Raw genomic sequence first — 72,089 nt, forward strand, 5'->3', positions numbered from 1 at the left:
CACCAAATTAAAATGTGAATTAAGGTGAAATTAATTCAAATGAAATTCACATTAAATTCAATGTGAATTAAGGTGAAATTAAATCAAAATAAAAATGAATTTGTTAATTGTTAAAGTTAACATTAATGCCTTGAATGAGGCAATTAACAAATGTTGTTAATTTTAATTGTAACTATAAAATACTTATTGATGGATGTAACTTGCAAGGATAATGAAAAGACAAACAAGGATAACCATTAGATGGATAGATGATGGATGATTGAAAGTTGAATTAAAGAATTGATTAATAGTTTTAGAGTTTAATTTCAACTATAAATATTCCTTCAGTTTGTATTCCTCTAAACACATCATCTTATCATTTCTCATTTTAGAATTAAAAAAAAAAATCATATTCTTTGTGATTATTCTTCGAGTTCTTGACTCGACTAGTTCTCTTGAAACTCAGTGATTGTGATTCAGATAATTTGTCTAGTTCACTATTATAGTGGTTTTTTGTGCTAAACAAATCTCAGGTTCCGTTGTACCTTGTGAAGCAAACACTAACGAAACTCTCCAGCACAAACGAAGACAGTGAAACTGTTTTTAAGGGAACTGTGATTTCACATTACTCAGAGAAAACGAGAAGACTATTCTTCATTTTATTACATAATTTATGTAATTTTTTTATATTATCATTGTCTGTATTCAATAATATTTCCATCAAAATTACTAATAAGAAAGATAGTTGTTCCCTACATGTCAGAAATATCTCTACAGCCTTCTTCTGAATCAACACTTAATTGTTAAACCAGCAATTATGATTGATTTGTTTACCATCCCCATTATTCATAGAATAATTACAATAGTGGAAATAAACTAATTAAAGTGTTAAACAATCTCACCTTCACTAAATGATTAACTAGCATGTAATATATATATTAAACTGAAAATTATAGTCCAATATAAATCTATTATCAAGATGATTATAGAACCATTAAAGGTTTTCAACAAGATTTTTTCCTTCCTTCTCAAGATATAATCAGATCACAAAATAAAATTATGACGTGAATAATCAAAGATGAAGAAGATCATAACTATCTATCTTTCTTTTTCACATTACTTCTCTAACACATGAACTTGCTTATAAATATAAGTACGAATATATGTTTTAACCACATGTAGAGAGATAAAAAGAGAGATCTATTTGGTCTAACGAGGGATGGAATGTGGGGTTTCCTGTTTCCTCGATTCCGGTTCCCTCTCATGTAGAGGAAAAAAATAATAAATTAATATTATTATATATATATTTTTAAAATGATTGTTTTACTCCAGATGAATCTTGATCCCCTTAATGGAGGGTTCTATCCCGCTATCCGGATTGAATATTAGAGTCTTCAAACAAAGGTAGTATGCAATTATATATAAATATATAAATATAATTTTTCCACTTTTTTATTTTAGAATTAAATATATACATATAATTGTTTTGGAGGGCTCCGGACATAACATGCAATTGGGTTTCAATCAATGAACGAAATTTCTTGGAAACGTTCAAAATGCCTGAATCAACCCAAGAAAAGTATAAAGCTATTAACACTAATTCCAAACCTTTATTATGGGTTGGGTTGGTAGGCTTTTCAACTCTTTCCTATGATGTTGTTCAAGATTGGCTCTTGGGTGGTGAGGGTTTGTATTGGATCACAAAATCTTGTTCTCCGTTCTTTTTACTTTAATCTAAACCATTTACAAAATTTTGATAATTTTATATAATAGAGGTATTGGGTTGAATCAAAAGATTGAATCTGGTGAAGTAGTTGATTCTATAATCCTTCTTTCATTTTCAGACGATATTTTAAATTGCATTAATACTAATTAATTTAAATGAATGATTATGTAGAAACATTCAAGAAGGTGAATTAGAGGCCAAATGTTACTATTCAACTAAGAAGATCTTGTGACAAGTTTTGGAAAATTATACTTAAGTTATTTTAATGAGTTATGTTTGGATTATAATTAAATTCATATGTATGTATTATTTGAATATTAATGGAAGATTTAAAAATATTTAATAAATTAAGTTCATCATAATTGAATGGAATAGTACCAAAAAAAGAGCTGAAATAACTGAAATCAAATTACAATTATTATAGTGGCTAATTACAAGATGGATGAAAGAGATTAATCATATTTCGATTAATGTTTTTTCTTTCATCAATAAAAAAAATGTTATTGTTGTTAAAATTTAACAATAATATTTAAAATTGGAATTAAAAAACTCACTATTAACTACGATTTATAAAAATTGTAGTTAATCTATTCAATTATACTTTGATATATAAAATTAGAATTAAAAATCTATTAATAACATTTAACCGTCAATTTTATGACGTTATATAAAACCACAATTGATGACAAAAACATTTATAAAACCATCCTTAAAAGTAAACTATTAACAACATTTTATGTAAATCAAATATAAACAATTTTTATATATAAACATTTATATATAAATATTTAAAAATTTATAATTATATATCAAATTATTATATAAATCAAATATATTGGTATAATAAATAATAAAATATAAGACTAACTATTATTGAAATATATATATATATATATATAATACTTTAAAAAGTTTTATATATATTCAATCATGATTCTCCCTTTCTTTCAAATTGATTATGGTGTTTATCCGGAAAAATCCTTTGTATATGTTCTCGTGAAAAGCTCGTGATTCGAGAAATTCAACCTCAATTTACGTGTTATAAATATTTTTTTAAAAATAAATAATTATTATTGAAAGATGTCATTAGTTCTGACCGCTTGTGAAATTATTTAATATTAGAGTTAAATTTTAAATAATCCTAGGCTTAAGGTAATCAAATAACAATTTGATTTTTTAGAAAATATTTTTTTTAAATTAATTAATCATAATTAATTTAAAAGATTATTTATTTTAAAATAAATTCATAATTAATTTTTAAAAATCAATAAAAGTTGGCATACATATACAAATGTATTAACTACAGTATTTTTTAATTTGTAGTTTGGTAATACTCGGGAAAGGCTTCGTGCTTCATCCTCCGTACCCGTTTTAAAAATGGTCTCTACTTATAAAGTTGATATTTGAAAATTGATTGTATAATGTTTGAGTTTTAACCAATTATTATTCTGGTCATAGTCATGCTTTTAGTTTTATCGTTATTTAAAATAAATATTTTTTTTGTTTTTATACTGTAGGAGAACTATCATGACACCCCACAACAATGGTCACTCGCTAAAACTCAAAACGTTTCCAGATTGAATCGAACACGTGGCATTTTGATCTCTTAATCCGATTCTTACCACTAGGCTACCTTGGAGGATTATTGTTATTAAAATATTGAAACAGTAATATTTAAATGTTGGTATCTGTTGCAGATGATAACTAGGGAGGATATATCTAAAGAATATTAGACATTTTTAAAGGCAATAGGGTTTAGAAATAAACTCAAAATAAGCCTTTGTCGAATTTATTTTATGAAAATATCCAAAAAATATTTTAGATGCATTTTCTAATTTTTCGGGATTTTTAGGAAATGATTTGGAGTCCTAAATTTATAAAAATAATTTTGTATTTTGAAAATGGAACCAAACATGCCTTAGGACTGAAGTCCTAAGCTTGGGGCTCATTTTTATTGGTCGAGGTCAACAGACCCTCGGTTAGGGTCGAGGAGCCTCTTGGTTGAGGCTCAGGATCTTTGGTCTAAGGACCGAAGTTACTTGGTTGAAATGCAAAATACTTTCGATCCTTGGATGATCTTACTAGTCTAGGTGTATAAACCCATTGACCCTAGTTTTTCCTGGGACTAAGTTTCTTGGTTGAGGTGTATAAACGTATCGGTCCTAGGCTATCTCTAAGGTAAGTCTTTCGGTCCTGGGTTTGGGAGCTCTCGGTCCTATGCATGAGATTCTCGGTCCCAATGTCGGATCTTTCGGTCCTAGGGTTTGGGATTCTTGGTCCCATACCTGGACCTCTCGGTCTTAGAATTTGGGATTCTCAGTCCCACAGTCGGACCTCTCAATCTTAGGGTTTAGGATTCTCGATCTCATGGTCGGACCTCTTTATCCTATGTGAGAATCCTTGGTCGGATCTCTCGGTCCTAGCTCAAGAACATTTGTCGGATCTCTCGGTCCTAGTTCAAGAAAATTAGTTAGACCTCTTGGTCCTAACTCAAAAACATCGATCATATGTTTCGGTCCGGATCGATGATCCCCGATCAAACCTATTGGTCTTAGGCTAACAAGCCTTTGTCCTCAATGACACAAAAATGCATGTTTTTAAATTAATTTTTAAGCTCTGATTCTTTATTCTAAGAGTTTGGGTAGCTTCACAAAGCTCCTAGAAACAAGTTGGTCATCATCTCAAGCTATTAATCGATATGGATGATGATCAATTTGGTCAAAACAGTTTGTGATCAGTAATCGGGTTTTTAATTTTAAAGTTGTTTTGAAGTATAAGAATGCTATCTAATAGCTTCCTTATAATACATATACTTGATTGATACCAAAACAAGAACACTATCAGTTTAGAACAATTCAAGAACTCAAAAATTTCAATTTATTATGAAAAATTTGATAGATCAAACATGATCCAAACAATTGCTTAACATCATTATAATCATGTTGTAAAGCTTTCTGAGCTGTGATACAACATAATTAACCCAAGAACAGCAAACCCACTTTTTTAATTTTTTTAAAATATCTAGGGATGCATTTTGAACCATAAAACATCATAAACTGTAAGCATACAAGCTTATGTAATTTGAAATATAAAAATTAAAATTCAAACTATAAATATGAATTAGATAGTGATTGAAATCTTACCAAAGATTGGAAAACAGTCCTTGATCCATAGGAAATCTTTCTAGATGTTCAGATCCAAACTTTAATGCCTCAAACAGAAAAATTAAAAAATTCGAAAACTTAAAGCTTTAATAGCAAATATTTGATTTTCTTTGATTTGGTGGTTATGAGTTTGTTCCTTGGATTCAGAATGACTCATGAGTGTATTTATATTGTCCCTGAGTCGATAGAGGCTCCAAGTGTTCTGACTCGTCAAAAATTCATTAATGACTTTTGAATGTTCTTGGCTTTAGTCGCATGAGTAGGGATGATTCATCCCTATTTTGATAGGGAGAAATGATCACCATCGTAGGGTGATCATTTCATGCTTTAAATGAGACAAAATTGTGGACTAACGATTGAGTTCTAACTTGACAAAATCAACAACGGAACTTCAAACTTATCTGCTCGGCGTCGAAATGATGAATAATACTGGAATAAAAAACAACGTCGTTTATGACACGTTTAAGTGTTCTGTTTGCATTATGTTAGCCCTGTCGTTCTGTTATCTATTCTACTACATCTCGGGAACGCGCTGCTTCCACTAAAATGGGCTACACAGAGTGCTTTGATGCGTTGGATGTGATTTCAACGTTCATCCGCAAGAGGCAGTTTTTGCTATAATCATCTCTTTTGTTTTTGCCTACACTCGATTATAGATTTAATTTTATTTTAAAACCTCAAGGGTTTGTTTGAAATTGATTTTTTTTCACCTTTTTATTTTATATTTCATCTTTTTAAATACACAAAATATTAAAATAAATATGGAAAATATTTTACCAATTTATTTTATTTTTGTATATTTTTAGGGTTAAATAAATAATTGTTTTAAATGAAATAGATAGAAAAAATCATTCTAAATTATTTATTTTTGTCCCTTAATTTTTCTAAAATTATTTTAAAATAAATTAGTACAACATTTATTTTAAACAATTTTATTTTTATTATTTTTGACTATTACCCTTAATTAATTAGGCTTTAATTATCACGATAACTATCATAATTAATTGTTTTAATTGGTTTTTGTCCATGAGGTTAATTATTTTGATTTTTTTATTTAAAATAAATAAAAATAATTATTTTAATATAATATATTGGAGTGTAAATTTTTAGTGCTAATAGAGTGTCTCTCGAATCGAATTTGAATACAACAAACTGGTTTTGAAAACATTGATTCAAGTATCACATCTAACATTAGGTTATTTAGTCCAATTTATAATGAGAATATAACATGTAGCGTGTCGAGGTATGAATGACCTGGTGCTGATGTTTATAACATTTTATCAAGGTTCTTTCAAGCATTGCTTAAGGGATCTTTATTTGGTGTTGATTCTAACAAGGATTATTCTTGAAAATCTTATTTTATAAAACTCAACAAAATACCCGTAAAATTCACGAGGTAAAGATAATCATAGGTATTAAAACATCAATTCCTGTCTAGCATGAATATCAACAGATTCTAATAATCTTTTCGAGTATTACAGGTTTATACATCAATGAGGACAAAAGTCAGGCTTTCTATAGAGGGGTTAATGAAGAAAGGAAAGAAAACATATTCAATATTATGGGAATCAGGGAAGGTGAACTATCAGTAAAATACCTTGGAGTACCCCTATCATCAAAACAACTCTGATATAATCACTTCAAACAACTAATAGAAAAGGGAGATTAATGGTTAAACTCGATATAATCATGACAAATTATATTTGGGGAATACAAGGCAGAGGAGGCAAAAAAGTCAAATGGGAGGATGTTTGCACTCCCATAGTAGAAGGCGGACTAGGAATAAAAAGTTGTGTTGAATGGAACAAAGTCCTCACCATCAGGAGCTTATTGGAGTTAGAGAAGAAAGCAGACTCTCTATGGGTGAAATGGATGCATATAAGATTTATGAAAGAAGAGCAGAGTATTTGGACACGAAGCATCAATGAAAGAATGGCATGGACATTAATGAAGATCCTAAAAATAAGAAAAGATTCCTTTTAAATGGTGAAAACCACAATTGGAAATGGAAGAGGGGTACTATTTTTGCATGATCCTTGGCTTGATAATATTCCCATTATATTTAAAGAAAAAATGCAAGGAAGAAGAGTTAGAAGAGAATACATCAAGTACACATTTAGAGACGTCTATGAAGGTAAATGTGATTCACTTCTGAGGAATAATCCAGAAGGTGATAGAATCCTAAACCTAATGAGGCAGAAGTAACTCAATGAAATAAATGATGAAATATGCTGGAAAACAAAAAGCAACGAGAAGTTCATTACAAGAAAGATTGGGAAATAGTTAGAACAAGAGGACAAGAGGTGGATTGGAATAATGAGGTATGGTCTCCAAAGATTATTCCTCGTCACCAATTTATTCTCTGGCTGGTATACAGGAAAAGGTTGACAACAAAAGATAAAATTCGAAAATACATAAACATTCCTAATATCAACTATGTCCTATGTTCGAGAGTTGAGGAAAGCATAAACCATTTATTTGGGGAATGCTCTTTTGTAATAAAAATATGGAGAAGCTATGTTGCAAACATGAACATCATCAACTTTCCAGGAACATGGGAAGAAATCCAAGAATGGATGAAGAATAAAGCAAAAGGAAAATCCTTCTATTTAAGTATGTTAAAATGCTACTTTGGAGCAGTAATCTATAATATCTGGAAAGAAAGAAAATCAATAACTCATAGTGGAAGAAGTAGAATTGTTAAAGATATTTAGGGAGATATAAATTCAAATGGAAATGCACTCATTCAATCCTGGAGAGAAATCAAAAAGAATGAAGAGAATAAAAAGCTATACTAGATATGGGATATTTCATTTGAGAAAGTCACAAGTAAAATCAAAGTAAAAATACTATAGACGTTAATTGATTGTTGTTGTTGTTTATAATTCAATTATTGTTTCATTGTCAAATCTAGAAATTGTGTAGATCTGATCTTAAACTTTTATATTTTTTTTCCCACTTTTGGATTTTTTTAATGAAATGGCACTTAGTTGTTTTCTTAAAAAAAAGAATATCAACCGATTATTCATGTTTTAGTCATCTATAAATGGCTAAGGGTTATTGTTAAGAGATATGTAGATTATGAAATCTTATTGTTTTAGTCATATGATCATGAGACTTATCAATAGACAAGTCTTAGTGAGAAAGTCAATAGACTTTTCTTTACGTCTTACTATCGCGTGATCATGTATATATGATCATGGTATCGTCAATGTTTATCGTGGAAGTTAACAAACTTTCCATGAAGGGTACTTGCAGGTGAGGTTAATGATTCTCACAAATAAGGTTTTGGGATACCTAATAACAATTAAGGTTTAAACGGGATCGTGTACGAATGACCTCACATACCTATCAACAAATAGGGTTTTGATACCTAACTACAATTAGGGTTTAGAACGAGAATGTGTACGAACGATCTCACATACCTATCAACATATAGGATTTTGGATACCTAACTACAAATAGGGTTTATAACGATATCTTGTTCAAACGATCTCATGTACCTATTAACATATAGGGTTTTGGATACCTAACTACAATTAAGGTTTAGAATGAGACCGTATATAAACGATGTCACATATGTATCAACAAATAGGGTTTTATACCTAACTTTAATTATGGTTTAGAAAGGGATCGTGTACGAACAATCTCACGTACCTATCAACATATAAGGTTTTGGATACCTAAATACAATTAGAGTTTAGAACGGTATCATGTACGAACGATCTCACATACATATCAACAAATAGGGTTTTGGATACTTAACTACAATTAGGGTTTAGAACGGGATCGTGTACGAACGATCTCACTTACCTATCAACATATAGGATTTTGGATACCTAACTACAATTAGGGTTTAGAACGGGATCGTGTACGTATTATCTCATGTACATATATAACCAGATCTTGTGTACAAATAATTATCCATGATCATAATCTTCGAGGAAGGAAACAACACCTTGAACTTTTGATAAAATAATGCAATTTATTTTTGGTTGCTCGACCCTAAACCACATTTCTTGAAAGTTCGACTCATCGCAAAATATTTGGGAGAGGATTTTCACTTTTTTCTTTGTTTTTTTATATGTAATTTTTATTTTGTTAGCTTGCGGGTATGTCTGGTAGAATCAGTACATCATTACATTTTCCATATGCAATCAAGATTCAGATATTAGGTAGACAGGGGATGGCGATTTCAATACCTCAATCACTTGAGCCGTTTTCCTTTTTTGTTTTCAGAGTTTATCTCGTAAAATCAGTACATTAAGCTCTTACCGTATCAATCAAGACTAGAGTCTAAGCGCGCATGAATGGTAATTTCAATACCTCAACTAACACAGGTACATTTTTAATTTTTTTGGAGTTTATTCTTATTCTCTTTTTGGCAATTATAATTTTTTGTTTATTTTATTTCTTAAGCATGAGTTTTAAACCTTTCATTCTTTAACAAACGCAACGTTGATGTGTCCTTTCTTAATTGGGGAATATATGCCTCGCTTTTATGAGATTTATTTAGGTTCTTTTTTCTAAAAAAGCTTTCGATGGAGGGTTGCTCTTGTTAGATAAATATTATTATAATTATTTATAAATAATTATTTTAATTTAATCATTCCTTAAATTATGGAATTAATTTACAACGTTCAAATTAAAGATTTACGTATGACTAATTACCCTTTAAATTACATTACTAATTTATAAGTAACAGACTAAATCAAATCTTCAATTACCGTTATTAATCTATTAATTTGTGGAATTGATTTGCATTAATTGTGATCAATTAAGATCTTTAATTACTGTAACTAATCTCTTAATTTGTGTGATTGATTTTCATTAATTGTGATCAATTAAGAAAATGATTTGTTAGTATATTTTTCTATATATATACTAGAGGTAGAAAATATTACAGATATACTTTTTCAAAAGAACATTTCATATTCTCGAGAGCATCCTAAACTATTATCCTCTGAGCCTTGTTAAGTAGATTGTAGCATTAACAAGAAGAGTTGTTGAATCCTAAGAGGGAGCGTCACTAACATCCTACTGCAATGAGTAACCTACTCGAGGAGGAGAAATCTCTCTAAGGACAGTGCCCAACACGCCTCAACTTAAATCTCGATAAGTTTTTTATATATGTTTATTTAGTTACAATTATTTGTGAAACTTTCATTTATGTTTAAAATTAATAATTAAAAATGGATACGACTTTCCTCTCTACTACTAAATGCTTTCTTGATATCACTCGTATTGAACATTTTAATTGTCAAAATTTTTAAAGGTGGAAAAAGAAAATATTGCTTGTTCTTGATATTGTCAATGTTGAATTTGTTTTAACTACTCTACTTGTTCTTGATATTGACAATGTCGTTCTTCATATTCGCATTGAGTAGAAAAATAAACATCAAGATAAAGCGGAGAAAGCAAAGGAACTAACAACAAAATCCAACCTAGTGCAAGATCAATGTGGTAACATCAACTCTCGTTCATTCCATCGTAACAGTCTCCATCGTTGGACGAATAGAAAATAACAAACTGGATCAAACAAGAAACATTATGAAAGGGTATTGCGACCTCATCATCATATAGAGAAAAAGGAAGGTAACTATTTTGTTTGTGGAAATTTTGGTCACCATGCAGTTAGTTGGAGGAACAAGAAGAGAGACAGCAGACTTGCTCCTAGAGAAAACCTAGTTAAAACAAATGATGTGATAATTGCGGTTGTATCTAAAATAAATCTTGTGGAAGAAGAAAATTCATGGGCGGTAGACTCTAGTTCTACCAGGCATATCTGTGCTAACAAAAATGTATTTTCCTCCTACACTAAGGTAGGGGAAGGAGATAAACAAGTCTTTATTGCAGACTTAAGAAAAAATAATATTTGAAGAAAAGGAAATGTGAATCTAAAACTCACTTCCTGTAAAAAAAACCTTTCATTGACTAATGTTCTTCATGTGCCCGAGATTCACTCAAATCTTGTGTTAGTTTCTGTCTTGAGGAAGACTAGAGTGAAGAGCACATTTCATTCTGACATACCAACACTTACGAAAAATAATATATTCTTAGTCAAAGGTTATTTTTCTAATGGTCTATTTTTTATTAAATATTCTTGAAGTTATTAATAATAATACATATTTTTGTGCTTATCTGATTGACTCATTTAATTTATGCATGTTAGTTTAGGACATTTGAATTATAGTTATATTCAGAAATGAAAAATGAAAGAGTTGAATATTTTACATGATGTGTCAACTAATAAAAATGAAAAATGTCATGTGTGCGTAGAAGCTACGAGTACAAAGAAACCATGTAAAATAATTTGATAGGATCGGTGTAATCAATAAAGAGGGGGTCTAACTATTGATAATTACTTTCAACAAACGGAATGATAGAAATCCTATTAGGGATTATTATCTCTTTCTATTCTTCGTAAACCTTCACAAACACTTGAAATGATTCAAATGCGGAATTTTTTGTTTGGGTTTGAAGCCTTGAACCAATAAATAATGAAAAATAGAAGGAAAGAACACAACAATATATTTATGGATGTTCAGAGCTAACTCTCCTACGTCACTCTTCTTCCAACAACCGGAAGGATTTCAATAAACTTCTTGAATCAAATACAGTTCACTAAATAGCTAGCACTTTGTTGAAAAGAAAAAACTCTATTCAACTTACAATATGATTAAGAATATCTCTCAGCTAAATCAATGTTTTTGATTCTCTCTCTTGAACTTGAGTATGATGTACAATTAGTAAGTGTAAGAGTGATTCGGTAATTCGTGAGTAATGTGAGCATAGTAACTTGTAATTCTTCTGTCTGATTTGTCCATTGTCCTTGAGCAACTAAATATAGTGGAAGGACACCAAGGTTCAAATCTTCTATATGGACACGTGGCACGCGCCCATAGGATGGCCGCCTAAAGGAACTACTATAATAGACTCTATGCTTCTGGAAGGTGGCCCGTACTAAACGGTAGTGTGCGGGATATTCTTCTATAACTGTCCTATACTGAACAAGTAGTGGGAGGAATATTTGCGTACGTGGAGTTCATTCATTTAAAGCAAGTAGATGGTGTATTGAACTGTAAGAGAAAGTAGAGCAAGAGTAGCGTACAACTAGTTGATCGTGGGTAAATGTATGTTAACTTCAGACGGCTGCTGAAGCGAGGCATTAAACGAGATCCGTTAGACCACCAAGTCTAATAGATTTAGATGCCAACGTCTATCAGAGAGATTTATTAGACTGCATGACTAATGGAGTTAGACTACAACGTCTAACTACTCATCCCATTAGACTACCACGTCTAATGGAGTTAATCTAGAACGTCTAACCTTACATCACTTCAGACTAATCTGAAGGAGTTAGACTAACACGTCTAACTACGTATTTGTTAGACTAGCACGTCTAACTACGTATATATTGGACTGGCACATCTAACTACGTATCTGTTAGAATGGAACGTCTAACTACGTATCTGTTAGACTGGCACGTCTAACTACGTATTTGTTAGACTGTCACGTCTAACTACGTATTTGTTAGACTTACACGTCTAACTACGTATTTGGTAGACTAGCACGTCTAACTACGTATCTGTTAGACTAGCATGTCTAACTACGTATCTTTTAGACTAACACGTCTAACTACGTATCTGTTAGACTTATCAATAATCTTTGCTGATTCATTTTCTTCCACCAAATGCTCTTTTTCAACATTAACAGTAGGATCCACTACAGGTGTCTCCTTCGGTTGAGAATCAGATAAACGAGCTTGAACAACAGCCTCTTCTTCTACCACTTATTCAGCTTGACCCAAAGCACGTGTCTGGTCAGCAGTTTGTAGGGAAGATAGACGTGTCTCTTCAAAAAAAATATTTGCCAATTCAACTAGATGGGAAACAGCCTGCTCATCTTCTTCTATTTCGGACTGATTAACATAAAAAATCTCCATAGGCTCGTCTTCATCGAAAGAATCATGAAATAGAGTTAGCCTAGACGATTCTGTGCCGTGAGCCTTTTGGAGAACAGTTGAGCAATAAGTATGCATAATGAGATCTAGTCTCTTCAAAGAATTCTGCTCCGTATGAGAATCTCTGTCCATAGGGTTGAAGTTGGCTTTTCTCTTTTCTAATGTGAGAAGAAGGGTATGTCCCATAATGTTTACAACCACCAGTTCCCTTTGATGAAGGGCTTCAGAAACAGCGTTTGTCATAGTCCATCTTAAGATTCTTTTATTGTGCTTTATTACGTTTTTCCATTCATTAATGATCTCCTTTTCTAAGAACATCTCATCGAATTGAGTTTCCATTCTGTAATTTACCCAAGTGTCAAAGATGTTGATTTTCTCAAGAGCCATCTGTTCAACTTGCTCCATCACAAGGTTGACAATGCCTCCAGATATAGATACCTTCTCAGGAGATTCAACGGCAGTCTCCTTTTCTTTTTCTTTAGGATCCTTACCAGGTTTAGGTTAAGGAAAGTACATAGGTTTGTGAATAATGATGCCAAAGGCTCCTCTTGTTGATCTCATAATCTCAAAAGGGGTCTTAGGCTTTGTAAACACCTCTTCTAGAAGAACGAACATAACACCCTTCCCCGTAAATGCAGATTGTATTTCAGTAATCTTGGCCGCGAAAGGTTATACAACTGGTAGATTAGGACTCTACTTAGATAATATCGTAGTAGCAGCCGCCATTGGAACAACGACCTACTCTGTTTCAGATGGAATAATGGTAGCAGTCTCAACAACTGCTGGCATTTCAGTAACGCTAGCAGCGACAACAGTCGCTGGTATTTCGGGACAGACAGGCGACGAGACCTTGTCAACATTTTCAATAGATGGACCAACTAGCTCAAAAGTCGGCCCGACAGCTTCTTCCATCACAGGAACATCATAAATAGGCATAAAGGCCAAAGAAGAGCAGGAGATTACCTTTTTGGACTTCTTAGACGCCTTAGACGCGCTAGATGCTTTAGACGCCTTAGACGCATTCTTTTAATCTTCAGCATGACCAGATGACTTAGCCTATTTCTTCAACGAGCTGGGGGATGGAGAGAGTGAAGAAATAGAAACGACGATGATAGGAGGGAGATTCCGTCTTTCCCTAGAGACAACTACTCCAGAATCTTTCTTTAAGGAGCTCTTCTAGCTGTTCGTACTCGTCGCGGACTCCATAACCGATTTGGTTCGCTTTGCCCCGTAGACAACACGGAATTAGTCTGTCTCTTCAAACGAGTGACCGACTGGCCACATGTCTATTGGCTAGAAGAGTCAGAACCCATCTCCTTTGAGAGCTTCATTCTCGCTAGAACACTCTTCACAGAGAAGTCTGTATATATGTGGCTAGGGTTAATAGCCTCACCCTCACCCATAGGAACACCCAAATGCTTTAGAAAATGGCTGAGTTGGGCCGCGAAGCATACACTCTCCTTATTCTTGGAATAAATCGACTCACAGAGATTAGAGATTAAAGTCGAAGCCCAGTTTACTTGAACACCTTTTGAAATGGAAGGCATATAATCGAAGCGATCCTGACTATATGAATCAAAAGATCATGCCCTTCCTTGGAGCGTTTTTGTTACAATGTCGTTTAATAGGATGAAATGCAACTTTAGAGCCTTCTTCTTCCCGTTTATCCTTATCTCAGAACCGTCATTGGAAAAGGCCGTCTTCATCTCCGTAATAGTTTCCGCTGGTAAAGCCAGATTAAAAGTGACTCTCCGATGGAAGTTCAAAGAACTCCGCATAGGCCGCTTCATTGAAAGAAATAAGCGATTCGTTCGCAATTGTCGTGATAGATTCTCAGACCAAGATCGTCGTCTTGAAAAACTCGCGAACTTCCTACTCGTAAAATCTAAATGGGCCGCCTAGATATTTTCCGAGACCGGAATACTCTAATGATCAGAACATATCGACCACATCATGTTGATCGAAGGAATAAACCGAGGGAAAATCCACATGTAGAGTGCAGTGACTGAGAGTAATCTTTTTGTTAGCCATTTGTGAGAAAATGAAGAAGATGAAAAGATTTCTTAGAGATAAGTTAGAGCAAACTAGGGTTCTTAAGAAAATATTGATCGAAAAGGTTTTAGAAGCATGCACCACGACGTCCTTATATAGAATTCTAATAGTCACATGTCCTAACCGCCATTTTTTATATAAGACGGGCCCACTAATTAATGTAAGACAACTTTTCCCACAAGTTGTCATCATTAATTTAAGGGTTATGTCAATCATTTTCATTAACCGTGAGATACACGCGTCTTCAAGTTTCTAAGAATGACTGTTCAATATTTTGAGCGGGAAAATTAGATGACAGCACATAAAGGACAGTTGTCCTTAATCAATTTGAAGATGAAGCGTCTGATAGAACACATACTTACACGTTTCATTTACTTCTACAATCTGTGTGAGCAAAGCATCTATTAGACGCATGAGTCTATTAGACGTAAGCGTCTAATCACGTGTCTTATAGATGTCAATCCGTCTATTAGACATAGATGTCTAATTACGCATGAACAACACGTATTAGACATGTGTTTGGTTAGACATGAGCATCTAACTTCTCTTGTCTTGTAAATGTCTGAACGTCTATTAAACTTCGACGTCGAACCGCGTAGGTTTTTCACAAAGACATTTCACATTAGATTGTATAAGTATGTGTACGTCTAAGTACTTGCTTTTCTTTTAGACGACCTCGTCTAATAGACTACTTAAAGCTTTCGTATGCTTGCATCTTTATTTACACAATAAATTTCCCCCTTAATTTATGCATGTACAAAAGGAATAAACAAATGTTTTTGAAGTCCTCAAGACCAAAAATATTTTTAAGGAAGAAAACACTTAGTCCTTGGAAGTGGCATGTGCCACTATTGATCTTCTAGAAAAATTCTTCAGAAGATTATCCTTCAATCTTCATTCCTGCAGCTTTTCTGTATCACCTACACAAGGAAATATTTACAAACTTTGGTACCCACATTCAATAGGGTCCTCGATCAATCAGTCCCTTAGGAATCCATATTTGAATTATTTTGATGGATTTCCCATTTTTTGTTGTAATAAGTGCGTATGATTTTGACTTAGCAGACGCTTTCCTTCTTGATGGTTTTCTTTTAAAACTCCTTGTCTTCTTGTCAGGTTTTGGTTTGCTAGACTTGCTAGCTGCTTCTAACTTAAGTTTCAACAAGCTAACTTTTGGTGGAACATATGTTATCTCATCCATTAAAGTTAAATTCTCACAATTTGCATCAGTTCCATTGTCAGTTAAACTCCCTTTGACAAAGCTTATTGGCTTAAGTTTGTCGGGTTGCTAAGTTTAACTTCTTATAGGATTTGTCTGAGTCATTACCATCAAATCCTGTAGCAGATTTGCATCTAGCAGGCTTCAACAGACTTATCTGATATTTGATAGTTTCTCCAGACTTTCTCCATGAGCTTACAATATAAGTTAAGAGTTTGTTTTCAGAAGAAAGGGGTTGAATCTTTTCTTTGAGCATTTCATTCTTAGATGAAATCTCATCCATGTTTTCAAAAACCTTTGGCTTGGAGGTTTGAAAAAAAGTTGGTTCATCATTTTCAGATTCTGAGCTTGTTTTGTTTTAAGATTCTAACATTTTTTTATACTCCGAGACCATATCATTTAGTGCAGCCACTAGTTCATCTCGTGAAAATTCTTCTGGAGAGAAATCCAATACCTCGGATTCTTCAGAATCTTCCTCTTCTTTTTCCATAAAGCAAGAAACCTCTTCATCATCAATATCGCTGGATAATTAATAGTCTGAGTTGCTTTGAATCCACTTGGCCTTGTTGTTTGATGCCAAGAGGGCCTTCATCTCACCTTCATTGTCAATCTTCTTATCATCACGTTTCGGCTTTCTGCACTCCGACTTGTAATGACCTAAAATACCAAAGTTAAAACATCAAATATTAGATTTTAATTTAGATTTATCATCATTAGTATTATTTGAAGATCTTGAGTTATGAATTCTCTTCATCATGTATTTCCCGAATTTCTTCACAAGAAGAGCCATTGCGTCGTTGCTAAGCTGCTGGGTGGACGACTTTTCTTCATTGAAAATTTGTGACTCCTCAGAAGACACTAGAGCCTTGGTAATGATGACGGATGTGGGGTGCTACTCTTCATTCCTTGAGTTCAACTCAAACTCATAGGCTTCAGATCGGCAAGCAAGTCAAAGAGCTCCATCTTACTAAGGTCATTGGACTCCTTCATCGCCATAGTCTTGAAGTCCCACTCCCTAGGTAAAGCTCGCATGACCTTTATAGAAATCTCTTTGTTATTGTAGGTCTTGCCTAGAATGGATAGGGTGGTGACAATCTGAATGAATCTTGCATCGAACTCAGTCATCGTCTCTCCTGGACGCATTTTGAAATTTTCAAACTGCTGAGTGGCAACTGTAATCTTGTTCTCTTTGGTTTGCGCATTGCCTTCACAGAGTTGAGTGAGTCTGTTCCAAATTTCTTTGGCAGAATCGCAAGATATGATGTAGTTGAACATGTTATCATCAAGGGATATGTACCAGACATCCATGGCCAGGTTGTTGAGGTTGTTCTTCCTTTTATCATCATTTGTCCAATCAAATTTTTCTTTGTCGGTCTTGATAGGTCCTTTAGTGACAACACTCAACATGTCATTGTGCAAGGAAGCAAGATGGGCACGAACTCTCTTCTTCCACACCATGTAGTTTTGTTTCGAAAACATAGGAATCTTGGAGGAGTTAGCATCATTCGACATGATTCAGGTTCTTGTTGCTTGAGAATAGAAAACATAGCTCTGATACAAATAGATAGGATCAGTGTAATCAATAGAGATAGGGGTTTGACTATTGATAACAACTTCAGACGAACGGATTGATAGAAATACTGTTAGGAATTAATATATGTTTTTATTCTTCGCAAACTTTCACAAACACTTGAAACGATTCAAGTGCGGAATTGTTTGTTTGGGTTTGAAGCCTTGAACCAATGAATAATGAAAGACAGAAGGAAATAACACATCAATATTCTTATGAATATCCGGAGCTAACTCTCCTACGTCACCCCTTCTTCCAACAACCGGAAGGATTTTACTAAACTTCTTGAATCAAATACAGTTCACTGAGTAGCTAGCACTCTGTTGAAAAGAACAGACTCTGTTCAACATACAATATAATTAAGAATATCTATCAACTAAAACAATATTTTTGATTCTCTCTCTTGAACTTGAGTATGATGTACAATCAGTAATTGCAAGAGTGATTCGGTAATTCGTGAGTAATGTGAGTAGAGTAACTTGTAATTCTTCTGACCGATTTGTTTGTTGTCCTTGAGCAGCTAAATATAGTGGAAGGACACCAATAGTCAAATATTCTGTATAGACACGTGGCACGCGCCAACAGAATGGCCGCATAAAGGACAGAGTACAGCATGCTCTTTACTTTTAGAACGTGGCCATACTGAACGGTAGTGCGCGGGATATTCTTCTGCAACTGTCCTGTACTGAACAAGTAGTGGGAGTAAAATTTGCGTACGTGGCGTTCATTTATTTGATGCAAGTAGCTGGCGTACTAAACTGTAAAATAAAGTGGAGCAGTAGTAGCGTACAACTAGTTGATCATGGGTAAACGTATGCTAACTTCAGACGACTATTGAAGTGATGCATTAGACGAGCTCCATTTGACCACCAAGTCTAATAGAGTTAGACGCAAACGTATATTAGAGAGATCCATTAGAACACCACATCTAATGGAGTAAGACTACAATGTCTAACCTTACATCACTTCAGACTACAACGTCTAACCCTGCAAAGTGAAGAAGTTAGACTAACATGTCTAACTATATATCTGTTAGACTGACACGTCTAACTACGTATCTATTAGACTGACACGTCTAACTACGTATATATTAGACTGGCACGTTTAACTACGTATCTGTTAGACTGTCACGTCTAACTACGTATATGTTAGATTGACACGTCTAACTACGTATCTATTAGACTGTCACGTCTAACAACGTATCTGTTAGACTGTCACGTCTAACTACGTATCTGTTAGACTGGCACGTCTAACTACGTATCTGTTAGACTGCCACGTCTAACTACGTATTTGTTAGATTGACACGTCTAACTAGGGGTGTTCATTGGTTTGGTTTTCGGGTTATTTGAGTTCCTCGATTCAGTTTATTCGAATTATTATTTTTTTTAGCCAATTTGAAAACTGAACCGAATTAGATATTCGGTTCGAATTTCGAATTCAAACTAAATTCATTTTATTTTTATTTTTTAAAACTAGCATAACTTAAAATAAATTGCACCCGCTGGGAATAGAACCCGGGTCTGTATTGTGGCAGGGTTCTATTCTACCACTAGACTAGTGGTGCTTTTGTTACCTTTTTTTATTGTTAAATGTTGAGTTCAAAATATTCTAATTTGATTATCTTGAACTTTTTTCTTAAAGCTAAATTTGGAAAAAATAAATAATAAAAAAATGAATTTGGTTTTCGAGTTGAAACTCAAACTCGAAACCAATTCGAAAACCGTATTGGAATTTTAATTGGTTTGAAATTCGATTCGAAAACCGAAAATGAAATTCGACTTTTGTTTATTCAAATTCGGTGAATTCGAATTCGGTCGGATATTCGGTTCAGACCAAATATTGAACATCGCTACGTCTAACTACATATCTGTTAGACTGGCACGTCTAACTACGTATCTGTTAGACTGACATGTCTAGCTACATATCTGTTAGACTGGCACGTCTAACTACGTATCTATTAGACTAGCACGTCTAACTACGTATTTGATAGAATGGCACGTCTAACTACGTATTTGTTAGACTGGGACATCTAACTACGTAAAACGTCTAATTAACCTTCTTAGACCGTGTCTAACTTAGCTAAATCTGATGCACATGCATTGAAACAATTTAGACGGCTTAGCTTCAGTCATGTCTAAATATCATCAAACCTTAATTGATTATTATTTCGCATTTTTCTGTTAATTAACTCTTAATTTTTTTCCCACATAATTAATAATAGAGAAAGTGAACTATTATGTATAGATATACATACCTATATCTTTTAAGAAATAAAGATGAGACTGAAGGAAAATTTATAAAATATAAAGTTGAAGTAGAGAATAAATTAAATATAACTATAAAAAGACTAAGATCTGATAGAGGTGGATTATATGACTCTAAATCCTTTTGTGAATTTTGTGAACAACATGGCATAATACACAAGGTAAATCCACCATATTCACCAGAATCTAATGGATAGCTGAAAAAAAAAATAGAACATTAAAGAAAATGATCAATGCTATGTTTATAAGTTCGGGTGCTCCTTCAAATTTGTGGGGGTGAAACTATTTTGTTAGCATGTTTTATACAAAATAGAGTTATATTTAAAAAAAATAAGAAAAAATCCATTTGAAATTTGGGAGGATAAATTACCTAATTTAAAATATTTAAGAGTGAGGGATGCTTAGCTAAAGTTCTCTTACCTGATATTAAAAAGAGAAAAATAGGATCTAAGACATGTGATAGTATGTATAACTGTTATGCTGAAAATAGTGCAGCATATAGATTTTTAGCGTTAAAAAGTGATCTCTTAAATACAAATACAATAATTGAATATAAAAATGCTGAATTTTTTTGATGATGTATTTCTTTTGAAATTATCGATTAGTAAATCACCACCTTCAATTAATAATGAAAATAATAATGAGAATGAAGTTGATACTTTAGAAAATATTGATGCAATTGAATTGAGGAGGAGTAAGATAATAAGAAAGAAAAACAAACTAGGAGATGATTATTATATATTTCTAGTTGACGGAGAGCCATTAACTTATAATGAATCCACTTCTTCGTTTGATGGTGCACTATGAAAATAAGCCATAAATAATTAAATTAATTCAATAATAATGAATCCTACTTGGGAAATAGTAGACTTACCTAGTGGAACTAAACCAATACGTTGTAAATGATTATTTAAAAAGAAATTAAAATTAGATGGATCAATTGAGAAATACAAAGCTAGACTGGTAGCTAAAGTTAAGTCATAGCCCATTCAAATGGAACTGGTCCCGGGTCTCCATTCAACGGCTAAGGCAGTCAATTTAGCATAACAACTCAAAGAACTAGATATTGGATTGAATGTTTGACTCTCAAACATTCTCCTAACAAAAATTATATGGAATCATCTTAGCTAAAAAATTATAGAAATGTCCCACATGAAAACTATCAATCTTTTGTCAACGCATAACGTCTTATTTAGATGGGGACACTTGTTTTGCGTTTTATCAAAAATAAAACTTTATTATGGGACAAACTCTCCCTAATATTTAATCTCCTTTTATATCTAATTTGACAAGAGAAACTACTAGATCGAGGATCAAATATTTCCTTAACTGTGGTATTTTCTACATATATAAATATAAGCAAACTTAAGATACGTCGTAACTAGATTTTTGACACTACACCAAATGTTGTCCCCAAAACTGATCGAAAAACCATCTCCACAATTAATCTAGACTTCCCACGAAATTTTTTCCACATATAATAAATTCTTCTACAAATACTATACCCCCACTGAATAATTAGAAATTTTGGTGAACCAATCAGACCAATCTTAATCATAGTTACATCTGATCGTCACTACAACAAAAAAGACTTTCGGCGACGCTTAAAAAGTCTTCTGCCAATCTTTAAAAGCGTCGCCAAAAATATTACCGACACTTATTCTTGCGTCGCCAGAAGCAGGGTGGGCGCAAGTTTTTATCACGCTTATTTAAACGTCGGTACAAGCGTTGCCGAAAGACAAAAGTTTTAACAACGCTTATTTAAGCGTTGGCAACATTAAACAAACGTCGCCAAAAGTCTATTTTATTTTTAAACTATTTTTTTAAAAAATTTGTTTTATTTTATTTCTACTTTCATTTTAGACGTTATTTTTTTTATAAATTAAATAAAAACACCACAATTTCAAATATAATAAATAAAACTTAAATAATTAAATAAAAAGAACATTAATTAGTTAACTATTTATTTCAAGTAATTAACTCCCATAATATAGAAGTCTTTTATAACTTTACTAATTTTTACCTACATGATCATTTGACAATTTGAATAAGCTCTAACATATCTTGGTCAATCTTTACACTTGAGCACACACTTGACATCTCTACTACAATAATATCATACACATAATCTTCTTGGAGTTTGATTTACCAATTTTTCCAGAAACTTCACAAGCGCTTGTTCAACTTTAAATTTCTTCTTTTTCCGGAGTATGCAACATAATTTAACATCAATCGTCAAAAGCATCAATACTACTGACTTCAATACCAGGAATACCACAATTTCCTGCTCATTTCCTACATTTTTTAACATCATACAAATATAGTTTTTGGAAATAATCTATTTTTTTAATAAAGATGGACAAGTCTAGGAATTACCTGTGTAGATGTCATCATGTTTGGATTCTCCCTTGAAATCTAACTTCACATTTTGGTAACATGTCAGTCTCTCCCTTGAAATTAATAACTATAATGCATATACTAGGAAAGGTAAGAAAGTACACTCAAGATGCAGGAAGAAGGAAAAAATTATCATAGGACGATATGTTTTTATCAAATTGCAAATAGTTGCAGCCACATTTACCCTACAGGAAAAAAGAGTTATCATCTAACAAAATACCATACCCTTAAAAATTAGACACATAAATTGCATAGATGTGTAAACAATAATTGGTTTAAGTTTACCATAAGTTAGTTTCTATGTGCTCATCCAAGCCAGGATTTTTAACATGCAATGAGCCACAAGTGCCCATCAAACTACTAGCTTGCAGCAAAAAAAACGAGATTCAGATGTAAACAGAAGAGAAAAGAAACTAAGATGAAAGCTTTTCATACTAAGTCAAGAAACATAAACATACTCAGTAACTAATAAAACCACAGGTCATTACCATGTTAAATGATACCATTCAACTAAGTCAATAATGACAAGGTCCTCTCTACAGCTATCAAGATACAAACCCTGAGCCAAGCGCCAGATCAACAATACCATCCCTTATTACACATACTATAGAAAATGAAGGTGTGGTCTTGAGCAAAGCATACCTAGGAAACATTCAGGATATATGAGAACTAATAATGAGAGCAGAGTAAAAAGTATTTGCCAAGAAATTCACATCAAAACCATTTAGTATCTCACTTTCAAGAATTTCAAGAAAATAATTGAAGTATAGCATATCATTGAAGATCATACCATCAGTATACTATTTTTCTCTTTTCTGGAAGAGATAACATGCGACAAAGGAACCATAACCATAAAAGAAACCATGCAGAAAATGCAAGAACATAATAAACAGTCCTAATCACCTAAAAGGCTTTTTATCATGAATCATTTGGAGGAGGCTTTCATTAATGATCCAGAGTTTTCATTAAGATTAGTAGAAGTTGCAGTTTGAGATACTATCAACTAAATATGACTCCTTGTATAAAGGTTCAACTAGGTGAATATAGTCCCAAAAAATATCAAGGATCAAACTTTCGAAATAAAGCTAGACATTACAAGAACAATTACTTCATAAAGTTCACATAACTGTTTCCATTGCTTGCCATTACAAACACTATAGGACTCATAATATAAGAGGAAAATAATATCAAGGATCAAACTTTCGAAATTAAGGTCTTTGGAGATCCCTTCATCTCTCGCTATTTTATTACCTGATACCTAATTGAAGATTCAGCATCAATTCATAGAATAATATAAAGGATCAATACATGTTTCTGCTGCCACTCTGCCTCACATTTAATATTGTTGGCGCATCAGAAACTATAGAATCGTCTATAAATCAAAGGAAACGAGTTAATAAGAGTTTATGAATACAAGAACTAATGCATTAAGATTTTGCAAAGTTCTTCATTCATATAAGAACTTTTGCATTTTGATTAAAGATGATAATAATCACATAGCCATTTAGCCATAAACAGAGAGATTCGTGGAGATGTGAAAGATGATGCATCAAAATGATCAACACATGATCAATCAAGTGGAGTCTCATATTTGACCAAGACTAGATAAGTTAAAGACTAGATCTCGGTATGAAAATTTGAAGCGGCTGCATCAGAAGATGTACAAAATAGTGCAATATAGTGATGAAGGTTTAGATATAGGATACAGAAAAAGGCAAGTGGGTCGGTAGCTGAGCTTGATAAGTAGTAATGATATAAATGTCGTACACTATACACGCATATAAGAGAATATGCATAGCCGATAACAACACAACCAACGAGTTTTCTGTAAGGAAAGTATGTATCGATTTTCAAGCTACAATAGCAGCAACACAACAACAATCAACAAAGAGTGAGACAAAATTGATAAACTCAGGAACGTACTGTGAGAAAGGCTTTTAACCCAAGAGTGTCATGAGCATATGTCTACGGCAGAGCCATTTTCTAATAACAAATTGAAATTGACCTAAAATGATCTGAATTAGCTTATGCCTTCATTTACTCCAATAGTCTTTATTGTAAACCATTAACAAATTAATACAACCTCAATGTATTCACCATTTCCCCTTGCACAAAACAGAGATGTGTTCATCACATAAAGTCATTTCAGCATTGTTATGTTGTTGTACATAGTAATTTCAGTAATATAATCAGCATGATATACACAATTAAGGAAGATTTATCTCAAACTACTAGAGATATACAAGGTAACATGTTAATTCCTATGTTAGGCACCTTAAAGTCAGATAAGCATGGATCTATGCGGGAAAATAAAATGAATCACCTTGGCAGTGTCCATGTCGTTTCTCTTGGAGGCATCTTTGATTGCTTTTTGCACGCTTTTCTCTTCAAGCTGTATATCTATAAGATAATAAAAGAATGTGATTAAACAACTGATCGGAACAAACAATGATAAATTTTCCTTTTACCTCGGATTTGACATTCGATGTTGCGGCATTCCTGACGAAGACGTTGTTGTCAGTCTCTCAATTACTGTATGAATAAGAGTGGCTCCCTTACATGGCGCACAAACATGTTTAGTCCAAATCAGCCTCTCTTAGCCGCAACTTTATACTTTGGATGGGATTCCTTGGGAAGCTTTGGACAAAAGATGTCATGAAGAAATTTAAAGAAATTGAATATGAAACTTGCCCCTTTGTGGAAAGGATAAGGAAACTCTTGATCATTTAAACTATATTTGTCCATTTTCTAACATAAACTTGAATAATATTTTGCTAGAATGATGATCTCAATTCTCAGGAATGGTGTCAAAAGAATGGAAGAAAGACAATCTAGAGCTCGTGTTTTCATGTATGCCTTTTTTAGTAATTTTCTATGGAATTTGGAAAGAAAGAACCCAAAGATCATTTGGGGATTGACAAGAAGTTAGTAATTAGAAGGTAAGAGGCCTTGAAGGAAATCAACAAATAGATCAAATAAATTTTAAACATGTATTTCAGTGAAGAAATAAATGTGAGAAAATGTACCTGGATATGATAAAAACTATGGCTCAAAAGTGAATAATCAATTGATCAAAGAAATGTTAAAGAACTTCAAAGATGAAAAATCCCAGAGCAATTAAGTGGATGGGAATGATCAATATTCATTGTTTAATAAATAAACAATTGAACAAAAATACATAAACAGAACTTGAACTTTATTAAGATTTCCACCAATTATTGTGTTCCAAGGCTAGACAAAGAAAAAAAAGTGATAAAATAACATATGGCAGGAACGAAACGCAAGAGTTTATGGCAGAACCCGCAAGAGCGTTAAAGAGCTATGGAAAGAAATCGTCTCGAATTGTGGCGCCCTCACGGGAACATGGAGGAAAATTTCAAGCATGGAACAGAACTGGAACATATGCAGAAATTGGAATCTACATTTTACAGAAATCACTAGAATTGAATGCATTGTAATGAGATAATACGTTTACATTTTTAGCTTTTTTGAGTTTATTCAGAAATTTTTACGAACTCAAAATCGTTCTAGGCCTGTCAAAATGATCCCATAAAATTCGTGATTTTTTTTTCCTTTCTGAAAATTTTTAATTAAATGACTGCTAATTCGTTTTTCCAAAAAAATAAATAAATTGATAAATAACTTTTGAGATTGTGATTATTATTCAATGAAGTCCAAAGCCAAATCACGCATATCTTATCTCCTTTTCTTTATTACAGTTCTGTTCCAGACTTATTTCTGCTCATAAATCTGACATATGCCGACACATAAATACCGGCTCTTAGCTTGCGTTGGAAAGAGACAAATAAAATAAAAAACTGGAGATCAGGTTAGTCACACAATTCTTAACTATGTCAATCCATGGATCTAGAAAAATATGTATTTACAAAATAAAACATATTTAATTATTTATTTATTATTGGAGTTGATTATTTATTCTCATATTTTGTAATCTCATTTATTTTCAATGCATGCAGTAACAATTCTATTTCCAGACTCGCACCTACCAGTATTAATTAGAGAGATAATTTCTTTTCTATATTCTTTGCATTGTTTTTAAGAAAGAAGAACACACACAGAGAGCTAGTAAGAGAACAAGACATACAAATGGCAGGAGAGGTTGGTTTAAGTGTACAAGGAAAGATGGGGGAGTTGCTGATTGAGCCAATTCAACGAGAACTTGGCTATTTCTCCTGTTTTAACAATAACTTTCAAGAGCTCCAAACTCAACTAGAAAAACTAAAAGCAACAAGAGAGGATGTACAACAAGCAAGGGAAGATGCAGAAATCGTCAAGTTGTGGATTGACAATGCAGACGGAATAATTGTAGAAGCAAAGAGCCTTCTCAATGAGAAGGCCGAGGTTTAGAAAGGATGTTTCTCTATAAAATGGTGTCCTAATATAAGCTTGCGCTTTTCTTTGGGCAGGAAGGAGAAGAAGTTATCTGTCGTTATCATTGAGCTTGTTCAATCTGGTGCTCAGTTGCCACATACGGGTCGCTCCTTACCCGTGTCACCCATAAATATAGGCGATTACATTGGAGATGCTCGTGATTTCAACAGACGAAGTCAGATTGTGGAAGACATCATTGAGAAGTTAAGGGATGAAAAGACAATGTTAATTGGGATATGCGGGATGGGAGGCATTGGAAAGACTACATTGTCCAAGCAAGTCCTCCAAACGGTACAAGACTTCCCTAAGCCTTTATTTGACGTTCAAGTTATTTCGACTGTCTCCAATAGTCCCAATTTTAATACTATCCAACAAGAAGTCGCGGAGATGTTAGGGTCTTCACTTAAAAAAATAGAGAATGAAATTTTAAGAGCAGAACAATTACGAAAAGCTTTTAGTATCAAAAAGGTTGTTGTCTTGTTGGATGATGTTTGGAAAGAGTTTGATTTAAATGCTTTTGGTTTTCCATTAACAAAATAAAATGTTGATGGGAGTTGCTGTAAAATAATTTACACATCTAGAAATGAAAATTCATTATGGTCAGGTGAACGAAACATCACCAAACAAGAATTCTATCTTGACATTTGTCAAATGAAGAAGCCTCGACTTTGTTTAAAAGAAAAGTCAATCTGTCTAATGATGAAATTGAAAAGAATGAAATAGCAAGACAAATTGTGAAAGAATGTGCAGGACTGCTCCTCGCGCTTGAGGTTGTAGAAGGCGCTCTCGTTAATAAGAGAACATCCGCGTGGAACGATATGCTTTTCAGGTTGCAGAGTCAACAACTTCACCATGACAAGAAAGACAAGGTTGTGCAGACGAGTTATGACTTCTTAGAAGATCACGAAGCTCAATGCTTGTTCTTGCTCTGCTGCTTATTCCAAGAGGACAAATATATTTCTATCCAAACGTTGTATCGTTATGCAGTGGGTTTGCAACTCTTCAAAGGTATGGACCTACACCGTATAAGTGATCGTGTCGACACCTTATTAGAGGACCTAACAAAGAGAAATTTGCTAATAAATGTTAAAGAATATGCAGTGAAGATGCATGATGTGGTGAGAGATGTGGGAATTTCAATTGCAAAACAAGAAAATAACGGTATTAATTATCTTGAGTGTGATGGTATGGACGAACTAGAGAATATAGATACTCCACACACTAAGATGATTTCAATATTGTTTAGGAAGAATAGTTTAGAAGTCTTTAATACCATGAAATTTCGAGGCTCAAAATTGGAACTATTATGATTGGATAGTTCAAATCTTTACCAACCAAATATTAAAATGTCATGGAATTTACTTAAAGTGGCGGATAATCTCAAAGTTCTAAATATAGTTCTCCATCTAGGGAAGATTTGTGAGTTTCCATCCAAGTTGAAGATGTTATCCCTAGAGGGATTGAGTTTGGATATGAATGTATCTTCTATTGGACATATTAAGTATTTGTAGATCCTTAGTCTTCGAGGTTCAACCATGAAAGATTTCCCAAACGAAATAAGTGAGTTAACAAATTTAAGATTGTTGGATTTTACTGGGTGTAAATGTTTTATAATCAAGGGTGTTCTTTCAAAGCTTACTAATCTACATGAATTGTACATATGGAAGAGCTTTCAAGATTGGAGACTAGAAAAACAAGATGTTAATGTTGGAGACAATGATACAGTAGGTCTCGATGAGTTAAATTACTTGCATAAATTGTGGAAATTTCAACTGGAGATACCCAACATTGAACAAGTGTCGAGAGGTGTTAGGCTATTTTCTTCTTCAACATTGTTAGAACAATTCAAGTTAAGAATAGGAGGAGAATATAAGAGAAATACTCAATTTAAAAGTGGGAAAAGACAACTTTGGTTGGAGAATCATAGAAACAATACCACCAGTTTCTTATACGAACTTGGGGTCTTAGTAGAAAAGGGCATTACCAATTTATTTATAAGCAATGATCTTGGCATGTGGGAAAAAATGCATTTAAACAGTTTTCTATCATTGAGATAAGTTGTTCTTGAAAATTGTGGATCAATTATTACTCTTTTCCAACTGTTACAATCGCAGATTTCTAAAATAGAAGAGAACAATGGACTTGGGCGCTATTTGCAACGTATCAAAATATATGATAGCAATCAAATGAGGAGGCACTTATGTTCTACGTTGAGGCATCTGAAAAATCTTCAAATTCTTGTTCTTCAAAATTGTAAACTTACGGAAGAGATGGTTAATATTTGCAACGAGGATGAACAACTCAATAAAATTGAGTTCAATGCTTTGGAAACTCTTAAGTTTAGTTACTTGTCTAGGCTGGAATGTTTTTGCAAGGGAATAAATGAGATTTATTTTCATAAGCTAAAAACATTAAAGCTAGAAGAAATGGAGAATTTTATCTTTCCAACAAAGGTACGCACACCTATAAATTTCATTATTACAATGTACAACTTTTAGTTATAAAAGAAAATGATCAAATAATTAATTCAAGAAGAAAACAATTACATATTTTTATCAGTGTGAGTAATTTTAATTATATTTATTATTTTGTAGGTAGAAATACCTTGTTTGGAGGTTCTGAATATCATATCTATTCCAAATATTGAAACTTTGTCCATCGTGGCTCCATCCCTAAACAGGTTGTACATTTTTAGTTGTAACAGCTTAAGATATGTCTTCTCGGAGAGCTTCTTGATGAGTATTTCTTATCTTGAAAATTTATCCATTAAACATTGCAAAATGTTGAAGGGACTAATAGGAGTGTCGAAGTGTGTAGAAGAGGAGTCAAAAAAATCAATTGAATTCTCTAATTTGAAGAGATTGGATCTCGTATCCTTAGACAAATTAACGAGTTTTGTCATGGAGATTAACAATTTGGACGATGAAGAAGAAAAGTCGCAGAAAAGAACACTATTTGATCATGATGAGGTAATAGTAAATGGATATTTGTTCATAGTTAATTTTAGGGTAGTTTAATTAAATTTTTCTTAGTATAATTCTTAGTTATTTTGTATGCAGGTCTCGTTTCCTTGCTTAGATGTGTTGTATATATGTGAATTGCCAAAGATAAATTATATAGTAGGATGGAAAGAGGGAGGGAGACAGGGAAAAGAACATCATAATAAGATATTTCATGTATTAAGTAAATTGGAGTTGTATTATCTAAGCAATTTAATACATGTGTATGAAATCAACCAGCCAGGACTAGGAGTGCTTTTATTTCAAAACTTGAGAAACTTGAGAATTGAAGAATGTGGGAAATTGAGATATTTGTTTTCGGAGAATATAGGTAGAGTCGCTGTCAAGCACCTTAGGTGGCTATGTATTTGTAAATGTCCAATGATGGAAGTGGTGATGAAGAATATTGAGGAGGAATTAATAGTAGAGGATCATGATGATGATGATAAAACTGGAGTAGGAGGAGGAAGTAATAGTCATTTCTTTCCAGTCCTTGAGAGATTGATACTTTTGAATCTATCAGGTTTGGGGAGCTTTTGTGATGTTGCTGATACTTGGGAGTTGCCATCACTACAGAATCTTACTGTATCATACTGTCCCAAGCTAGAGGCACTCTCTCCCGGCTCTTTGGATTCTCCAATGCTTGACAGACTCCAATATAATAATAATTATATCAACACTGTAAATGTAAAGGATACTTGGAAAGGTGACATTAACGCTTTATTGCGTCATATCAAGGTGCTCTCTCCCTCTCTATTTCTATTTTATTTTGTGTTGGTTTCTTCCTTATAAATTAAGCTTTTTAAGTTAAGTTTACTGCATTATTATTAATTTGTACACACAGAAAGAAACACAAGAAAAGAGACCTAGAAAACATGAATGAAGAAGATGAAGAATCAGAAGATTGAGGAATATTAATGGTGACGTGACAAAACAAGTATTAATAATATGGTGGGCCTTCTTATATTGTGGTTTTTAACAATATATGGGCTTCAACTAGGGTTAGGTCCCTAAGACAAGTATTATTTAAGAAATAGGAGAGGGAGATTCAAAGAAGAACTTTCACGCCTTCTCTCTCAACTCTCCTCCGTTTTCTTGTCATTTGATTTCCCCCGTCAATATCAGAGGAGAACGGATAATACTTAGTCTTGGAAGACCTAGTTGTTTCTTTCAAAAACAGATCAATCCGAATCTACAATGGAATCATCTTCAGGTACGCTTCCGCTGCGTTATAATTATAGTCTATATTCATGATTAGGATAATGATAAACTTTCTATCATATTAATGAGAAGTATGATTTGTTCTGTTATGATTACTAATGTTAAAAGTATATATGGTTGACTGCTCATCTTAGTGTGTTCCTCCTTTTCAGGAATGCTTAATCTGCAACATATTATTATTGTTTTCGTGCAAGATACCATCAAATAATTAAGTTGAAACTTCGATCGTGTCTATTAAATAATACTAATGTCTTTACATGCTTACAACTAATAGCTAGAGACATAATCATCATAATTAGTAATGCTCTCTGCTACAAGGACTTATCAATATATGTATAAATCCTTTAATTATGTTTGTTCTTTTGTGAGCATTTTTTTTGGTTTATGTTTCACTGCTGCTGTTCTCTAAATGTTTATTTTTATTATGTTTGGTGATACTTTTGATACTCTGTTTTTGTAATAATCTTGTCGTTATGTTTATTTGATAAAATCCGGAGAACGATACTTTTGAATCTTGTCGTTTTGTAATACTTTTGATACTTTTGAATTATTTCTCTCAGAAATAGTTCTTTCTCTCAGTAAATTTTCACTTGACCTTTGTTGATGTCTAAACTATGGTTTTTAGCTCGAAATGAAAAGGAATTGTTTGGTTTTTGAGTCTTGCAAAACAAAGCCTACTGTTTTGTTCGTTTTCAATGTGATTACAATACATTCATCCAAGGATGAAAAAAACGGGATTAATCCGCGATTAATCGGAAATCGGAAAAAAAACGTTTCGTTTTTTCTAGAAATCGGTCAACGGTCTGGTCAACGGTCAACCCGATTAAATTGGGTTTGACCCGATAGTTTAAGGGCTTATTTCAAAATAATCCCTTACTTGAAGGGCTTATTTCAAATCATCAATCTCTTGAAAACCCACTCTTTAGGTTACTCTACCATTTCACCGCAGCGTCTGCGACTCGCCGACTGAGAGGAATCCACTAACCGTCACCTTCATTCTCTCGGCTTAGCCATTTCTCCGCCTCGCCGCCACCATCTTATCCGGCTGATCTAATCGGACAGATTCATCTCCGCCGCATCAATTTCCACTTGCAACCGAGATCAATCACAGGTGAGGGATCTGCTTCAAAGGCATCAACTGGTAAACCTGAATCAACTAGGTTCTGCTTCAAAGGCATCAACTGACAACCGAGATCAATCGCAGGTGAGTTTTGTTTTCCGAGGGAGTCGAGCAGATTTAGATAATGGGTTACCTGAATATTTTCCTCAAAGGCATTAACTGGTAAACGGTAAACCTATAGTAGAATTCTACTCTAGCAACTTAGCCTCTTCCATTTTCATGGTTGAATTTTGCTTTGTTGCATCTGAAAGTTCCTGAAACAGTTTTGCTTTCTTATACTAGCGTGTGCATTCAGCTCGACCGCCAAAAACTAATATGCTTTCTTTCATAGTCACAGGTGCCCCATTTTTCATCTTGACATTTGTGATTTGAATAGCCAAAATATGTAAGAAAACAAATGCTATTTTATTATATGTGAGACTGTGATGCACTTGATTAACTTACATGGAGTGATCTTTTGAATGGGTGGAATATACCAATTTGTTCATTCTTCCTTATTTTGATGTGTCTGTGATTTACATTTAAGAAATGAGTGGAATATACCATATACGTCTGTCGGGTTGTGAGCGAAATTGGAGCTCATTCGCTATGGTATGATGGTATATTAGTATCTCACTTTGTCACTAACTAGTTAGTAGTTACGTATTAATATATGAAATTCGTTTGAACTTGCTTGCTTTTAGGTCCACACAAAGAATCGAAATCGACTTACGACCGAAAAGATGAATGATTTGGTTTATGTCAAATTTAACTCAAAGTTATTTTATAAGAAGAAAAGGAATGACATCCTAGAAGCTAGTGATTACAACAAAGCTCAACATATGATGGTTGATGGAGTACAAGACGTTGAGTCGGATGTTGATGAGGAGATTGATCCCATTACCGGAGCGACACATATGGAGGTTGGTGACGTTGTCCAATTGAGAGAACCTTGCGAAGAAGAAGAATTTGTATCGGAACCAGAAGACATTGATGAAAATAATGATGCTGAGTGTAGATGAGATGAAGATTGATGTGTTTGTGGATGTGTTTTAGACTTTTTAGAATTTAGTTTATAACTTTATATGCTTTTGGACGATAATTTTAGTATGCAACGTGACTCTGTATGAATTTGGTTGTGTTTTTATGAATGAAATTTACTAATTTAGTATTATTCTTAAAAAATAATGAGTTTAGGCTAAAACCGATTAATTCGATTAATCCCGATTAATCCAATTAATCATTAATCTGTGTGTTGATTAATGTCCGATTACCGATTACTGCAACCTTGCATTCATCATTCGAAAACAGACTCATCAATTCAGTTTATCATAAAATAATTGCCTACCATCAAGTTCAACACAAATGTCAAACTTTTAATCAAAACATTAAGTCATTTGGTTTTTATATATATTTTTATTGTTATTTTTCAAGTTTATATATGATTGAATTTCAAAACACACATTACCTTGTCATAATCCCAATTTAACAAATGGATATATTTTTGTATGAGAATCAAATCATAAAGATAACATAAATATGATGTTTTTATTATGGAAAATGATAGTCAAATGGAGTACACACAATATATAAATCCATATTTTCATCATGCCAAATTAAAGAGAAATATCAAGTCAAATAATTACACATTAACTATTATGGATTTGTACTTGAGGCTTTCAATCTTTATCTCTTCACTAACATTGCAATGATTTAGGATGAGTGAGTCCGTCTTTGAAGGTCAGAAGGATCCGCCATGGAAGAGGTCGGTATCCTCTGTTTTTTGTTTCTTCCAAGTTCACAAAAGCTTAACAATTTAATGGTTAATTTTCTTAGACGAATCTTGTTAGAGTAAATCATCAAAAGATGCAGAAATGGAACCTGCCAATGACAAACAACCACGCATTATATATTATATGATGAAAGGACAAAGACTATTGTAAAAATGAAATGAATTGGATTGAACCATTGAATTATTCTTGGTTTCTTTTCCTTTTCAACTGAATTTGGGGATTCAATTTCTTAAAAGAGGAAAATTTTATATAGTTTATTTTGTGTTAAATTTGAAAATTATATACATGATCCTTCATATTAGGTTGACCTTGTGCAAGCATATTTTTCGTTTTATTGTTAGGTAAGTGGAGATGAAACATTCAAATGGGACGTTGAAAAAGAAAGTAACCTCGTATACTCCTTAATTAGATTTGGGATGTGGAATTTGTTATGCATATGTTTATTTAAAGAAGATGTATTTGTGAGAAATTATCAAAATAATTCAATTTCATTTAATTAGATTATGAGTTTTTTTTAATTGTTTTCATCTTTGGAAATAGACAAAATGTTGTTTTCTTGATTTGCCTAAACCAATTGAAAAGTAAAAAAACAAATTATGCTAAAAGAAGCTTTAAAAAATCTCTGAAAACAAATCTTGGATTTGTTTAAAAATAATTCTAAAATAAAATAATTTGGCGACATATAATTTAATTTTACCTGCGCATAAATAAGCGTCGATAAAAGTTACGCCGACTAATTTTTGGGCGACGTAAGATTTTGCGTCGGAAACCAATATGCGACAGTCTTAGAGCACGGTTAAATGTTTTCTTTTGTTAGTAATATTCTGCTTGCTAATTGTTTTTAAAATTTTTGCAAATGCTAACTATTGGGCTGCCTTAAGTATATTAATTTTTTTTATTTAATTTAACAAATATCCTATAAATTATTTTAGCTTAGAATATTGATGCTGGAATTGGGAAGCCTCAAGAAGTCAAAAAGATAAGATCAAATTAATGAAGTGTGATGGAATTCAAATAGTCACTTTTGGAGATCGACCGTCTTAATATTTAATTATCTAGTAGTAAAGTTTATTTACTTTTTTTGGATAGTTGTTCCAACTTCTTAGTTTTGCCTATTTGTAGGCCTTTTTATAATCGTGAAAGACAACTCACTTTTGATATAATAATTACTTTGAGCTTTAAGCTTGTTTAGAAGTTTATCTTCTATTTATCTTGCTCTAAACTCTTTTGGTGGATTCCTAGAGTGAAGAGTGTCGATTGATTTCTTGTGTTACTTCATATCTCTCTAATTTCTCGTGTCAAAGTGGTATCAGAGCTTTGGTTTACAATGGTTGGTCGGAGAAGAAGAGGACCAAACGATGATGAACCTAAACCTCGTCAAAGAGACCTTCGTGATATTGAGTTAGAAGATTTAAGGAGACAAGTGCAGCAACTCGAACAACGCCTTGCGCGTGGCGAATATCGTGAACATGATGTTGATGGTCATGATTCAGATGATGATTCAAGAATTAATGATGAGGATTTCAATCCATTTCATGATGATAATGACGCAAGTGACCGTGCATCTCGTGGTCAACGGTTCCAAAGAAACAATGTCCGCCACAGGTTTTTGGATTTTAAAGTTGATATTCTAGATTTTGAAGGAAGAAATAATCCTGATGAATTCATTGACTGGCTCAATACCGTTGAGAGAATTTTTGAGCTCAAAGATGTTCAAGAAGATAACGAGGTGAAGTTAGTGGTTATCAAATTAAAAAAATATGCGTCCATTTGGTGGGAACACCTTAAGAAGCAACGTGTGCGTGATGGCAAGAAAAAGATCAAAACATGGGACAAAATGAAGGAGTTAAGGAGGAAATTTTTGCCGAATAATTATCGCCAAGATGCTTTTCTCAAATATCACAATTTCAGGCAGAAGGATCTATCTGTGGAAGACTACGTGGCTGAATTTGAAAATCTTATGATGCGATGCGATGTTTTGGAGCCGGAAGAACAAACTATTGCTCGTTTTCTTGGAGGGCTACGATATGAAATTGGAAATGTGGTCCAATTGCAGCAATATTTGACATATAATGATGTATGTCAGTTGGCTCTCAAAGTTGAAAAACAACAAAAAAATCGAGTCATTTTGGGGGACGTTTATCATCGGCTGGTGGTGCCTATAACCGAGGAAGTGCTTCTACTTCCAAGAACAGTCCAGCTGTAAAAGACGTAAAACATAAATCTTTTACAAGTAAGGATGGTGGTTCTAGTTTTGAAAAATCAAGGGTGGTGCCTATAACCGAGGAAGTGCTTCTACTTCCAAGAACAGTCCAGCTGTAAAAGACGTAAAACATAAATCTTTTACAAGTAAGGATGGTGGTGCTAGTTTTGAAAAATCAAGTGGTCCAACTAATCAAAAAACTTGTTTCAAGTGCAAAGGGTTCGGACATTTTGCCGCTGATTGTCCAAATCGAAGAATCATTACTCTCGTTGAGGAAGAGTATGAAGAAGAGAATGAAGAGACAACACCAATTTACGATGAATGTAACGAGGAGGGAGATATCACTTATGAAGATTATGGGGAAGCTTTAGTAATACGGCGTATCCTCAACACCACTTATGTTCCAGATGATTCATGGCTTCGTAATAATATTTTTCACACTAGATGCACGTCAAATGGCAAGGTGTGTGACATCATTGTCGATGGAGGAAGCTGCGAAAATGTTGTGGCTACAGCTATGGTGGAGAAGCTGCAATTAAAAACCGAAAATCATCCTCGACCTTACAAATTATCATGGCTTCGGAAAGGTAATGAAGTAAAGGTAAATAATCGATGTCTCGTTCAATTTTCTATTGGAGAAAAGTACAAAGATGAAGTTTGGTGTGATGTTATCCCTATGGATGTTTGTCACTTGCTTCTTGGAAGACCTTGGCAATTTGATTGGAAAACGCAACATGATGGATTCAAAAATACATATACTTTTGTAAAAGATGGCGAGAAAATAATTTTGGGACCTTCAAGAATGAAGGACATTGTTAAACCATCAAAGGAAGAAGGAAATAATTTGCTCTCCAAATCAAAATTTGAGGATGTAATGAATGAATCATTAAGGGCGTTTGCATTGGTGGTTTTGGAAGAAAACAAGGAAGATAATATTATTCCTCTACAAGTGCGACCTCTTTTACAAGAATTTGTTGATGTCGTACCTGAAGAGATTCCTACGGGTCTTCCTCCCATGCGAAATATTCAACATTGTGTTGATCTAATCCCTGGTGCGTCAATCCCAAATAAAGCTGCTTATAGAATGAATCCTAAGGAATATGAAGAGTTGCAGTGACAAGTTGAAGACTTGCTGGCAAGAGGTCTTATACAAGAAAGTAAGAGTCCTTGTGCTGTGCCAGCACTTCTTGTGCCAAAAAAAGATGGTTCGTGGCGTATGTGTGTTGATAGTAGGGCGGTGAATAAAATCACAATCAAATACTGTTTTCCTATTCCTCGTCTCGATGATCTCTTTGATCAACTTCACGGCTTCAAAATAGGTTCTAAGATTGATTTACGGAGTGGCTATCATCAAATTCGAATGCGGCCTGGAGATGAGTGGAAAATCGCTTTCAAGACCAGAGATGGTCTTTACGAGTGGCTGGTTATGCCATTTGGACTTTCTAATGCACCCTCTACATTTATGCGACTTATGAATCACATGTTTAAACCATTTATTGGGAAATTTGTTGTTGTCTATTTTGACGATATTCTTGTGTACAGCTCTAGTCCAGAAGAGCATTTAAATTATCTTCGACAAGTTTTTAGGGTGCTAAGAGAACAGAAGTTATATGCCAATTTGAAGAAATGTCACTTCTTCACTAACAGCCTCGTCTTTTTGGGCTACAATATTTCTTCCGACGGTATCAAGATGGATCGAGACAAGATTGAAGCTATCTTAAGTTGGCCAATTCCTAAGACTATTCATGATATTCGGAGTTTTCATGGCTTGGCTTCATTTTACCGCAGGTTTATCAAAAATTTTAGCAGTATCATTGCTCCTATAACTGAATGTTTGAAAGGTGGTAGTTTCAAGTGGACGGAGGAAGCATTAAAAAGCTTTGAACTTCTCAAGAAAAAAATCACGGAAGCTCCAATTTTGCAACTTCCAGATTTCGGAAGGGTATTTGAAGTAGATTGTGATGCTTCTAACGTGGGGATCGGAGAAGTTCTTAGCCAAGAAGGCAGACCCATTGCTTTCTTTAGTGAGATGATGAATAACTCCCGACGCAATTATTCAACATACGACAAGGAGTTCTTTGCCCTTGTTCGTACCTTGGATCATTGGCAACAATATCTACTACACAAGGAGTTTGTTCTCTTCTCAAATCATGAAGCATTGAAGTACTTGAACTCACAACAAAAGTTGAACTCGCGACATGGAAAATGGGTCGAGCTTCTGCAAGCATTCAATTTTGTGATCAAGCACAAGTCTGGCATGCTAAATCGAGTGGCGGATGCTCTTAGTCGAAGACATTCTTTGTTGTCTACGTTGCAGTTACAAGTGCTTGGATTTGAGGTGATAAAAGATCTCTAAAAAGATGATTTGTACTTCGGCAGAATTTGGGAGGAATCTTCAAAAGCTCCATTCAAGTTTTTCTTGATTTATGATGATTATCTCTTTAAAGGTACATTATTATGTATTCTGATTGTTCATTAAGGCTAACAGTTATCGATGAGGCACACAACGGAGGTCTTGCGGGACACTTTGGAAGAGAAAAGACTCCTACACTCGTACAAGAAAATTTTTATTGGCCACGTATGGATCGAGATGTCAAGAAGTACATAAAGAGGTGTAGAGTGTGTCATATTGCTAAAAGTCATGGGCAAAATATGGGTTTGTACACACCTTTACCGGTACCATTATGTCCATGGGAAGATGTGAGTATTGACTTTGTTGTTGGGCTGCCACGCACTCAAAGGAACAAAGATTCGATTATGGTAGTCGTTGATCGAAAAATCCCTCCTTTCCCCTGCAAAAAAAAACGGAATGATGGGTGCGCTTCGCAGGGTGAAGGTTTTCAAAAATGGCGCACTTTATTCCTTGCATCAAAACAATGGATGCCACTCACGTAGCTATTCTTTATTTTAAAGAGATTGTGAGGCTTCATGGCATTCCAAAGACAATAACCTCTGATCGGGATTCGAAATTTATGAGTCATTTCTGGCGAACGCTTTGGAAGAAACTTGGAACTAAACTTCAATTTAGTTCTTCTCACCATCCACAAACTGATGGACAGACAGAGGTTGTAAATCGGAGCTTGGGAAACCTTTTGAGATGTTTGATTGGAAAGAATCCTCGCCAATGGGATGAGGTTTTGGCTCAAGTAGAGTTTGCTTACAATCAATCATCGAGTCAAACTACCGGGTCGAGTCCGTTCGAGGTTGTTTATGGTTAGAATCCCATCACTCCCATAGATCTAGCTCCAATACCTATTACTCATCATATAAGCAAGGATGGAGAAGATCGTGCTAAGGATATTAAGCAATTGCATGAGAAAGTTCATCAAGAAATTATCAAGCACACAATGAGAAATATCAAAGGGTGGCAAACAAGCATAGAAAGCGTTATGTTTTCAATGAAGGAGACTTGGTCTGGATTCACTTAAGAAAGGAGCGTTTTCCTCGAGGTCGACATGGAAAATTACAGCCTAGAGCTGATGGTCCTTTTAGAATTTTGAAGAAGATTGGTGATAATGCTTACAAGGTGGAGTTACCAGGAAACTATGATGTCTCAACCACGTTCAATGTTTCTGACCTTTCACCATACATTGATGACGAACAAGTTCTAAATTCGATGTCGAATCTTCTCCAACCGGGGGAGAATGATGCTGGAATTGGGAAGCCTCAAGAAGTCAAAAAGATAAGATCAAATTAATGAAGTGTGGTGGAATTCAAATAGTCACTTTTGGAGATCGACCGTCTTAATATTTAATTATCTAGTAGTAAAGTTTATTTACTTTTTTTGGATAGTTGTTCCAACTTCTTAGTTTTGCCTATTTGTAAGCCTTTTTATAATCGTGAAAGACAACTCACTTTTGATATAATAATTACTTTGAGCATTAAGCTTGTTTAGAAATTTATCTTCTATTTATCTTGCTCTAAACTCTTTTGGTGGATTCCTAGAGTGAAGAGTGTCGATTGATTTCTTGTGTTACTTCATATCTCTCTAATTTCTCGGTGTCAAATATATTACTTTCTTTATTGGCAACTTTTTTTTGTTTGAAAGATTTAATTTTCATTAGAATATAATACTTTTTTTTGTCTTTTTATTGTCATGTTTTATGATTTTTTTATTTTATTGTTTCGTGTCATTATTTGTTATCTTGCTTAAACGATTTTAATCCTTTTTGATATAGGTAGACCATTTTTTTTTTATTTAAATCCAAATGAACCCATATAAAACATGCTCCAGTAAATAAGAATTTAAAGGGGAAAATTAGTCATAACTAGTAGTGGCAACTTTTATCTTTATTTGAAGCCAATGATAGAAAAACATGGCATCAATATGAAATATTTGGTATCCAAATATTAATTAAATATATATATATATATAAAAAAAATATGATGCTTAATTTTTAAAGTGTCCAGATTGTCGGGTCGAGAGCGATGGTTAATTTGGATATATATGTGAGAGTAAATGAATATTTGGATCGGATTGTAGGTGGACTCACCCATAAACTAAAAACGGTTAAAAATAAAATTAAAAATGCTATATGTATGTGTCGAACTTGCAACCTAACAGAACAAGTACAATCCTTTAACAAACTAGATTAATAACACTTTATATTTTAAATTATATAAATATATATATATATATATATTTATATAATGATGCTAAATTTTTAAAGTGTCCAGATTGTCGGGTCGAGAGCGGTGGTTAATTTGGTTATGCATGTGAGAGTAAATGAATATTTAGATCGGATTGTGGGTTGACCCGCCCATAAACTAAAAACGGTTAAAAATAAAATTAAAAATGCTATATGTATGTGTCGAACTTGCAACCTAACAAAACAAGTATAATCCTTTAACCAATTAGATTAATAACACTTTATATTTTAAATTCTATATATTTATTTAATGATGCTCAATTTTGAAAGTATCTGAATTGTCGGGTCAAGAGTTGTGGTTAATTTGGATATATATGTGAGAGTAAATGAATAATTGGGTCGGATTGTGGGTTGACCCGCCCATAAACGGTTAAAAATAAAATTAAATATGATATAGGTATGTTTCGAACTTGCAACCTAACAAAACAAGTACAACCCTATAACCAACTAGGCTAATAACACTTTATATTTTAAATTGAACACTAAATTTGATGAACGCATGACATTTTAACAATATAAGTTCAATTTTTTAACTAACTAATATATATATATATATATATAATTATGTTTAATTTTTAAAGTGTCCGGATTGCCGGGTCGAGAGAGATTGATGGTTGATTTGTCGAGGGATAAGAGACCGGTAATAATGGATTGGTACTTGTTGAGATAGTTGGGGTACAAAAATGAGGTTACTAAATTAGTAATATGAGATGCCTAGTATGTAAAAAATGATAGGGGTGCAAAAATGAGGTTAAGAGATTAGTCATATGTGATGTCTATTATGTAAGAAATGATAATTTTGGTTGAACGAGAAATGAGAATAAAATCAGTGAACTAATGAGAAAAAATTTAAATGAATGTATGCTTATCAAATTTGTTATTTTGTGTCATATTTCTTAATAATTATATAAAAAAATATTGAATTAAATTATAAAGTCACATTTGTAAGATAATTTTTTTTATAATTACTCGTGCAAATATACGGGTTAGAGTTAAATGCTAGTTGTATTAATAACAACTTAACAGCACTACAACTTGATCTAATAATGGCATTCTATATCTAAAGCAGATTTATAATAATTTATATATATATATATATATATATATATATATATATATATATATATATATATATATATATATATTAGCATTAAAAATGCAGAAGAATAATTCTGTATGCAGAAAAATTAGTCATCAATAGTGGTTACAACTTTTATCTTTATTTGAAGCCAATGATAGAAAAACATGGCATCAATAAAGTAGATGAAATATTCGGTACTCTTTATTCCCCTCCAATAATTAATTAAAAATTGTATTAATAACAATCAATAGTACTAAAGCTTGATCTAATAATGACATTCTATATCTAAAGCAGATTTATTATAATTTATATTTATATTATATCATTAAAAATGTAGAAGAATAATTTTGTATAGATAGTGGCAACAAGAAGATTGGAAAAAGTCTTAAATAAATAAAATGGCGTGAATCATTAATTAGTTATAATGACAAGCACACATTCATATAGAATCAAAAGAAAAAATCACTCATAATATAATATTTCACCACACATAATATAATAATTTGTTTGTAGACTTGACCAAAGACTTTTCATGTATTCCCAAATTAAACTGAAATGTCCAAATATTAATCACAAATACATTGTAATGAAAAAAAAAACATTTTGTTATTATTTTATTTGTTCCCAACTGAGTAATCTTGTTATGTTTCGAGTGGGCTGGTGATAATTTAAATACTCGTATTTTTGTAATATTTTTTTGTCATTGTGTTTAAATGACTCTCATTATATCGCATTGTATGAATATTTTTCTAAAAATATAAAAAAAAAACTATTTTGATGCTAATTAGTTATATTGTAATTTTTCATACTAATATAATTCGATAAAAAAAAAAGATTATCACAAGCTAGTGGTGATGGGCATGTTACAATTGGAATCAAATTGCTTAGAATTTGAGGTTTGATAAAGATTGAATGATGATGAGAGGATTTTACATGCATAATAACATTCTAATAATTTATGTGCTAAAAAGAAAAGAAAACTAAGGATGATTTAGGATACAATAAAAAATATATATTTTAATAAATAAAATATGTTAAAACTATATAAAAAAATCTTCTCAAAATGTATTAAATAAATCACTTTCATTCATAGTTTTAAGTGACTAAAACATCATTCTCTCATGTCCACCTGACCTATGATTCAATATGCTGATAAAATTTGACAACGGGACTTGTTATTGAAGAAAAATAGTCATGTAATATGCATACAATGTTTTCTTCACCTTCCTCATTTTCGTTGTCAATAGTGCATCATAAAATTGTTATTTCATCGATTCTCTATTGATTGTTGTCAATAGAGAATATCCAACAAATAATTAAAAATTCAAAAAAGATTTGATATGAAGTTCTTAAATATTAAACAACACAAATTTTATTTATAAAATACTTATCGGTATATTATATTTTTTATTGTTATATAATGTAATTAGTTGTTCTCTTTCTAACATATATATATATATATATATATATATATATATATATATATATATATAAAACACTTTTGAAATTAATCAAAAATTATTTAAATATTTATTATTTAACATAAACATCAACGTATAAAAAAGTACATAAACATGAATATATTAAATTGAACACTTTTAAGGGGTTTGGATTTTTTTTATCTTGTATGTATCTCACCATCAATTAATCTTATGTTTGTTGATCTATAAGATAAATCTCCAAAGGCATTTTTTTCAATTTTAATAAAATATAATTGTATATTAGTGATCTTACATTCAACTTTTACTCTTTGTAATTTCGGAGGTTTACAACAATTAAGGATATAAACACAATATTATTTTTAAAAAAATATTTTATATAGAATTATGTTACGACTTGTTTCGTAAGGTGTGTTTTGGGTTCAAGAATCACGTTCTTTATCTATAAGACCGGTGAAATTCTACAATCAAAGGGCAGCGGAAGGTTTTCGATAGAGAATTTGGGGGGAAGGGATAGAAGAATCAAGGGTGCGAAGAGAATTACTGTTGGTCTATACCAAACAGTCCATAATAATAATAATAGACGAATAGGGGCGAAGTCATATCTTCATCATTCTATTCATGGGTCCTTGGGGAAGAAAGATCAGCCTTATATAGGTGATGTCTTGCCCCATAATATTCGGTTACAACAACTTTAAAAGAATAACAGAATTCGGTTTGTAAAGTAGAAAAGGAAAACAAAACAAATAATAATACAACAAAATAGAAAACTGGCCCATGTGCACCATAGGACCGAGACCGGGTGCCGAGAAAGGTTACTGGAATTTATTCTAGGACCGAGGGCTTGATTTTAGACCCTAACATTATCTCCCCCTTCGAAATTCGTCGCCCTCGACGAAAAAAAAACCGTGGTCTGACGAGTTTACCGAGCCTCTAATGCGCATGCTCAATATTTCAAAAAATTCGGTCGGACTTCAGCAAATCCAGCTAGTGTCGGAGTCTTAGGACCGCATTTCTTAGAAGCCTTCGGCCTTCCTGCTCCACGACCAGTCCTTCCTTCGGCCCAGCACGCCAAGTGCAGCAAAAGGGTCATCTTTCTTCTGGGCATATTCTAGAATGTCTTCAAATAACCAAGCCCAGTCCTTTATCCAGACCAGCAACACATGCGCAACAACATAGCCATGTCTTCCGACTACCTTCCTGGCTGGTGTTCGGTTGTTGGGTTGCTGGGTTAGCCCTTTGATTATTTTTTGGAAATTTTCAGCAACATCTTCCAAAACAAGTGAAACAGTTTGGCATTCGTTTTTGCTCTTTATTTGTACCGTGGCAGCAAAATTATGATTTTCCAAGGCCTTTTCTAGCTGGCTGCCTTGTATTATGTCGACCCGCGACCGAGGGGCACATTGCTGGACCGAGAAAGTGTGCAAGATAATGACACGTTCGTCCCTTGTCAAAAGCAACAAAGGTGGATCACAAAAATCTGATTCTTGGACAGGTTCTTGAACGCTTTCTTGGACTTCTTGATGATTAAACGGGGCCATGAACAATCTGGATTTGCACCTATGATTGAGCTCCCATTTTGTGCTCGGCCAGACCGTGTTATCAATGCATGGTTTAGGCAGCAGTGGCGGTTTGACATTGTGCAAGGTCCTGCGACCGAATCGCAGCAAAAGATCTTTCTTGAATTTATGCCACGTTAATGCTTCCATATGGTTGCGATTCCGCAAATATGATTCATGCCACGTTCTTGCATCTTTTGAGAAGTGAGTGCGGACAATGTCCAGCTTTGTGGCATCATTCGTTTTGCTTTCCCTAAAGATTTGCTCGGCAAATAAGAGCCAGCCCTCCAAATCAGTCCCATCAAATTCAAGAATATCAATATTTGTGAGCCGGATTGGAGAAAGGTAGCAAGAAGCAATATTATAGGGTCGGGTGCCGGGATCTTGGCCATTATTAAATGCACCTTTTTCAATGGCTGTCAAGTTTTTTCCAGCAGCATACCTTCTGTTCATATTTGGCTGAAAAATATTGTGCAAGGCAGCCTGTTCGGTCATATGTTGTTGTAGGGCAGCATTCATGGAGGCATATTGTTGGGTCAGCCCTTCGAGTAGGGTCTTAAGATCATCCATCTTTGCTGCTATCTGGTTTCTTTCATTTGAGAATCGTCTTGCTCTGATACCAAGAATGTTACGACTTGTTTCGTAAGGTGTGTTTTGGGTTCAAGAATCACGTTCTTGATCTATAAGACCGGTGAAATTCTACAATCAAAGGACAGCGGAAGGTTTTCGATAGAGAATTTGGGGGGAAGGGATAGAAGAATCAAGGGTGCGAAGAGAATTACTGTTGGTCTATACCAAACAGTCCATAATAATAATAATAGACGAATAGGGGCGAAGTCATATCTTCATCATTCTATTCATGGGTCCTTGGGGAAGAAAGATCAGCCTTATATAGGTGATGTCTTGCCCCATAATATTCGGTTACAACAACTTTAAAAGAATAACAGAATTCGGTTTGTAAAGTAGAAAAGGAAAACAAAACAAATAATAATACAACAAAACAGAAAACTGGCCCATGTGCACCATAGGACCGAGACCGGGTGCCGAGAAAAGTTGCTGGAATTTATTCTAGGACCGAGGGCTTGATTTTAGACCCTAACAAATTACTATTATTCAAATTCAATTAATTTTGAATAAATTTTAATTGGTACAAATTTAGATAATCCAAATTAAATATTAATCTATATTTTTAAATACATAAGTATCTAAAGTTAAGTATATTTTTATCTTTTATTGGATCTTTAATTTGATTTGAATAATGAAAATAGTTCTATATTTCGTTGAAAATTTAAATTATTCAACTTCTTGTAAAAATACACAATTAAACATTTAATCACTCATAATCTACAAACAAACAAAAGAAACTTTTAAGACATTAATAAGACTATCATTGAGTTTAAAAAAAAACGAATTTGATAAGATAGTTATAAGAAAAATATATCATAAACTTGATAAACTATAACCTTACTTGCTATCTCACCATTATAATAGAATAATAACTAACATAAAATATATAAAGTTTGGACAGTATTCACAATTATTTAAAAAAATTAAAACAATTTAGTGTCATTTCATTAAAAAAAATGGAAGGATAGTTCGAGAGTTAAGATCAAACATAAAAAACTCTAACTTTGACAAGTTATCTCTCTCTTTTTCATCATTATCATTTCTTTGATTTCATTCCATATTCTTGGGAAGTTAGAGATGTTTATATTCCTTGCAAAATTAGACTAAAGTAGAGATACAAATGAGCATTTCCCAAATAAATGGATTATACTTTCCTCGTTCCCTTCACAAACTAGACAATTAATATTAGATATATTCATGTATTTTTGAATTCTATCTCGCGTTGTCATTATATTCCTTAAATCAGCCAAAAGATGAATTGGTGTCGAGGGATTATCTTTGTAGACCAGACCATTTATGTCATTCGACCACCTATTCTTTTGTTCTAATATTTTCCCATGCCAAACCAGCAACAAACTTTCCATTTTCCAGGATAGATTGTCACTTCTTTCATTGACTTGCAAATTACTAATCAAATTCAGAATTCTATCTCCTTCTGAAATTTGCCTCAGAATTGATTAACATTTCCTTCATAAGCTTCTCTAACCGAGAATCTTAGGCAACTTCTTCTGATTCTTCATCCTTGAAATTCATCTTTGAATATTATGGAATTACTTTCTAGCCAAGTATCATGACAGAATAGTAATCCCCTTTTATTTCCTATGGTCTACTACATCATTTTGTGAGCATCATTCCTTGACATTATGATTTTATTCAGTGACCATGCCATTTGTTCCTTGATTGCACATGTCCAGATGCTTGATTCTCCTTTCATAAATCGCGTGACACATTTTACCTATAAATAATCATCTTTATGCTCATGTGCCCATAAATGATGTATAGTGAGTTCTATGTTTCATTCAATACAATTCTTTATTCCCAGACCTCCGTCTTCTTTAGGAGTAAAAATATTCTCCTATTTGACTTTTCCCCCCTCTACCTTGTGTACCTCATATATAGTCTCTCATGATTCTATCTATTTTAGCCATAACCTTTTTTGGGATGACTATTTGTTGCGCCCAGTAATCAATTATTCTCATTATAACTCTTTTCATGAGTTCTAATCTTCCTACATAAGATAGTTTCTTAGTTGCTCATTCCAAGACAGAGTTTTTAACATTTTCAATCAGTTTCTGTTTTCCAAGAATGCATATTTCACATAGGGGTGGGTAAAAATACCGATATTAAAGGTATATCGAAAATATCGTACCGCAATATATCGAAAATATTGATTTTTAAGGTATACCGAAAAAAAGGTAAGATATGATAATATTATTGATACGGTAAAGGTATGAGATTTTTAAAATTTTGGTATATCGAGATATACCGAAATATTAAAATAGTATTTATAAGGTAAAATATATATATATAATACTTAAAAGGAAATAATTAAATAAATTTGATATTAATTTAATTATAGAAATAAAATTTATGAATAATATAAAAATATAATTATACTGAATATTATTCATTATATGCAATTTTTACCTTACCGATGAGATTTCTTTATTTACGTTAATATGTTTTTTAGGTATCAAAGGTATAATACCGATACCGTATCGAAATTAATTAAGGTATGCCGAAATCAAGGTAAGGTAAAGGTATGGATTTTTTGTATACCGAAATTAAGATATATCAAAATCAAGGTATTCCAAAATCAAGGTAAGGTAAGGGTATGTATCGGATTGCAGCGCTCTCGCGGGAACGTGGACAAGAATTCCAAGCACGGAGTAGAACTGGAATATCTGTAGGAACTGAAATTTACCGTTTTTTAAACTCACTAGAATTGAAAGCATTGTAATCAGATAATTCATTTACGTTTTTAGTTTTTAGCTTTTACCTAGAATGTTATGACTTCAAAATCATTCTAGGCCTGTCTAGAATGATCTCTTAAACTCGTGTTTTTTTTCCCATTTTTGGGAATTTTTAATGAAATGACGCTAAGTCGTCCCCCCCCCCCAAAAAAAAAAAGTTATGCATTTTTTTGCATACCGAAGTTTTAGGTAAGTTATAAGGTATGGAAAAAAATTAAGGTATACCGTACCGACCCACCCCTAATTTCACATAACTGATGTTCAACAGACTTCAGTTCTGGAATCTGTCCATTCTTTAAAAGAATTTCCATCCTTTTTTCGCTCTTATGGCCCAACTTACAATGCCACAACTCACCGTTCTTCGAGTAATCAACTACAGTAGCAACGGTTTCTCTACAAGTTGAAGTCGTGTATAACGTTCTAGTTTTGTGACTCCGAGCAACAACTATTGCTTCTTTAGTCACCTTCCACACACTATTTCCACAACTGAAATTGTGACCTTCTTCATCAAGTTGTGTAACAGAAATTAGATTGTGCATTAAACCTAGAATGTGTCTCACCTTATTAATCTTTCAAACATAATCATTTTCCATCTTCAATTTGATGTCTCCCATGTCAACAATATCCAATGGCATGAATCTATGGTGGTGTGGAAAGACGCTCCCGAGTCCAAAACCCATGAATCTATCGGGCTATCAATAGATAGAAGTAACACATCAGTGACAGTTTCTGCATCAGTTTTATCATCACTATTTCTCTTCAGTGCTTTGTAGTTCCTCTTCAAATGACTATGTTATCACAATTCCAACACTCAAATGTCCGTCCAGACTTAGACTGACTCCTCCTACTCCTCGACATAGATTTGCTCTTACCTCGGTTGAAATTTATATCATTACATCTGCTCTTGTTTTTCACATTTAGAGCAGAATTTTTGAATGTTTTATCAGAATCAATTTTATGAATCTTTTCAGCAAAAATACGATCTTTAACTTCAACAAATTTCAGTTTAGCATTTTCAATTAAATTACTAATTACTTCCCTCATAGGTTCCCAACTATTTGGTAGAGATGCTAACAAAATCAGGGCACTAAATTCGTCCCCCTAGAAAAACTAATAGCAATGAAAAACGATGTACAAGCAAGGGAAGATGCAGAAATGAGGAAGCGGAACACCCTGGGTGAATCCGTCAAGTTGTGGATTGTGAATGCAGACGGAATAGTGCTAGAAGTAGAGAGCCTTCTCAATGAGAAGGCCGAGGTTCAGAAAGGGTGTTTCTCCATCAAATGGTGTCCTAATATAAGCTTGCGCTTTTCTTTGGGCAGGAAGGGGAAGAAGTTATATGTCGTTATCATTGAGCTTATTCAATCTGGTGCTCAGTTGCCACAGATGGGTCACAACTTACCCGTGCCACCCATAAATATAGGCGATTACATTGGAGATGCTCGTGATTTCAACTGCCGAAGTCAGATTGTGGAAGACATCATCGAGAATTAAGGGATGAAAAGACAATGTTAATTGGGATATGCGGGATGGGAGGCATTGGAAAGACCACATTGGCCAAACAAGTTCTCCAAAAGGTACAAGACTTCCATAAGCCTTTATTTGACGTTCAAGTTATTTCGACTGTCTCAAATAGTCCCAATTTCAATACTATCCAACAAGAAGTCGCGGAGATATTAGGGTCTTCGCTTAAAGAAATAGGGAATGGGATTTTAAGAGCAGAACAATTACGAAAAGCTTTTAGTAACAAAAAGGTTGTTGTCTTGTTGGATGATGTTTGGAAAGAGTTTGATTTAAATGCTTTTGGTTTTCCATTAACAAAATCAAATGTTGATGGGTGTTTCTGTAAAATAATTTACACATCTAGAAACAAAGATTCATTATGGTCAGGTGAACGGAACATCACCAAACAAGAATTTTCTCTTGACATTTTGTCAGATGAAGAATCCTCGACTTTGTTTAAAAGAAAAGTCAATCTGCCTAATGATGATACTGAAAAAATGAAATAGCAAGACAAATTGTGAAAGAATGTGCAGGACTACCCCTAGTGCTTGAGTTTGTAGGAGGCGCTCTCGTAAATAAGAGAACATCCGTGTGGAACGATATGCTTTATAGGGTGCAGAGTCAACAACTACACCATGACAAGATAGACAAGGTCGTGCAGACGAGTTATGACTTCTTAGAAGATCCCAATGCCCGAAGCTTGTTCTTGTTTTGCTGCTTATTCCAAGAAGACGAAGATATTCCCATCGAGACGTTGTATCGTTATGTAGTGGGTTTGCAACTCTTCAAAGGTATGAATCTACACCGTATAAGTGATCGTGTAGAGACCTTATTAAACGACCTAACAAAGAGAAATTTGCTAATAAATGTTAAAGAATATGTAGTGAAGATGCATGATGTGGTGAGAAATGTGGGAATTTCAATTGCAAAACAAGAATATAACGGGATTAATTATCTTGAGTGTGATGGTATGGACGAACGAGAAAATATAGATACTCCACATACTAAGATGATTTCAATATTGTTCAGGAAGAATAATTTAGATGTCCCTAATACTCTGGAATTTCGAGGCTCAAAATTGGAACTACTACGTTTGGATAGTTCGAATCATTACCTACCAAATATTAAAATATCATGGAATTTACTTAAAGTGACGGATAATCTCAAAGTTATAAATATAGTTTTCCATCTAGGCAAGATTAGTGAGTTTACATCGAAGTTGAAGATGTTATCCCTAGAGAGATTGAGTTTGGATATGAGTGTATCTTCTATTGGACATATTAAGTGTTTGGAGATCCTTAGCCTTCGAGATTCAACCATTAAAGATTTGTCAAACGAAATAAGTGAGTTAACAAACTAAAGATTGTTGAATTTGACTAGGTGCAAATGTTTTATATTCAATGGTGTTCGTTCGAAGCTTACTAATCTAGAAGAATTGTACATGTGGGGGAGTTTTCAAGATTGGAGGCTACAAAAAAAAAAGACGTTAATGGCGGAGACAATCATGCAGCAGGTATCGATGAGTTAAATTACTTGCATAAATTGTGGAAATTGGAACTGGAGGTACCCAACATTGAACAAGTGCCGAGAGGTGTTATGATATTTTCTTCTTCAACGTCGTTAGAATAATTCAAGATAAGAATAGGAGGAATATGCGAGAGAACTAAATTCAAGATAAGAATAGGAGGAGGATACGAGAGAACTAAATTTGAAAGTGGGAAAAGACAACTTTGGTTGGAGAATGATAGAAACAATACCACCAGTTTCCTACATGAACTTGGGGTCTTAATAGAAAAGGGCATTACAAATTTGTTTATAAGCAATGATCTTTGCAAAGGATTAAACGAGAATCATTTTTATAAACTAAAATGATTTGAGCTAAAAGGATTGAAGCAATTTATCTTTCCAACCACCAAGGTACTAGCATATATAAATTTCATAATTACAATAACATGTCCTATCATTATGAATAATTTTTATTTATATTTATTATTTCGTTGTTGGAAATGCCTTTTTTGGAGGAGGTGAAGATTTTATCTATTCCAAATTCCAAATATTGAAAGTCTGTACAACTTTGTGGCTCCATCCCTAAAAAGTTTGTCCATTGATAGTTGTGACAGCTTGAGATATGTGTTATCGGAGATCTTCTTGATGAGTGTTTCTCATTTTACAAAATTATTCATTGCAAATTGCAAAATGTTGAAGGGAATAATAGGAGTATCTACGGGGTAGAAGAGCAGTGGGAAAAATCAATTGAATTCCTTAATTTGAAGGAATTGGATCTCGAATACTTAGACAAATTAACGAGTATTGTCGTGAACATCAACAATTTGGACGATGAAGAGGAAAAGGCGCAGCAAAGAACACTATTTGGTGATGATGAGGTAATAGTAAATGGAAATTGTTATTAGTTAATTTTAGGGTAGTATAATTAAATAGGGAATAACTTTATTAATAAAAAGTAGTGGATGAATAACTAGCTAATAATATAATTTATAGGAATATATATGTGTAGTATACAAAGAGAGGATCTGATCTGATTGATACATGAGAAAAACAAGTAGAGTGTGTAATTAGATAAGATATTTCCTGTATTAAGAAAATTGTCTAATTATATCTTAAATTAATTGGATGTGTTTGATTTTGATTTTGTATGCATGCAGGTCTCGTTTCCTCGCTTAGATGAGTTGATAATAGAGAAATTGACAAAGAAAATTATATAGTTGGATGGAAAGAGGGAGGGAGACAGGGAAAAGGACATCATAATAAGATATTTCCTGTATTAAGTAAATTGATGTTGTATGAATTAAGAAATTTAATACATGTGTATGAAATCAACCAGCCAGGACTAGGAGTGCTTTTATTTCAAAACTTGACAGACCTGAGAGTTGAAGGATGTGGGAAATTGAGATATTTGTTTTCGGAGAATATAGGAAGAGTCGTTGGCAAGCACCTTCGGTGGCTATTTATCTATAAGTGTGGAATGATGGAAGTGGTGATGAAGAATATTGAGGAGGAGGAATTAATAATAGATGATGATGATGATGATAAAGCTGGAGTAGGAGGAGGAAGTAATAATCATTTCTTTCCACTCCTCAGGAAATTGGCACTTTTGGGTCTATCAGGTTTGAGGAGCTTTTGTGATGTTGCTTATACTTGGGAGTTGTCATCACTAAATAATCTGTTGGTGTCAAGATGTCCCAAGCTAGAGGCACTCTCTCCAGGCTGTTTGGATTCTCCAATGCTGGGCACTCTCTTTTTATGGAATTGATACTGTAAATGTAAAGGATACTTGGAAAGGTGACATTAACGCTGCATTGAGGAAGTATGATTTGTTCTGTTAAGATGTTGGATGATTTCTCATCTTACTGTGTAAGTGTTCCTCCTTTTCAGGGCTGCTTAATCTGCAACACATTATTGTTTTCATGCAAGATACCATCAAATAAGTTGCAGCTTCGATCGTGTCTATTAAATAATACTAATGTCTTTACATCCTTACAACTAATAGCTAGAGACATAATCATCATAATTAGTAATATTGCTCTCTGCTACAAGAACTTATATCAATATATACATAAATCCTTTAATTATGTTTGTTCCTTTTTAAGCATTTTTTTGTTTATGTTTCAGCACTGCTTCTGTTCTCTTAATGTCTAATTTTGTTATGTCTGGTGATACTTTTGATACTCTGTTTTTGAAATAATCTTGTCGTTATGTTTATTTGATGAAATCCGGAGGACGAGGAATAATTATTTCTCTCGGCAATAGTAATTTCTTTCCACTCCTTAGTAATTTTTCACTCGACCTATGTTGATGTCAAAACTATGGTTTTTAGCTCGAAATGAAATTTAGAATTGTTTGGTTTTTGAGTCTTGCAAAACAGAGCCTACCCAGAAACAGAAAATGAACTGCAGCCTGTTTTGTTCGTTTTCAGTGTGATTACAATACATTCATCATTCGAAAACAGACTCATCAATTCAGTTTATCATCAAATAATTGCCTACCATCAAGTTTAACATAAATGTCAAAATTTTAATCAAAGCATTAAGCCATTTGGTTTTTTATATATATATGTATTGTTATTTTTCAAGTTTTAGATATGATTGAATTTCAAAACACACATTACCTTGTCATAATCCCAAATTAATAAATAGATATATTTTTTTGTAAGAGAATCAAATCATAAAGACTTAAATATGATGTTTTTATTATGGAGAATGATAGTCAAATGGAGTACATAATATATCAATCCATATTTTCATCATGCCAAATTTAAGAGACCAAATCATGAATATCAAGTCAAATAATTCCATATTAACTATTATGGATTCGTACTTGAGGCTTTCAATCTTCGCCTCTTCACTAACAGTGCAATGAATTAGGCCCATCATGTTGTGTTTCAGATGATACAATCCCCTCAAAAGTTGATGGTCTTCTAGGATGAGTGAGTTCATCTTTTTCCCATTTAGGTATTAAAAAGGTCCGCCATGGAAGAGGTCGGTATTCTCTGTATTTTTGTTTCTTCCAAAGTTCACAAAAGCTTAACAATTTAATGGTTAATTTTCCTAAATGAAGCTTGTTAGAGTAAAATGATAGGAATTGATTGGAAAAGAGTTACATAAGCTGAGGCTAAATCATCAAAAGATGCAGAAATGGAACCTGCCAATTGATAAAATAAAGAGAGTAAGGCTAGCAAACTTAAATAAACTAAATGTAATGAAAGAGTTTATATAGTTAATGATTACAATAGACTGAAATACCCTTATGTTCTAATAGACTAAAATACTCTTGAATGCCAATAAAGATAATAAAATAATATATCTAACATCCCCTCTCAAACTCATTATGCAACAACAATAAGCATTGAGAGTTTGTCAGTTAGAAAACGAAAGTGCGAAGCCGAGTGTGCTTTTATAAATATATCAGCAATCTGCAAAGAGGAAAGAACAAATGGCAAAGTGATGGTGTGAGTCTGTAGATGATAACGAGTGACATAACAATCAATCTCGATGTGTTTGGTTCGCTCATGAAAGACGGAATTTCGTGCAATCTGAATAGCACTCTAGTTATCGCAATGTAGCGGAGTAGGGTGAGAAAGTGAAATACACATATCAACAAGTAATCGACGTAACCAAACAATTTCACAAGTAGTCGAGGTCATGGCACGATACTTAGCTTCTGTAGAAGACCAAGAGATGGCATCTTGTTTCTTGCTCTTCCACAAAATAAGCGAATCACCGAGAAAAATACAATATTCAGTGGTCGACTTGCGGTCCGTAAGATCACCAGCCCAATTCGCATCAGAGTAGGCGCGCAACTCTAATGAAGACGTGGAAGGAAACACGAGACTGTGAAATTGAGTGCCCCGAAGATACCTGCGAATATGAAGAACATTATACCAATGAACTATAGTAGGGGCAATGACAAACCGACTAACCATATGAACTGCATGTGCAATGTTTGGGCGAGTTATAGTAAGATATACCAAGCTGCAAAGAATGGTACGATAAAGACCAGAATCCTCCAAAGGAGTGCCATCAGACGGAGAATATCTAGCATTGGTCTCAAGGGGTGTATCAACAGTTCAATTGTCGGTTAGTCGAGTGCGCTCAAACAAATCAGCAATATACTTTGATTGAGATAAGAGATAACCTTTAGGAGAATAGACTACCTCAATTCCCAAAAAATAACATAACATGCCGAAATCTTTCATAGAAAATGAATGTGCCAACTCAGACTTCAATGTTTCAATACCATCATGATCATCACCTGTAATAATCATATCATCAACATATAGGGATAAAAGAATACGTCATGCTGTTGTACGCTTGACAAATAAAGCTGAATCATGGTGACTAGGAACAAAGTCAAGCGAAGTGATCAAAATAGAGAACTTTTCAAACCAGGCACGTGGTGCTTGTTTGACACCATAAAGAGCTTTGCGAAACTTACAAACTTCACCAAGCAGATGAGGAACACCTAGGGGAGGCATCATATAAACCTCTTCATGAAGGTCACCATTCAAGAAATCATTCTTCACATCCATTTGAGATATTTTCCATTGGCAAACTGAAGCAACAACAATCAAAGTGCGAACAGTCGTCATTTTCGCAACAGGAGCAAATGTTTCTTCATAATCCATGCCATATTTTTGAGAATAGCCTTTAGAAATAAGTCGAGCCTTGTATCGCTCAATGAAACCATCTGATTTTGTTTTAATCTCTTAGACCCAACGAGAGCCAATGACATGTTTTCTAGACGGTAGTGAAACCAAATCTCATGTATGAGTCTAATGTAAAGTATTAACTTCCTCAGCCATAGCAGTCTGCCAAAGGGGATCGCAAACTGCTTCCTTATAGGATGAAGGCCCAGAAAAATGATGAATAGAAGTGACAAAGGAAGCAAATGAAGTAGAATAAGAGGAGTACTTAAAATCGGGAAGTTTAGTAGACTTACGAATGCGAGTGAAGTGACGGGGAGAGGATCCGCAATCTCATCCAGAATTTGGGTGGTCGTAGGAGCAGGGACATGGGAAGTGGATGTATCATAAACCAAAGTATCAGATAAACTAGGAAGAGAATCCGCAATCTCATCCGGAATTTGGGTGGTCGTAGGAGTAGGGGCATGGGAGGTGGATGTATCGTGAACTAAAGTATTAGATGTATATTCATCAAGCTCAGTGTCAAAGGTATCAATAAGAACTAGATCTCCTTAGGTTATATGATTTGAACTAACAGGAACAAAAAAGAATGAAATGTGCTCTAAAAACACAACATGACGCGAAACATACAATTTTTGACTAACTGGATCAAAACAACGATACCCCTTTTGACCAACACCATAACCCATAAAGACACATAAGGGAGACCGGAGAGACAACTTATTACGTTCAACATGTGGTCGAAGGACAAAACAAATACAGCCGAAAACACACAACGAGGAATAATTAGGTGAATGACCATATAATTTTTCAAAAGGGGACAAACTTGAATTATGAGATATTGAGATTTTATTGATTATATGAGTAGCGGTAAGAACTGCTTCCCCCTAAAACACACTAGGAACCTCGGTTGATAGCATAAAAGAACAAGCTGTTTCAAAAAGATGACGATATTTTCTTTCAGCCACACCATTTTGTTGAGAAGTGTTAGTACATGAGGTTTGGTGAATTGTACCATCAGAGGCAAGTAACTGAGAGAAATTATTAAAAGTGTATTCACCTCCCAAATCACACCTAAAACATTTAATGATTGAAGAATGTTGGGTTCTCACAAGAGCTTGAAAATTGGTGACTATAGTAAGAAATTCAGACATGTGTTTCATTAGATAAACCCAAGTATAATGAGTGAAGTGATCAAAAAACAAAACATAATATCGAGAACTTCCTTTACAAGGAACATGAGAAGGTCCCCACACATCAGAATGCACGAGATCAAATGGAGCAATGGAAAAAAAACACTTTTATGAAAAGGCAATGCTGAAAATTTAGTCAATTTGCAACCACTACAATCAGAAATGTCATGGCTTTCTAAACTACCCAAAGCTCCAGTAGATACTAAAAACTTTAAACCAGATCTAGAAACATGACCCAAACGAGAATGCCAAAGATAAAATTCTAAAGATGAAAAATTCAAACGAAATGATGACAAGTCAATGCTGGAGGTAGTAACATCTGATACTTTGAGTTCATCTAAAACATAAAGTCCACCTTTCTTATGGCCTGTCCCAATCACCTTTTCTGACTGTGGGTCCTTAACACAACAATGGGAAGAAGTAAACAAGATTGTGAGACCAGAATCACACAATTGACTAACAGATACAAAGTTTACAAAAGACAAGGAATATGGTAGACAGTTGGGAGAGAATAACAAGATGTATGTATATAACCAATTCCTTCCAATGGAATTGGAGTACCATCGATAGTCATGACGGAAGATGGTGGAACAGAATTGACTGACATAAATGAGTTAATATTATGAGACATATGATTAGATGCGCCTGAATCTAATATCCATAAGGGAGGCGATTTACCTGAATTATCAGACGATGAAAAACCTTTATGAAAGGAGGAGGACATGGAAATTGGCTGTGAGGTGTGAGGCGAGGAACTGCTTAAACTACTCAAACTTCTCAAACATATATGGATCCATGGTTGAAGCAGTAATTGTAACCAATATCAGACGAGTACAAATCTCCAAAGGCAACCCAAATACAATAGCACAAATATTGACAAAACTATGTAAGGACTTGGTTTGACCAACCTAAAATCAGCAACAACAAATATTGCACGACACAACACAATGCAGCACGAATACAAATCTCCAACAACAACTCAAATACAGAAGCACAAATATGGCACGAAATGACACGATGCGACACGATGCTGAACGACGCAAAACGAATACAAATACCAAAATGACAATACAAATACAATAACACGAATATGGCATGACGCGACACGTTGCGGCACGACACGGCACGACGTGGCACAAATACAAATTTCCAAACAAAATCAGCTAGAGCAAAAGGAAGCGAAAACGAAAAAATATCATTGACGATTGCAGACTCAAACACCAAATTCAAATCAAAAGATGCAGATTGAATGATTTAGGTTGAACAAAGAAAATCCATAAATGGAGGCTCTGATACCATGATAAAATAAAGAGAGTAAGACTAAGGTTTCTTATTAGGAAACTTAAATAAACTAAATGTAATGAAATAGTTTATATAGTTAATGATTACAATAGACTGAGATACCCTTAAGTGTTAATAGACTAAAATACCCTTGAATGTTAATAAAGATAATAAAATAATATATTTAACACCAATGACAAACAACCACAAGTTATATGATGATAGAGGTGGAGAATTTTCTTTTGATGCCTTTAACCATTTCTGTGAAGAAAATGACATTAGGCGTTTCTTCACAACTCCAAGATCCCCACAGCAAAATGGAGTGGCTGAAAAGAAGAACCGGTTTATCCTCACATGGCTCAGAGCATTATGAAATGTAAGAAGATGCCAAAAGAATTTTGGGCGGAAGCAGTGGCATGTGCATTGTATCTCCTTAATCGTTGTCCGACCAAAAGCGTGAAAGATCTAACACCAATTGAAGCTTGGAGCGGAAAGAAGCCAAATGTATCTCACCTAAGGATTTTTGGGAGTATTTCCTACAAGCATGTGTTTGAGCAAGAGAGAACCAAACTTGATGATAGAAGCGAGAAGTTTGTGTTCATCGGCTATGACAGAAAATCTAAGGGGTACAAGCTCTACAATACTATCAACGAAAAGATGATTGTGAGTCGTGATGTGAAGTTCGATGAAGATACTTCTTGGAATTGGGAAGTTAATGAAGATTCCGTCAATAAACAATCATGGAGAAGAAACATGGCAGCCCGTAGTTCCTACGATGACACCGTACACATCTTTTAGTGCATTTTCATCAAGTGGAAGCCCTAATGAAATATCACTAAGGATGAGAACTATCCAAGAACTATACAAGAATACACAAGTAATTAATGATGTCTCTATGTTCTGTCTTTTAGCCGAAACAACGCCTTTGAGTTTTGAAGAGGCTAGTAAAGAGAAGAAATGGAGACAAGTCATGGAAGAAGATATTCGAGCCATTGAATGAAACAATACATGGGATATTACTTCTCTTCCAGCAGGTCAGAAGTCCATTGGTGGCAAGTGTATATTCAAAGAGAAAAAGAATGCAAAAGGTGTTGTCGGAAAATATAAAGCGAAATTAGTCATCTTATCCACAACGACATGGAGTGGACTATGATGAAGTATTTTCTCTAGTTGCTCGTCTAGAAACAATCATATTTTTTGTTTCACTGGCGGCACAAAGAAATTGGAAAATATTCCAATTGGACGTGAAGTCAGCATTTCTTAATGGTTTCCTTGAGGAGGATGTTTTTGTGGAGCAACTAGAAGGCTATGTGACAAAAGGACAAGAAGGAAATATATTAAAGTTGAAGAGGGATTTGTACGGTCTCAAACAAGTGCCTCGAGCATGGTATAGTCGGATTGATGCTTATTTTCGTGAGAAAGGATTTGAAAGATGTCCACACGAGTATGAACTTCATGTGAAAATGGATAAAATGGAGATTGTTTATTCGTTTGCCTCTAAGTGGATGATCTTATATAGATGATCGGAAGAGCACAACTGGATCTTTCTTTTTTATGGGGTCTAATGCAATCTCATGGAGTTCGAAAAAACAAGCGATTGTCTTGCTATCATCTTGTGAAATTGAATATGTCGTGATGACAACATGCGTTTGTCACGCAATCTGGTTAAGAAGAATGTTGAAGGAGATAGGTTTGTCAGAGAATGAAGCGACCATATTTTTTGTCGACAACAACTCTACTCAAGCTCTAGCAAGGAATCCTGTGTTTTCATGATCAAAGTAAACACATCTATACACGATATCACTTCATCCAAGAAGTATTACGAAAAAAGATATCAGACTTGAATATGTGAAATATGTTGATCAAATTGCAGATATTTTTATGAAGCCTCTTGGAGTGGAAGTGTTTCAACTGAATGAAGAGTATTCTTGGAATCACGAAGAAAAAACAATTTTACAGTGGAGTGTTGAAAATAAAAGTAATTAATTGAAAATTAGAAGTTATTATATTTTGTTTAATAGATGTCTTAATAAGAATTAAATGTCTAATTAATATTATACGTTATTATCTTTTGATTAATAGGGGTCTTAATTATTATTAATTCTGATCGTTTAAGAGTTTTTTCTAATCCTAGTATAAATAGAGTAGTTATCTTTATAGAAACAAGATGAACTGAAATAAAAATATTTTCCCTTTTTTAATCTTATCTTGAGTTTGTGAGTGAATAAGTCAATTGTCCACCAACGTTCCCAACAGAATAAGCCTCCAAGCTTGTTTAAGCGCTTGCTTTTTAAATTCAAAATCTTTGAAACCTAAGCCACCTAATTTCTTATTTGATGTCACCTTTTCCCAAATCAACTAGTAAAATTATTTTTTAGGGTGATAAAAAATTAAAGTTTTATAAAACTGAGGGTTTTTAGACTAACTCTATAAATTATCATCTCGTCGAATCTTGGAGATATTGTGATATTTAATGAAAATTATGTCATAAGTTTTCTTTAGATTTATTTGAATTTTAACCAACCTCACTACTAGAGAGTCACCACCTAATTTTAAAAAATTAGGAAATTAATAGAAGTGAGTTCGACATTTGGTTACGTGTGAGAAAGAGTATTTTTTTAGACAGAATGCTTCATAACTCCCCGAAAGTCTCTACTAATTAATTTTTGTCATTTTTCAAAATTCTTACACTTTTAAAATTTTACATTTTAACATTTTAAGGATTAAATGAGATAAAAGGCAAGGAAAAACAAAGACAAATCTTATAATCCACAAACAAGAATTTCCTTAAGGATCAAGACTAGGCATGTTACTGATCAACATTTTAGTTAGCTCAAGTCTAATTTTATTTTTAAGAATCTTTTTAAAGTGAACAATAAACATTGTGGAGGCTCGATTCATATTTTTTTGATTTTGAGGTTTTTAAAAAAAAATTGAATTCGTGAGAACTCATAAAAAATCCTAAGTCTAAGTTAACGCTATGTTCAATTTTTAGATAAGTGTTTGATTTTATAATATATTCTAATATAGGATAAACATTCCACAAACCTATCTATGAAATATAAAAAATGTCTACAAAATAAACTTAAATCTAAGAAGAATAAAAAATAAAGTAAATAATGTACAAAAGGACGTGGTTAAGAATCCATGGTCGAAAACCATGTCATCGGTCGGATGGCATGTTGGTGTTGTTGTTGAGTTATGGAGCCTACACTTATAATAAACTCTACAATTGTTAATTAGAGTTTATTGGGTTTGTATTTTGTTTTGGGTTTGGGCTTGACCAAGAGTTATTTAGGTTTTATTACCGGAATCTTACCCTATAAATATGTGATTATTAAGGGTTTACATTGATTAGACAAATTTCTAGAGAGATAAAATGTGAGGCAAAAAACTTTGTATTTCTTCTTCTTCTTCATAGTGAAATCTGGTGGTGGCTGAAGTGGACGTAGCTCAATTTGAGTGAACCACTATAAATCTGTGTCTTCTTCTATTCTTCTTTCTTGCATTTTTATAGACTGTTTCAAACAGATCGGATTTGGGAGATACAAATCCTAACAACTGGTATCAAAACATCTAGGCTAGATCTGAGCATTGGAAATGATGGCAAGGGAGAACAGTATAGGACATGGGATTGGATGATTTGATGGAACAGATTATGCCTTCTAGAGAATGCAGATTGAAGATTATATCTATGGAAAGAAGCTTCATGATCCTTTAAGTGAGAAACTAGAGAAGATGGATGAAGCTGAATGGAAACACCTTGATAGACATATTTTAGGAGTTTTCCGATTGACGCTAACCAAGCTGGTTGCTCACAATGTAGCAAAGGAGAAGACTACCATGGGTCTGATGAAAGCTCTTTCTAATATATATGAGAATCCATCTGCTAACTATTGAGTTATGGAGCCTACACTTATAATAAACTTTACATTGTTAATTAGAGTTTATTGGGTTTGTATTTGGTTTTGGGCTTGGGCCTGACCAAGAATTATTTAGGTTTATTACCTGAATATTTTCCCTATAAATATGTGTTTATTAAGGATTTACAAAGATCAGATAGAATTCTATAGAGATAAAGTGGGAGGCAAAAACTCTGTATTTCTTCTTCTTCTACGTAGTAAATCTGATGGCGACTGAAGTGGACGTAGCTCAATTTGAGTGAACCACTATAAATCTGTGTCTTCTTGTGTTTTTCTTTCGTGCATTTCTATAGATTGTTTCAAGCTGGTCGTATTAGGGAGATACAAATCCTAACAACTAGTATAAGAGCAGTTAGACTAAATCTGAGCATTGGAAACGATGACAAGTGAGAACAATATAGGACATGGGATTGAAAGATTCGATGGGACAAATTATGCCTTCTGGAGAATATAGATTGAAGATTATCTTTATGGAAAGAAGCTTCATTTTCCTTTTAGTGAGAAACCAGAGAAGATGAATGAAGCTGAATGGAAACTCCTTGATAGACAAGTTTTGGGAGTTGTCCGATTCACGCTAGCCAAGACGGTTTCTCACAATGTAGAAAAGAAGAAGACCACCATGGGTTTGATGAAAGCTTTTTCTGATATGTATGAGAAACCATCTGCTAACAACAAGGTACATCTAATAATAAGACTCTTTTACTTAAAAATGGTTGATGGTACTTCTGTCACTACTCATTTGAACGAATTTATTACAATTGTGAATCAACTACTATCTGTTGAGATTGATTTTATAGATGAAGTTAGTGCCCTGATTTTGTTAACATCTCTACCAAATAGCTGGGAACCTATGAGGGCAGCAATTAGTAATTCAGTAAGAAATGCGAAACTGAAATTTGTTGAAGTTAAAGATCGTATTCTTTCTGAAGAGGTTCGTAAAATTGATTTTGGTGAAACGTTTAAAGGTTTTGCTCTAAATGTGGAAAACAGTAATAGAGGTAATGATAGAAATTTCAACCGAGGTAAGAGCAGATCTATGTCAAGGAGTAGGAGGAGTCAGTCAAAGTCTGGATGGACATTTGAGTGCTGGAATTATGGTAAACAGGGTCATTTGAAGAGGAACTGTAAAGCACCGAAGAGAAACGGTAATGATAAAAATGAGGCAGCCAACATTGTTAAAAAAACTGTCAATGATGAATTACTTCTGTCTGTTGATAACCCGATAGATTCATGGGTTTTGGACTCGGGAGCGTCTTTCCACACCACTGCCCACAAAAAATTAATAGAGAATTATGTGGCTGGAAACTGTGGAAAAATTTATCTTGCAGATGGTGAGCCACTAGATATTGTTAGCATGGGGATATCAAATTGAAGATGGCAAATGGTTCTATTTGGAAGATTAATAAGGTGAGACACATTCCAAGTTTAATGCGCAATCTGATTTCTGTTACACAACTTGATGAAGAAATTCACAATTTCAGTTGTGGAAATGGTGCCTGGAAGGTGACTAAAGGAGCAATAGATGTTGCTCGAGGTCACAAAACTGGAACGTTATACACGACTTCAACTTGTAGAGAAACAGTTACTGCTATAGTTGATGACTCGAAGAATAGTGAGTTGTGGCATTACAGGTTGGGCCATATGAGCGAAAAGGGATGAAAATACTTTTGAAGAATGGACAGATTCTAGAACTGAAGTATGTTGAACATCAGTTTTGTGAAAACTGCATTCTTAGAAAACAGAAACGGATGAGTTTCTTAAGGATTGGGAAGGAGCTCAAGAAATAAAGGCTAGAGTTGGTACACACTGATGTGTGTGCAACTGCACCTATTTTTCTATTGGCGGATCACAATACTACGTGACGTTTATAGATGATTTGACGAGAAAGGTATGGATATATTTTATGAAGCACAAGTCTGAAGTATTTGTTATTTTCAAGAAATGGAAGGCTTTGGTTGAAAATGAAACAAATCATAAAGTTATGTGCTTGAGATCCGATAACAGAGGTGAATATATCAATTCAGATTTCAAAGAGTATTGCAATGTGAATGGGATTAGTATGGTGAAGATTGTTCCTCGAATGCCTCAAGAGAATGGAGTAGCTGAACGAATGAATCAAACATTGAACGAGCGTGCTAGAAGCATGACATTGCATGCAGGGCTGCGTAAAACCTTATGGGCAGAAGCTATCAATATTGTTGCCTATTTGATAAATAGGGGACCCTCTGTTCCTCTTGAATTCAAAATTCTTGAAGAAGCCTAAAGCAATAAAAATGTAAACCTTTATTATTTGAAAGTGTTTGGTTGTTTATAATATGTTCATATTAATGAATGTGATAGGAGCAAGCTTGATCCAAAATTTAATAAATGTTTTTTCATTGGTTATAGTGATATCGAGTTTGGTTATCGTTTCTGGGATAATAAAAATTGGAAGATCATTCGTAGCAGAAATATTATCTTTAATGAACAGGTTCTCTACAAAGATTGTGTTGAGAAGACATCAGATGATGATTCCAAGTTGGAAGAGACTAGTACAGTCGATTTGAGAGAATTTTCAACTAAATATATACCGACTGTCGAAGAAGACCAGTGTGTTGTTGAAGATGAAATCGTTGAGAACGAGGCCCTGGAAGTAAATCAGCAAACACCAGTTATACAGTTGAGAAGATTGTCAGGGAATCAAAAACCAGTTGAGAGCTGGTCTCCATCTCTGAACTATATCTTTTTGACAGATAGAGGTGAACCTAAATGCTATGAGAAAGCAATACAATCTGATGAATCGGTTAAGTGGGAGTCTGCGATGAAAGATGAGATGGACTTTTTGATGTTGAATCCGACTTGGTAGCTCATTGAGCTGCCAAAGGGAAAGAAAACACTTCACAACAAATGGATCTTCAGGATTAAAGAAGAACATGATAAAACCATGAGGTATAAGGCAAGGTTGGTTGTGAAAGGATTTCAATAGACATACGTATTAACAATAATGAGATCTTCTCTCCAGTAGTTAAATTGACGACAATTAGAACTATTATGAGTTTGGTTGTGAAAGAAGACCTTCATCTTCAATAAATGGATGTCAAAACATCTTTTCTTCATGGTGATTTAGATGAAGAGATTAACATGCGACAACCATAAGGATTTGAAATCAAAGGAAAAGATGAGCTTGTGTGTAAGCTTTAGAAAAGTCTGTATGGTTTAAAACAGGCTCCAAGGCAATGGTATAAGAAGTTTGATAACTTCATGAAAAGTAACAATTTTCTAAGGTGTGAAGCTGATCATTGCTGCTATATTAAGAGGTTTGATAAATCGTACATTATTCTACTCCTATACGTTGATGACATGTTTATTTCTGGAGAAAGCTTGTATGAGATTAACAAGCTCAAGAAAGAGTTATCGAAAAGTTTGCAATAAAGGATTTGGGTGTCATTCATTCAAAAGTCTAATATGAGTTTGGAAGGATATGTTGATGCTGACAATGGAGGTGATATTGATAGTAGGAAGAGCACAAAAGGGTATATTTATACTCTTGAAGGTACTACAATCAATTGGGTTTCAAAATTGTAGAAGATTGTTGCTCTTTCTAATTGTGAGTCATAGTATGTTGCTGTGACAGAGGATGCTAAGGAGATGATGTGGTTACTATCCTATTTACGAGAATTGGGTCAAGACTATGAGGGAAGTGTGTTGCGATGCGACAGTCAGAGTGACATTCATTTGGCAAAGAATCATGTTTATCATGGAAGGATGAAGCATATACAAGTTCGTTATCATTTCATCCGGTCAGCTTTAGAAGATGGAGTATTAGCTCTTGAGAAGATTCACATGAGTGAGAATCAGCTGATATGTTGATGAAAGATGTGACAAATGAGAAACTGAAGTTGTGTGCAACTTCAGTTGGTCTTCTTCGTTAAGACACCAGATGGAAAGCCGCTATCGATCGAGAGATGATGAAGTTAGTCTCCAAGTGGGAGATTGTTGAGTTATGGAGCCTACACTTATAATAAACTCTAAATTGTTAATTAGAGTTTATTGGGTTTGTATTTGGTTTTGGGATTGGGCTTGACCAATAATTATTTAGGTTTATTACATGAATGTTAACTCTATAAATATGTGATTATTAAGGGTTTAAATAGATTAAACAGAATTCTAGAGAGATAAAGTGTGAGGCGAAAACTCTGTATTTCTTCTTCATCTACATAGTAAATCTGGTGGCGGCTGAAGTGGACGTAGCTCAATTTGAGTGAAATACTATAAATCTGTGTATTTTTGTGTTTTTTTTCTTGCATTTTTACAGATTGTTTCAAGTTGGTCGGATTTAGGAGATACAAATCTTAACACTAACAACAAGGTATCAATTGTGAAAAGACTAACTTAATGAAAAGACTCTTTTACTTAAGAATGGTTGATGGTACTTCTGTCACTACTCATTTGAATAAATTCAATACAATTATGAATCAATTGCTATATGTTGAGATTGATTTTGGGGATGAAGTTAGTGCCCTGATTTTGTTAGCATCTCTACCAAGTAGTTGGGAATTTATGAGGACAACAACTAGTAATTCAATTGGAAATGCTAAACTGAAATTTGTTGAAGTTAGAGATCACATTCTTGCTGAAGAGGTTCGTAAAATTGATTTTGGTGAAACATTCAAAGGTTCTGCTCTGAATGTGGAAAACAGGGGTAGAAGTAATGATAGAAATTTCAACCGAGGTAAGAGCAGATTTATGTCAAGGAGCAGGAAGAGTCAGTCCAAATCTGGGCGGCCATTTGAGTGTTGGAATTGTGGTAAACAGGTTCATTTAAAGAGGAACTGCAAAGCGCAGAAGAAAAACGATGCTGATAAAAATGATGCAGCCAACGTTGTTACAGAATCTATCACTAATGCGTTACTTCTGTCTCTTGATAGCCCGATAGATTCATGAGTTTTGGACTCAGGAGCGTCTTTCCATGCCACTACCCATAAAGAATTAATGAAGAATTATGTGGCTGGAAACTGTGGGAAAGTTTATCTCGCAGATGGTGAGCCACTGGATATTGTTGGCATGTGGGACATCAAATTGAAGATGGCAAATGATTTTGTTTGGAAGATTAATAAGGTGAGACACATTCTAGGTTTATTGCGTAATCTAATTTCTGTTACACATCTTGATGAAGAAGGTCACAATTTCATTTGTAGAAATGGTGCATAGAAGGTACCTAAATGAGCAATACTTATTTCTCGAGATCACAAAACTAGAACGTTATACACGACTTCAACTTGCAGAGAAACAGTTGTTTTTGTTGTTGATGACTCGAAGAACAGTGAGCTGTGGCATTGCAGGCTGGGCCATATGAGCAAAAAAGGGATGAAAATATTTTGAAGAATGGACAAATTCCAAAACTAAAGTCTGTTGAACATCAGTTATGTGAAAACTGCATTCTTGAAAAAACAGAAACGGGTGAGTTTCTTCAAGATTGGGAAGGAGCTCAAGAAAGAAATATTAGAGTTGATACACACTAATGTGTGGGGACCTGCACATGTTTCTTTTATTGGCGGATCACAATACTACATGACGTTTATAGATGATATTAGGATCGAGATCGCCCTTAGAGGACCGGGATTCCGATTTATTAAAGAAGAACGCTTACAACAACACACATTGGTTGGTGATAGTCTTGTTAAAGACTAAAACCATTTCTTAAAACTACACAAGCTGTCACAAACTCTTGAACCAGGTTCAAGGGTGGAAATGTCTATTTCAGCTTGAAGCAACACACAACGGTTTGGATGATATTTATAACGAGTCGGTTAGAGAGGAGAGATGGACCGGTTCGGTTAAGGAAGATGATTATGTTCCGGTTTGGTTTGAGGTAAGTGATAGTTCGATTTAGAGTAAGTAAGCTGGAAGTAAAGAAAATGACACAAGACAAGATTTTTTATGGATGTTCGGAGCAAACTCTCCTACATCACCCCTTCTTCTCAGATGATGAGAAGGATTTTTACTAACTTGAATGGTACAACACTCACACAATGTCGAACGAGTCTTAATCGCTACTCGTCGGTTACACCACTTCACTCTGATGTAATACAATAACTCAATACAACAACAACGCTTTCAAGAATTGAAACTACTATTTAGAGTCGCGCATGAGATTTCTGTTTACTTTTGGATGTTTAATTCTCTCTCTTGTAAGATCAGAATCCGGCATTTAATGAAGACCCTTCGTCTTCCTTTTATAGTGGAGAATATACTAACGGTCACCTTTTTCTCTCTCTCCGTTGGATTGGTCATTTGAGGCCACGCCGGTTCAGATATGTTGTGTGCACGTTTAACCTTTCTAACACTTGGCAAGCATGCGTGCACCGGTCAGATTCTGATGACGTGAGCGGCTTTCATATTTGGCTACATGACAAACATGCACGTTTCGACCGCCTAATTCAGATTTTGCTTCGGATCTTGGATAAGCAGATCATCATTGTTTTTATGGCATTCTTCTAATCCGGATCTTATCTTCTTGTATATTTCCAAGAAATTTCTATCTCGTCAAATTACGTCATCTTATTTTTCAAAGTTTCACGTTGATCTTTTCTTAATATGAGCCGGCTGGAATGGAAGGTTATTGTTGGTCGGTCCGGTTAGAATATTGAAGTCGGTTCCTCTTGATCATGATTTGATCATTTGGAGTCAGTTTACTGTTGTATGTGCTTCAGCCGGTCTATGCGGCTTGATCTACACATGCACATAGAAATTTAGATTAATTAAGTTCTCTGGCCGGTTTAAAATTAACTTACTTAATTTTTCTAACAATTTCTCCCTTTTTGATTATTTAGAATAAATATTCAAAAATTGTAGTGTGTGGCCGGTTTAAAAATTAATCAACTTAATTTTTTTAACCATTTCTCCCTTTTTGATTATTTAGAATAAATATTCAAAATTTGTAATGTGTGACCGGTTTTGACAGAACTTAATTTTGGCCGGTTTTGAAAAATATGTTTAGCAATTTCTCCCTTTTTATATATACTTTTAAAAAAAGTTTCAAAACAAGTTACTTTTCAAAAATGCAATTGACATTTGAAGTTTCTTAAGATTTTTCGAAAAGAACCGAATTCATAGATCGGAATAAAATAAACGATAAGTAAAGTTTGATAAGTTCATAAGCTTTTAAATATAAAGTAAAGAAAGAAGGTAGGGGTCGGATGGTCCTCCCTTTTCTTTGTCTTTCCGCGTAGCCTCCTGCTCTTTCCATTATCTTTCCCTTCTGTCCGCGTCCATGCTCCAGTCGGCTAAGAGACTTGTTCTTTCGGGAGGACGTCGGTTGAATTGAAAGAGACCGCCTGCTGGTCTAGATGATCGAGGCGGTGGAACAGTTAATGGGTTTTGGCTTGTGGATATGGAATATGAGGATGTAGCAGCTTTCTTCTTCCTCGGTTGTAAGTTTTCAATATCCTCCTCTTCTTCTTCATCGAGAGGTTCTTCGGGCTGACCAACCGGTTGTGGACCTTCAAGACCACTTTGTTCGACCTGTTTTAACAAGTTCGAGATTTTCTTTATTTTACCCTTCCGCCTTGTTACCATTGTGTGCTGGACTTGAATCGGTGCAGTTTCCGGTTGTTTGATATGTTCTTCCTTGTCGAGTTCCTTGGCTAACTCGAAGTCCTTCGCTTCTGTCTCTTTTCTCAATCGCTCTCGGTTTTCTTCTTCGGCTTGGATTCGAAGAGCTACTTCGGCATTAATTCGGATATGATCCGTATTATTAGTCGTTTGAAGCTTAGTCAGCTCCTCAATCAAAGCTGCCATGATTTGCATCATTTCAAGGAGCGGGGCAGTTTCTATTTCAACTGACCTTTCAACTATTATTTTAACCGATGCTTTAACTGTCTCAATCAGTTCAGTTTAGAGGGAGGAGATTCTGGCTTCCATGACCGTGTGATATTCGTTGATGGAGGTGGCGACGGTATCGGTAATGATCCCTTTAATGCATTCAATTCCGTGACTCTGATCAGCATGATTGGAATGAACCGACACGGCCCTCTCTTGAACGGTTGAGAGTTGTTCCTGTTGGTTAGCATGGGAAGACGGCTTACTTGGAGATTTAGGTCGATTGTCTCCGTTCTCATTTTCTTGCGGTTGAGATCCCTTTTTCCGGTCCCCTGCTGGTTTGGAAGATTCACCGATTTCAAAAATCGGTTTACTTTGATAGTCTTCGGGATGCAGAATATGATCTCGGCATTTTTCTTTCCATTCTGTCTCTAACCGTTTGATGTCGCTGATAATATCTTTTCGCACTTTTTTGAACCGCTCAATCGACTTTATTTCCATCTGGTATGGTTCCTTTTCACCCGCATCAATCAAGGCTGCAGTTACTACTTTCAACTTGGAGTATTCGTCGATTAGATCCGCTCTGACCAGGGCCGCTGGAATAATGTCGGTGTTTGCAAGTTCGAGGGCCTCCTCCTCTAACTTCAATAACTCCAACTAATATTTATTTCTAGAGAAGTCGGGGAGCATGTGTGATAGCTTGGTTTCACTTCTCATGTTGCACCAAAAATGAAAGGGACCAGATATTCCATCGACTTCCTCTTGCATGTGATCGATGAGTTGTTGAAACGTAGATCTTCTTCTTCCAAAATCGGATCTTCAACATCCGGTATGATTTCAGGTTGGATAGGACCGGATTAATTTCGTTGTGAGTCACTTCCCCCTTGCACCTTTTCCTTTAGAAACTTGAGTTAGACCTTTAGGTGTGATAAATTAATTGGATGGCCCCTCTTGGGCCGGATGTAAGTTGGATCCGGTTGGAATAGATTTGTCCCCAGCCGAACCGAATGAATGTCTTTCTTCATCGTGTCCCTCTCGCACCGGAGGGATAAAAGTTTCAGTGTTGACGGTTTTTCATCCGGGTTGATTTTGGTCTGACCGGTTGCTCCAACCTGATCAAATTCCTTAAGAGTACTTGTCGTATCATCTTCATTAGCACGATTGATGTCATGAACCACGTTCTCTATTGCCTCCGAGGTTCTCAGTCCAATATCCTCTATCACATCGTTAACATTTTTGGAAGGGGACTTAGAGTGTTTGGAATTAGTACTAACCTCTTTGGCCGATTTCTTCTTCAACTTGGATAGAATTACTTGGCTCCCCGAAGATTCGGTTTGCCTTGAAGATGGAACCGGTCCGGCTGAATCAGTCTCTCTTTCCGGACGAGGAGAAGAGTGAACCGTGATCAGACGGACAACTTTTATTGGTGTGGGGTGGAGTAGCGGATCGGATAGCCGAGGGGATTGATCAGAAGATAGAGTTTCCACAGACTTTTGAGGTTTGTTTGCCGGTTTCTTTGCGGTAGGCTGACCGGTTTTCTTGGTCGCGCTTTTTACTCTTCCCCTTTTCTGTGGGGCCTCAGCTTGCTTGACCTTACCTTTCGGATCGGCTTCTTTGGAACCTTCGCCAACAGGAGCAGCCGGTTCAGCTTCCTTTGAGACTTTGGCCCTTGGAGCTCTCGGCTTGGCCGGTTTAACAACCATGGTGTTCATATTTTCAACGTTCAATATTTTTGAGGTGGAGAGAGGTGTACCTTTGTTAATTTCGACTTGCAGAAAATGCAGAATCTTCCCGATCGGTCTGGCATAATCTTGCACCCGACCGTTCGTTTTAACAACTACCTCGCAAAGTTGCTCGAATAGAACACTTCCCCAATCGATCTTGTCAGTGCGGACAATACCCATCATCATTTCCAGCTTAAGTCGGGTCATGTTATCGAAATTACCTCCTTTTACTTGAAGGGATTTGTAAATAATGTCCATCAGCCACTTGAATTCCGGTTTGAGCTTAAGCTTCTGGCTAGAGTGAGTCACCAGATCCACTGAATCTTTTGAGATTTCCTGTCGGATTTCCTCAGAAT

General features: G+C 34.2%; 3 protein-coding genes across 3 annotated transcripts; all 3 read left to right on the forward strand.

Annotated features, from left to right (window-relative positions):
* Positions 1-25,624: 25,624 nt before the first annotated feature.
* LOC124913286 (probable disease resistance protein At1g61190) lies at positions 25,625-28,036 on the forward strand. Its single transcript, XM_047453880.1, has 4 exons — positions 25,625-25,788; positions 26,396-26,629; positions 26,762-27,246; positions 27,477-28,036. Exons 1-4 carry the CDS (start codon positions 25,625-25,627, stop codon positions 28,034-28,036), a joined length of 1,443 nt encoding a protein of 480 aa, XP_047309836.1.
* A 1,262-nt stretch (positions 28,037-29,298) lies between these two features.
* Positions 29,299-33,067, forward strand: LOC124913287. The gene is made up of 3 exons (XM_047453882.1): positions 29,299-29,695; positions 29,786-30,463; positions 32,750-33,067. Exons 1-3 carry the CDS (start codon positions 29,462-29,464, stop codon positions 33,065-33,067), a joined length of 1,230 nt encoding a protein of 409 aa, XP_047309838.1. The 5' UTR covers positions 29,299-29,461.
* A 16,590-nt stretch (positions 33,068-49,657) lies between these two features.
* On the forward strand, positions 49,658-52,923 carry LOC124913289 (disease resistance protein RPS2-like). Its single transcript, XM_047453883.1, has 4 exons — positions 49,658-50,039; positions 50,159-50,995; positions 51,858-52,036; positions 52,495-52,923. Exons 1-4 carry the CDS (start codon positions 49,658-49,660, stop codon positions 52,921-52,923), a joined length of 1,827 nt encoding a protein of 608 aa, XP_047309839.1.
* Positions 52,924-72,089: the final 19,166 nt, after the last annotated feature.

This window comes from Impatiens glandulifera, chromosome 8 (assembly GCF_907164915.1).
Source record: "Impatiens glandulifera chromosome 8, dImpGla2.1, whole genome shotgun sequence".
Classification (NCBI taxonomy): domain Eukaryota; kingdom Viridiplantae; phylum Streptophyta; class Magnoliopsida; order Ericales; family Balsaminaceae; genus Impatiens; species Impatiens glandulifera.

Bases quoted from the DNA above. Each gene is read 5' to 3' on its own strand.
- LOC124913289 (XM_047453883.1), top strand. From the start codon at position 49,658: ATGTTAATTGGGATATGCGGGATGGGAGGCATTGGAAAGACCACATTG. The intron at 50,040-50,158 runs GTGAACGGAACA...AAAATGAAATAG, and splicing joins CAAAGATTCATTATGGTCAG to CAAGACAAATTGTGAAAGAA. The intron at 52,037-52,494 runs GTAATAGTAAAT...GAAATCAACCAG, and splicing joins CACTATTTGGTGATGATGAG to CCAGGACTAGGAGTGCTTTT.
- LOC124913286 (XM_047453880.1), top strand. From the start codon at position 25,625: ATGGCAGAACCCGCAAGAGCGTTAAAGAGCTATGGAAAGAAATCGTCT. The intron at 26,630-26,761 runs GTTGTGGATTGA...TTCTTTGGGCAG, and splicing joins GAAGATGCAGAAATCGTCAA to GAAGGAGAAGAAGTTATCTG. The intron at 27,247-27,476 runs GTTTTCCATTAA...AAGAATGTGCAG, and splicing joins GTTTGATTTAAATGCTTTTG to GACTGCTCCTCGCGCTTGAG.
- LOC124913287 (XM_047453882.1), top strand. From the start codon at position 29,462: ATGAGTATTTCTTATCTTGAAAATTTATCCATTAAACATTGCAAAATG. The intron at 29,696-29,785 runs GTAATAGTAAAT...TTTTGTATGCAG, and splicing joins CACTATTTGATCATGATGAG to GTCTCGTTTCCTTGCTTAGA. The intron at 30,464-32,749 runs GTGCTCTCTCCC...GCTTGCTTTTAG, and splicing joins CTTTATTGCGTCATATCAAG to GTCCACACAAAGAATCGAAA.